Here is a 72089-nt window from a genome sequence, read left to right as displayed (position 1 = left end):
AGCTTACAGTGAATTTTTTTCTTTTTAAAGGCACGCTATAGTGACAGCAGATATGAGTGGCAAAGTACACTGTCAGAGGTTGGCAGAGCACACGCTGAAGGCCTGACACCCGCTTTAAGGACACTGACTGCTATTAGCTTACTGTGAAAAACGTTTTTTCTTTCTAAAGGCACACTATAGTGACACCAGATATGAGTGGCAAAGTGCACTTGCAGAGGTTGGCAGAGCACACGCTGAAGGCCTGACACCCGCTTTAAGGACACTGACTGCAATTAGCTTACAGTGAAAAACTTTTTCTTTTTAAAGGCACGCTATAGTGACACCAGATATGAGTGGCAAAGTGCACTTGCAGAGGTTGGCACAACATACGCTGAAGGCCTGACACCCGCTTTAAGGACACTGACTGCTATTAGCTTACAGTGAAAAACTTTTTTTTCTTTTTAAAGGCACGCTATAGTGACACCAGATATGAGTGGCAAAGTGCACTTGCAGAGGTTGGCACAACACACGCTGAAGGCCTGACACCCGCTTTAAGGACACTGACTGCTATTAGCTTATGGTGATTTTTTTTTTCTTTTTAAAGGTACGCTATAGTGACACCAGATATGAGTGGCAAAGTACACTGGCAGAGGTTGGCAGAGCACACGCTGAAGGCCTGACACACGCTTTAAGGACACTGACTGCTATTAGCTTACAGTGAAAAACTTTTTTCTTTCTAAAGGCACGCTATAGTGACACCAGATATGAGTGGCAAAGTGCACTTGCAGAGGTTGGCAGAGCACACGCTGAAGGCCTGACACCCGCTTTAAGGACACTGACTGCTATTAGCTTACAGTGAAAAACTTTTTTCTTTCTAAAGGCACGCTATAGTGACACCAGATATGAGTGGCAAAGTGCACTTGCAGAGGTTGGCAGAGCACACGCTGAAGGCCTGACACCCGCTTTAAGGACACTGACTGCTATTAGCTTACAGTGAAATTTTTTTTTTCTTTTTAAAGGCACGCTATAGTGACACCAGATATGAGTGGCAAAGTGCACTTGCAGAGGTTGGCACAACACACGCTGAAGGCCTGACACCCGCTTTAAGGACACTGACTGCTATTAGCTTACAGTGAATTTTTTTTTTCTTTTTAAAGGCACGCTATAGTGACACCAGATATGAGTGGCAAAGTGCACTTGCAGAGTTGGCAGAGCACACGCTGAAGGCCTGACACCCGCTTTAAGGACACTGACTGCTATTAGCTTACAGTGAAAATCTTTTTTTATTTTTAAAGGCACGCTATAATAACACCAGATATGAGTGTCAAAGTGCACTTGCAGAGGTTTGCAGAGCACACGCTGAAGGCCTGACACCCGCTTTAAGGACACTGACTGCTATTAGCTTACAGTGAAGAACGTTTTTTCTTTTTAAAGGCACGCTATAGTGACACCACATATGAGTGGCAAAGTGCACTTGCAGAGGTTGACAGAGCACACACTGAAGGCCTGACACCCGCTTTAAGGACACTGACTGCTATTAGCTTACAGTGAAATATTTTTTTTCTTTTTAAAGGCACGCTATAGTGACACCAGATATGAGTGGCAAAGTGCACTTGCAGAGGTTGGCAGAGCACACGCTGAAGGCCTGACACCCGCTTTAAGGAAACTGACTGCAATTAGCTTACAGTGAAAAACTTTTTTTTCTTTTTAAAGGCACGCTATAGTGACACCAGATATGAGTGGCAAAGTGCACTTGCAGAGGTTGGCACAACACACGCTGAAGGCCTGACACCCGCTTTAAGGACACTGACTGCTATTAGCTTACAGTGAAAATCTTTTTTTCTTTCTAAAGGCACGCTATAGTGACACCAGATATGAGTGGCAAAGTGCACTTGCAGAGGTTGGCAGAGCACACGCTGAAGGCCTGACACCCGCTTTAAGGACACTGACTGCAATTAGCTTACAGTGAAAATTTTTTTTCTTTTTAAAGGCACGCTATAGTGACACCAGATATGAGTGGCAAAGTGCACTTGCAGAGGTTGGCACAACACACGCTGAAGGCCTGACACCCGCTTTAAGGACACTGACTGCTATTAGCTTACAGTGAATTTTTTTCTTTTTAAAGGCACGCTATAGTGACACCAGATATGAGTGGCAAAGTGCACTTGCAGAGGTTGGCACAACACACGCTGAAGGCCTGACACCCGCTTTAAGGACACTGACTGCTATTAGCTTACAGTGAATTTTTTTTTTCTTTTTAAAGGCACGCTATAGTGACACCAGATATGAGTGGCAAAGTGCACTTGCAGAGTTGGCAGAGCACACGCTGAAGGCCTGACACCCGCTTTAAGGACACTGACTGCTATTAGCTTACAGTGAAAATCTTTTTTTATTTTTAAAGGCACGCTATAATAACACCAGATATGAGTGTCAAAGTGCACTTGCAGAGGTTTGCAGAGCACACGCTGAAGGCCTGACACCCGCTTTAAGGACACTGACTGCTATTAGCTTATAGTGAAGAACGTTTTTTCTTTTTAAAGGCACGCTATAGTGACACCAGATATGAGTGGCAAAGTGCACTTGCAGAGGTTGACAGAGCACACGCTGAAGGCCTGACACCCGCTTTAAGGACACTGACTGCTATTAGCTTACAGTGAAATATTTTTTTTCTTTTTAAAGGCACGCTATAGTGACACCAGATATGAGTGGCAAAGTGCACTTGCAGAGGTTGGCAGAGCACACGCTGAAGGCCTGACACCCGCTTTAAGGACACTGACTGCAATTAGCTTACAGTGAAAAACTTTTTTTTCTTTTTAAAGGCACGCTATAGTGACACCAGATATGAGTGGCAAAGTGCACTTGCAGAGGTTGGCACAACACACGCTGAAGGCCTGACACCCGCTTTAAGGACACTGACTGCTATTAGCTTACAGTGAATTTTTTTTCTTTTTAAAGGCACGCTATAGTGACACCAGATATGATTGGCAAAGTGCACTTGCAGAGGTTGGCACAACACACGCTGAAGGCCTGACACCCGCTTTAAGGACACTGACTGCTATTAGCTTACAGTGATTTTTTTTTTCTTTTTAAAGGCACGCTATAGTGACACCAGATATGAGTGGCAAAGTGCACTTGCAGAGGTTGGCAGAGCACACGCTGAAGGCCTGACACCCGCTTTAAGGACACTGACTGCAATTAGCTTACAGTGAAAAACTTTTTTTCTTTTTAAAGGCACGCTATAGTGACACCAGATATGAGTGGCAAAGTGCACTTGCAGAGGTTGGCACAACACACGCTGAAGGCCTGACACCCGCTTTAAGGACACTGACTGCTATTAGCTTACAGTGAAATTTTTTTTTCTTTTTAAAGGCACGCTATAGTGACACCAGATATGAGTGGCAAAGTACACTGGCAGAGGTTGGCAGAGCACACGCTGAAGGCCTGACACCCGCTTTAAGGACACTGACTGCTATTAGCTTACAGTGAAAAACTTTTTTTCTTTCTAAAGGCACACTATAGTGACACCAGATATGAGTGGCAAAGTGCACTTGCAGAGGTTGGCAGAGCACACGCTGAAGGCCTGACACCCGCTTTAAGGACACTGACTGCAATTAGCTTACAGTGAAAAACTTTTTTTTCTTTTTAAAGGCACGCTATAGTGACACCAGATATGAGTGGCAAAGTGCACTTGCAGAGGTTGGCACAACATACGCTGAAGGCCTGACACCCGCTTTAAGGACACTGACTGCTATTAGCTTACAGTGAAAAACTTTTTTTTCTTTTTAAAGGCACGCTATAGTGACACCAGATATGAGTGGCAAAGTGCACTTGCAGAGGTTGGCACAACACACGCTGAAGGCCTGACACCCGCTTTAAGGACACTGACTGCTATTAGCTTATGGTGATTTTTTTTTCTTTTTAAAGGTACGCTATAGTGACACCAGATATGAGTGGCAAAGTACACTGGCAGAGGTTGGCAGAGCACACGCTGAAGGCCTGACACACGCTTTAAGGACACTGACTGCTATTAGCTTACAGTGAAAAACTTTTTTCTTTCTAAAGGCACGCTATAGTGACACCAGATATGAGTGGCAAAGTGCACTTGCAGAGGTTGGCAGAGCACACGCTGAAGGCCTGACACCCGCTTTAAGGACACTGACTGCTATTAGCTTACAGTGAAAAACTTTTTTCTTTCTAAAGGCACGCTATAGTGACACCAGATATGAGTGGCAAAGTGCACTTGCAGAGGTTGGCAGAGCACACGCTGAAGGCCTGACACCCGCTTTAAGGACACTGACTGCTATTAGCTTACAGTGAAATTTTTTTTTTCTTTTTAAAGGCACGCTATAGTGACACCAGATATGAGTGGCAAAGTGCACTTGCAGAGGTTGGCACAACACACGCTGAAGGCCTGACACCCGCTTTAAGGACACTGACTGCTATTAGCTTACAGTGAATTTTTTTTTTCTTTTTAAAGGCACGCTATAGTGACACCAGATATGAGTGGCAAAGTGCACTTGCAGAGTTGGCAGAGCACACGCTGAAGGCCTGACACCCGCTTTAAGGACACTGACTGCTATTAGCTTACAGTGAAAATCTTTTTTTATTTTTAAAGGCACGCTATAATAACACCAGATATGAGTGTCAAAGTGCACTTGCAGAGGTTTGCAGAGCACACGCTGAAGGCCTGACACCCGCTTTAAGGACACTGACTGCTATTAGCTTACAGTGAAGAACGTTTTTTCTTTTTAAAGGCACGCTATAGTGACACCACATATGAGTGGCAAAGTGCACTTGCAGAGGTTGACAGAGCACACACTGAAGGCCTGACACCCGCTTTAAGGACACTGACTGCTATTAGCTTACAGTGAAATATTTTTTTTCTTTTTAAAGGCACGCTATAGTGACACCAGATATGAGTGGCAAAGTGCACTTGCAGAGGTTGGCAGAGCACACGCTGAAGGCCTGACACCCGCTTTAAGGAAACTGACTGCAATTAGCTTACAGTGAAAAACTTTTTTTTCTTTTTAAAGGCACGCTATAGTGACACCAGATATGAGTGGCAAAGTGCACTTGCAGAGGTTGGCACAACACACGCTGAAGGCCTGACACCCGCTTTAAGGACACTGACTGCTATTAGCTTACAGTGAAAATCTTTTTTTCTTTCTAAAGGCACGCTATAGTGACACCAGATATGAGTGGCAAAGTGCACTTGCAGAGGTTGGCAGAGCACACGCTGAAGGCCTGACACCCGCTTTAAGGACACTGACTGCAATTAGCTTACAGTGAAAATTTTTTTTCTTTTTAAAGGCACGCTATAGTGACACCAGATATGAGTGGCAAAGTGCACTTGCAGAGGTTGGCACAACACACGCTGAAGGCCTGACACCCGCTTTAAGGACACTGACTGCTATTAGCTTACAGTGAATTTTTTTCTTTTTAAAGGCACGCTATAGTGACACCAGATATGAGTGGCAAAGTGCACTTGCAGAGGTTGGCACAACACACGCTGAAGGCCTGACACCCGCTTTAAGGACACTGACTGCTATTAGCTTACAGTGAATTTTTTTTTTCTTTTTAAAGGCACGCTATAGTGACACCAGATATGAGTGGCAAAGTGCACTTGCAGAGTTGGCAGAGCACACGCTGAAGGCCTGACACCCGCTTTAAGGACACTGACTGCTATTAGCTTACAGTGAAAATCTTTTTTTATTTTTAAAGGCACGCTATAATAACACCAGATATGAGTGTCAAAGTGCACTTGCAGAGGTTTGCAGAGCACACGCTGAAGGCCTGACACCCGCTTTAAGGACACTGACTGCTATTAGCTTATAGTGAAGAACGTTTTTTCTTTTTAAAGGCACGCTATAGTGACACCAGATATGAGTGGCAAAGTGCACTTGCAGAGGTTGACAGAGCACACGCTGAAGGCCTGACACCCGCTTTAAGGACACTGACTGCTATTAGCTTACAGTGAAATATTTTTTTTCTTTTTAAAGGCACGCTATAGTGACACCAGATATGAGTGGCAAAGTGCACTTGCAGAGGTTGGCAGAGCACACGCTGAAGGCCTGACACCCGCTTTAAGGACACTGACTGCAATTAGCTTACAGTGAAAAACTTTTTTTTCTTTTTAAAGGCACGCTATAGTGACACCAGATATGAGTGGCAAAGTGCACTTGCAGAGGTTGGCACAACACACGCTGAAGGCCTGACACCCGCTTTAAGGACACTGACTGCTATTAGCTTACAGTGAATTTTTTTTCTTTTTAAAGGCACGCTATAGTGACACCAGATATGATTGGCAAAGTGCACTTGCAGAGGTTGGCACAACACACGCTGAAGGCCTGACACCCGCTTTAAGGACACTGACTGCTATTAGCTTACAGTGATTTTTTTTTTCTTTTTAAAGGCACGCTATAGTGACACCAGATATGAGTGGCAAAGTGCACTTGCAGAGGTTGGCAGAGCACACGCTGAAGGCCTGACACCCGCTTTAAGGACACTGACTGCAATTAGCTTACAGTGAAAAACTTTTTTTTCTTTTTAAAGGCACGCTATAGTGACACCAGATATGAGTGGCAAAGTGCACTTGCAGAGGTTGGCACAACACACGCTGAAGGCCTGACACCCGCTTTAAGGACACTGACTGCTATTAGCTTACAGTGAATTTTTTTTCTTTTTAAAGGCACGCTATAGTGACACCAGATATGATTGGCAAAGTGCACTTGCAGAGGTTGGCACAACACACGCTGAAGGCCTGACACCCGCTTTAAGGACACTGACTGCTATTAGCTTACAGTGATTTTTTTTTTCTTTTTAAAGGCACGCTATAGTGACACCAGATATGAGTGGCAAAGTGCACTTGCAGAGGTTGGCAGAGCACACGCTGAAGGCCTGACATCCGCTTTAAGGACACTGACTGCAATTAGCTTACAGTGAAAAACTTTTTTTCTTTTTAAAGGCACGCTATAGTGACACCAGATATGAGTGGCAAAGTGCACTTGCAGAGGTTGGCACAACACACGCTGAAGGCCTGACACCCGCTTTAAGGACACTGACTGCTATTAGCTTACAGTGAAATTTTTTTTTCTTTTTAAAGGCACGCTATAGTGACACCAGATATGAGTGGCAAAGTGCACTTGCAGAGGTTGGCACAACACACGCTGAAGGCCTGACACCCGCTTTAAGGACACTGACTGCTATTAGCTTACAGTGAATTTTTTTTCTTTTTAAAGGCACGCTATAGTGACAGCAGATATGAGTGGCAAAGTACACTGGCAGAGGTTGGCAGAGCACACGCTGAAGGCCTGACACCCGCTTTAAGGACACTGACTGCTATTAGCTTACAGTGAAAAACTTTTTTTCTTTCTAAAGGCACACTATAGTGACACCAGATATGAGTGGCAAAGTGCACTTGCAGAGGTTGGCAGAGCACACGCTGAAGGCCTGACACCCGCTTTAAGGACACTGACTGCAATTAGCTTACAGTGAAAAACTTTTTTTTCTTTTTAAAGGCACGCTATAGTGACACCAGATATGAGTGGCAAAGTGCACTTGCAGAGGTTGGCACAACATACGCTGAAGGCCTGACACCCGCTTTAAGGACACTGACTGCTATTAGCTTACAGTGAAAAACTATTTTTTCTTTTTAAAGGCACGCTATAGTGACACCAGATATGAGTGGCAAAGTGCACTTGCAGAGGTTGGCACAACACACGCTGAAGGCCTGACACCCGCTTTAAGGACACTGACTGCTATTAGCTTACAGTGAATTTTTTTTTCTTTTTAAAGGCACGCTATAGTGACACCAGATATGAGTGGCAAAGTGCACTTGCAGAGGTTGGCACAACACACGCTGAAGGCCTGACACCCGCTTTAAGGACACTGACTGCTATTAGCTTACAGTGAATTTTTTTTTTCTTTTTAAAGGCACGCTATAGTGACACCAGATATGAGTGGCAAAGTGCACTTGCAGAGGTTGGCAGAGCACACGCTGAAGGCCTGACACCCGCTTTAAGGACACTGACTGCAATTAGCTTACATTGAAAAACTTTTTTTTCTTTTTAAAGGCACGCTATAGTGACACCAGATATGAGTGGCAAAGTGCACTTGCAGAGGTTGGCACAACACACGCTGAAGGCCTGACACCCGCTTTAAGGACACTGACTGCTATTAGCTTACAGTGAAATTTTTTTTCTTTTTAAAGGCACGCTATAGTGACACCAGATATGAGTGGCAAAGTGCACTTGCAGAGGTTGGCACAACACACGCTGAAGGCCTGACACCCGCTTTAAGGACACTGACTGCTATTAGCTTACAGTGAAATATTTTTTTTCTTTTTAAAGGCACGCTATAGTGACACCAGATATGAGTGGCAAAGTGCACTTGCAGAGGTTGGCAGAGCACAAGCTGAAGGCCTGACACCCGCTTTAAGGACACTGACTGCAATTAGCTTACAGTGAAAAACTTTTTTTTCTTTTTAAAGGCACGCTATAGTGACACCAGATATGAGTGGCAAAGGGCACTTGCAGAGGTTGGCACAACACACGCTGAAGGCCTGACACCCGCTTTAAGGACACTGACTGCTATTAGCTTACAGTGAATTTTTTTTCTTTTTAAAGGCACGCTATAGTGACACCAGATATGAGTGGCAAAGTGCACTTGCAGAGGTTGGCACAACACACGCTGAAGGCCTGACACCCGCTTTAAGGACACTGACTGCTATTAGCTTACAGTGATTTTTTTTTCTTTTTAAAGGCACGCTATAGTGACACCAGATATGAGTGGCAAAGTGCACTTGCAGAGGTTGGCACATCACACGCTGAAGGCCTGACACCCGCTTTAAGGACACTGACTGCTATTAGCTTACAGTGAATTTTTTTTATTTTTAAAGGCACGCTATAGTGACACCAGATATGAGTGGCAAAGTACACTGGCAGAGGTTGGCAGAGTACACGCTGAAGGCCTGACACCCAGACGCTTGCAGACAACTAACTGCTATTTAATCTATTACAGTGAAAAAACATTTTTGTTTTTAAATGCAAGCTTAAGCTATTGTGACACCAGATATGAGTGGTGGCACTGGGCAAGTGGGCACAGTATCCACTGTGAGCCTGACACAGAAGCTGGCAGGCAGGCAACTGCAATTACATTACACAGAAAAAAAAAAAAAAGCAGACTGATGTTCTAGCCCTAAAAATGACTTTTTGGGGGTGCTGTCCTTACAGCAGAGATCAGATGAGTCCTTCAGGACTATAGTGGACACTGAATACCCTAGCCTAGCTATCAATTTCCCTATCAAATGAGCAGCAGCTACACTTTCCGTCCTCTATCTAAGAATGCAGCTTCAGAATGAATCTAAAATGGATGCTGTACAGGAGGTGGGAAGGTCAGGAAGGGAGGGTCTGCTGCTAATTTGCTGGAATGTGTCTGCTGACCGTGAGGCACAGGGTCAAAGCTTACTCAATGATGACGAATAGGGGGCGGATCGAACCGCGCATGTGTTCGCCCGCTGTGGCGAACGCGAACATGCTATGTTCGCCAGCGAACAGTTCGGTACATCACTACTCCTGATTTAGGCATTGGACTTAATCCATTTGCCTTTTCTTCTCATTTTATTGTAATTCTATATAGCCTAGGGCAATGATGGTGAACCTATGGTACGCCGGGACCTCTCTGTGGGCAGGCGACCATAGGTCGCCATCAATGTAGAGTAGGCACCTGCCTGCCCAAATGGCAGGAGCCTACTCTGCTTTTCGTGTCAGGAGGACAGGGGGAGGGATCTGAGAAGCAGCTCTCCTGTCCTCCCGCGAGCAATCTGTGTGGAGCGTTGTTGTGTGTTACACACACACAGCACCCCCTCACACACACACACAGCAACCCCCCCCCCACACACTCCGCACCCGTACACACAAACACGTACACACAAACACATACACTGCACCCCTCAATGAAGTATGTGTGTGTGTTTGTGTGTGTATTTTTGTGTGTGTGTGTGTATGTATTCAGCAGACTGTGTGTATTCAGCAGTCTGTCTGTGTCTGTGTGTATTCAGCAGTTTGTGTATTCAGCAGTCTGTGTGTGTGTGTGTGTGTGTGTATTTAGCGGACTGTATATACATATTCAGCAGTCTGTGTGTATGTTTGTGTGTGCGTGTATGCACCGGACTGTATGCATGTGTTCAGCAGTCTGTGTGTATGTATTTTTTTTTATTTTTTTTATTCTTTATTTTTTTACAGATTAAGTAGGCTATGCGCGTCCTTCTTACATCCCCGCACAACCGTTACCCCATCGAGGGAGTTTTATTTTTATTCAGGCATATGGGCGGCATTTGGGACCCCTTTGTTTACCCTATGTCTTATGACTAACCCCGCTCGTGGGCTTCCCAGCACCTCCGGCAGCTTAGTTATGCCTGGTATAGAAAAAACTTGTCCCTTGAAGACCAAGGGATAAGAGAGAGAAAGAGAAAAAAAAATAAAACGAAAATGTATAACAGGAATCGAAATAAGAAGTAAGAATAAAATATTGAAATTAAGTGAGAAGAGATAGTTAGTCAAGAAAAAGATAAGAGAAGAGGAGGGGGGGGGAGAACTTCCCGTCTTGCAGTATTACACCCGTATTGGTCCGGGGGGGGCTTTTTTATGAACCGAGTCCAGTCTCTGGTCAGCACCCTGTCAGACTCCACTCAAGTGTGTGTATGTATTTTATGTATGTATTGCATTTGTTGGAGATACTAATAAATATAAGCCTCATTTTATCTCTAATTTACATTTTTGAGTTGTGTGTAGGCAGGGCCCTAGTGTACTGCTTTGCCTGTGGGCCTATAATGTTATTTAGGTGACACGGGTGGGTGGGATGGAGGGCTGCGAGGGAGTACCGACTTACACGCTGTTCCAGCACTGCTTCCTACCCTGATGCCGCCGGGAGACAGGAAATGATGTCAATCACTCTGTGCCACCTGATTGACGGAATTTCATGTTTCCCAGCGGCATCAGCGGAGGGAGCAGAGCTGGAACAGCACTAAGTCAGTGCCCCCTCGCGCCCACAACCCCTCACAGCAGCGGGAAGGAATCTGATGCACCAGGTAGGGAGCCTGGGTGAACTTCGAACCCCCACCCGGACAAAAAAAAAAAAAGAACCACATTATTTAAGTGCTAGGAGGGAGAGGGGGATATGCTGGGGTAGTGAGGGGAAGATGCTGAGGGGAGAGAAGAGGAAAATCTGTGGGAGAGAAGAGGAGGTGCTGCGGGGAGAGAAGAGGAGATGCTGCGGGGAGAGAAGAGGAGATGCTGCGGGGAGAGAAGAGGAAATGCTGCGGGGAGAGAAGAGGAAATGCTGCGGGGAGAGAAGAGGAGATGCTGAGGGGAGAGAAGAGGAGATGCTGAGGGGAGAGAAGAGGAGATGCTGAGGGGAGAGAAGAGGAGATGCTGAGGGGAGAGAATCAGAAAATCTGGGGGAGAGGAGGAGGAGATGCTGGGGGGAGAAAGGGAGAGGAGGAGATGCTGGGGGAGAAGAGGAGAAGGAGATGTTTTGGGGAGAAGGGGAGAGGAAGAGGAGAATGAGATGCTGGGGTGAGAAAGGGAGAGGAGAATCTGGAGGAGAAGAGGATGAGATTCTGGGGGAAAATGGGAGAGAAGGAGGGGAGATGCTGGGGGGAGGAGGGAAAAGGAAGAGGAGAAGAAGATGGTAATCTGGGGGAGAGGAAGATTTGAATCTAGGGGCGAGGAGGTGGAGAATCTTGGGGAGAGGAGACGGGAGAACCTGGGGGAGAGGAGGAGGAGAATCTGGGGGGGCGGGGAGAGGAGGAGGATGAGATGCATGGGGGAAAGGTGGAGATGATGTGGGTAGAGAAAAGGAGAATTAGTTCGACAACTATATGAATAGTTTTTTCTAAACTTAAACCTCAGTATTCAGGTTTAATTGCAGTGTTTAATTGCAGTTTGGGCACTAGGGCTCAAAAAGGTTCGCTATCACTGGCCTAGGGTGTGGGCTATTATCAGTTGTTTAGTAGATATGCTATTTTTCCTAATTCTTCCTTCCTTACTATACCTAAGAGAGTCTATTCCCTCTAGGTTTATTTTTTTTGTCTGCTACAATATGCCTGTCCTCCCCCTAGTTGTTTCATCTGGAGACCTCTTTGAGCTAGGTGGCCTTAGCATTACTGTGACTGAACCATCCCCAGGTGGGGGTGGGGGAGTTTGTCATGTCAGGTCTGCCCCTCCCATCATGGGATGGATTTTGGGTTCATGCCCTAGATATAGACGACCCTCACTGATGTTGTCCCAGAGAGGAGACTGTCAGTTTTTTGAGCAGCCTCTCTTGGTGTGACTCTTTACGTACTTGAAAGCATGTAAGATCCCTGGCTTTGTGCATATAGGGGGATTTCTGCCAAACCTGGACTTGAACTGATACAATGTAAACTTTTTAAACCAAGTTATTTATCATCATTCTTTCTGTGTCAATTGAGGCTGGTATTTGAATTGATAAGACCTCTATATTATACCAATTATCCAATATTCACTGCTTAGTAGATTTCACTCTTTTATATTTGTGTATATATTTCTTTGTCTCTCCTTCCTCTCTCTCTCTACTCCTGATTTAGGCATTGGACTTAATCCATTTGCCTTTTCTTCTCATTTTATTGTAATTCTATATAGCCTAGGGCAATGCTGGTAAACCTATGGCACGCCGGGTTCTCTCTGTGGGCAGGCGGCCATAGGTCGCCATCAATGTAGTGTAGGCACCTGCCTGCCCAAATGGCAGGAGCCTACTCTGCTTTTCGTGTCAGGAGGACAGGGGGAGGGATCTGAGAAGCAGCTCTCCTGTCCTCCCGCGAGCTGTGTGGAGCGTTGTTGTGTGTTACACACACAGCAACCCCCCCACACACTCCGACCCGTACACACAAACACATACACTGCACTCCTCAATGAAGTGTGTGTGTGTGTGTTTGTGTATGTATTCAGCAGTCTGTGTGTATTCAGCAGTCTGTGTGTGTGTATTTAGCGGACTGTATATACATATTCAGCAGTCTGTGTGTGTGCGCGTGTATGCACCAGACTGTGTGCATGTGTTCAGCATGTATTTTTTTTTTTTAATTCTTTATTTTTTACTCGACAGGTGAAACAAGTGTACAGAAACGGTCGGGCTTACACAGAAGCCAACATGAAAATTGCAAGTAGTTAAACAATACAGATTAAGTAGGCTATGCTCGTCCTTCTAACATCCCCGCACAACCGTTACCCCATCGAGGGAGTTTTATTTTTATTCACACACAGCAGCCCCCTCCCACCCCCCAATGAAGTATGTGTGTGTGTTTGTGTGTATGTATTCAGCAGACTGTGTTTGTGTGTGTGTGTGTGTGTGTATTTAGCGGACTGTATATACATATTCAGCAGTCTGTGTGTATGTTTGTGTGTGCGTGTATGCACCGGACTGTGTGCATGTGTTCAGCAGTCTGTGTGTATGTATTGCATTTGTTGGAGATACTAATAAATATAAGCCTAATTTTATCTAAAATGTACATTTTTGAGTTGTGTGTAGGCAGGGCCTGTTTATTGAGCAGCCTCTCTTGGTGTGACTCTTTACTTACTTGAAAGTGTAGTTGCTTTATTGCTCCTCCTCCCCCCCTCTATTGGTCACTTCACTTGGTCTATGAATAAATTAGTAATTTAGTGTCCCCAATCACCTTTTTTTGCTACCTCTTGATTGGACAGATCTAGCCCACAAGACTGAACAGACCTTTTGTCCATCATGAGAAACTAAGCTGCTAATTTGTCGTCTCACCAAAAAAAAAAAAACCTCTTTTTTAATTCATGCTTCTTTCTGGTGCAAGCAGTGACACACCGAATCACAAGCTGGGTCATCTGAGATTGGGAAACGGGTGGAAGCCTTAACAATTATAAAAAAGGGGGGAGGTAAGGTTCTAGTGTCAGCTCCCACTGGAACCCACTACTAACTTCTCTTGAGTCTTGGCTGTCAGAACGATCTGATTAGCGGACTTACTAGCCAACCAATAAGAATGCCCTTGGTGTGATTGCAAAGCCATTTTCCCACGCTTAGCAATAGCTCATTCTGTAGTGAGCCCTCCGAGGCTGAAGATGGATTTTTTTTTTTTTTTTAATGCAGCATTTTTTAATTAGCAATGTTTATTATGGATCTTAATGTGGCCCTTTTTTGTAACCAGACTATTAAACAAAGAGCTATCAGACTAAATACCATGATCTGTTCTCACTCTGTTTGTCTTATAAAATATCTATCCATCGATCACTCTTTTGTTGTCCCTGTTTTATACTGTTGTGATGACTATATTTGGTATATACTAAAAATCTAAATCAAAGAGAGTGCAAAAAATAGCTATGAAATTCTAAACAAAGCAGTAACTGCAAAAAAAAAGTATACAAATAAATGAATAAAAAAATAGAATCAAGCAAAAAATAAATCAGCTGCTAAAACACAAAAACTTTCCCAAGGGGGGCGGAGCCTAGCAGCCATGCTGAGCGGTCGCATATCAAACGAGCTCCGTGCTAAACTGCTCATCATCAGCCACAATCGGGGCAAAAGCCTTAAATCTTGCCCGCAAAGTGACTCGGAGAAGGGAGTCTACTACTGGGGCGACAAGCACAAGATTTGTGTGGAAATTTAGTGTCTCTGATTTATTTTTATGCAAGTAATGCAGGTTTTTTCCCTACACCAGTATATCACTAATCCCTATTGGCACGACTATCAGATTCCATTAGAATTAGGCTATCAGTCTCATAGATAAACAATATACTATATCGGCATCTTAGTGGCAACAGTGATCGACAGTTCTTATACTGGTTAAACATTTATTTCTTATTTTCTCCACCGTTTAGAACATGAGCACTTATTCACACACTTGTAGGTTTAGTGCTATTTAAAAAAAAAATTAAATATTTTAGTGTTTATAAAATTTAGTTCTGACCTTATTCCAGTCTGTAAATATTGTGTGGGCATCTGGCATGTCTCTTGATTTTCTCTCATTTATCCCAGTCCGAACTGGTACACTTCTTTAGCTTGTTAGTTTTTCAAATTGGGGTTACCCCCAGTGTCCTAGTGTATCCAGTATTGGCTCTACCCAAGTTCTTCCTTGTTTCAGTTTTCATAAGAATGGAAACTGAAGAGAAAAGTATAAGCTCTAGTGCCCTAACAAGTTAAGGTTCCACACAATCAGAAATAGGCTTCCCTGGACTGAAAGCAGCAGCTCTTAATAGCTCTTGTACCAGACATGTGGAAGCTACTGCCAAAATCCAGATGGAGGCTGTGCATTTCCTGACTGAGAGCCATGACCTGCAAAGAGAAAAGGTACTACTACCCTTACCTCCCATACTTACAGAGGAGGAAAAAAAAAAAAAAAAAAAAATTACTATCAATTTCAAACAGTTAAATTTTTATATGCACAGATTTACAGCGTATCGAAGAGGAAAAAAAAAAAAAGACACCAAAAACAGCTTTATATAAAAAGTCAGTTTATTTTCAAACACACAGCAATAAAATGTAATAATAGAAAAATAAATATGTGCTTTAAATAATGCAAGCAAATATTTAAAAAAAGAAAATTAAAAGTTATATATACACATTCACACAGGTTAGATCTCAGGGAGGGCAGCCATCATGTGTTCCAACCGCCATTTGTACCCAGTAGTCCTCATTGTTAAAGACAACAAAACTATACAAATTTTCCCCACCCCTACAAAATCCATGTTCATTTTCTCCCCATGAAACGGGGCTGTCTGCAAACCCATGCACCATTAGAGATACCCATGATGTAAGCTTCGGTTCAGCAAAATATTCTCTGAAATGAAAACACAGGTTGATTTTAAAATTTCCTTTTCTGATGTAGAAAAAAAACATAAATTTTACTTACCGTAAATTTCTTTTTCCTGAAGATTAGAGGCAGTGCTTATACCACAGGGATATCCAATCTGGAGGGAAAAAACAGGCAGGCAAATCTCCAAACATTTAAACCCTCCCCTAATTACCTCCTTTCCCATAAGTAGCAGCTCCTCCTGATCATACCCAGAAAATACATAAGCCAAATAGCTGCAAAATTACTGAGTTTATTAGAAAAAAGGGGCGGGAATGTAGCACTGCCTCTAATCTTCAGGAAAAAGAAATTTACGGTAAGTAAAATTTATGTTTTTCCCTTCAGATTAGAGGCAGTGCTTATACCACAGGGATATAATAAAGCAGATCCTGAGGGCGGGTTCATTTCACTACAGCTTGAAGCACCTTGCGCCCAAAAGCAGCATCCTCCGAGGCCAGTATGTCCAACTTGTAGTGTCTTGAGAAAGTATGGAGAGAGAGGACCAAGTAGCAGCCGAACAAATCTGAGAGGGAGATGCAGCTGCTCGGAGAGCCCAAGACGTCGAAACCGCTCTAGTAGAGTGGGCCTTTATAGGGCCTGGATGTTCCATGCCATTCTTGGAATAAGCCAACAGAATACAATCCTTCAGCCATCTAGCCAGAGAACTCTTCGAAACCTTCATGCCTTTCCTAGTGCCTCTGAATAGGACAAAAAGACTATTATCCTTCCTGAAGGATTCCGTAGATTTTAGGTATTGTAAAAGACATCTCTTTACGTCTAGGCAGTGAAATTTGCTTTCCAAGGCATTAGATGGATTCTGACAAAAAGTCGGTAAGACCACTTCCTGGTTGACGTTCGAAACCGAAAAAACTTTAGGTATAAAAGAAGGATCGAGCTTTAGAACCACCTTGTCCTGATGGAAAACTAAAAAAGGAAAATTCGCCCGAAGAGCTTGAATCTCACAAATTCTTTTAGCTGATGTAATAGCCACCAAAAAGACAGTTTTTAACGAAATAATCTTCAGGGAAGCTTCCTCCAATGGTTCAAAGGGCGGCTCACAAAGCGCTGAAAGAACCAAGTTAAGATCCCAGGGAGGATAGGTTTCCCTAACATAGGGCACCAAACGAGTTAGAGCTCTGAAGAACCTCGAAATCAGAATATTAGAGGCCAAGCATCTGAGGGAGAAGAAACTGATAGCAGAAACCTGCAATTTCAATGAAGCAGGTTTAAGACCTTTAGCAAATCCCATCTGAAGGAAACTTAGAATCTTCTGGATGGATGCGGAAACAGGGTTGACTTTAAATCTACAACACCACTGACAGAATATCTTCCAAATTCTAGCGTAGATCTTTGAAGTAGATTCCTTGTTAGTTGCCAACAGGATCTTTATCACTTCAGTATCCAGACCGTTGCTCTCTAGAATCTGGCGTTCAGAAACCAGGCCGTCAAATGGAATCTTCGAAGGGTCGGCAGAGGCACCATGGCGTCCTCTAGTATTTCTCTTGAAAGTGGGAGCTTCCAAAATGTGGCCCCTGGAAAATTCAGGAGAACCGAGAACCAACTTCTTCTTGGCCACCATGGAAGGATAAGGATAATACGTACACTTTCCAGTCTTACTTTTTGAAGTATTCTGGGAATAAGCACTACTGGCGGAAAGGCATAAGCCAGGTTGAACTTCCATGGAACTGACAGGGCATCTATGATATCCGGCCTGTCTGTTGGATTTAGGGATGCAAAACGTCCTGTCTTCCTGTTCATTCTGGAAGCCATCAGATCTATCTCCGGAACACCGAAGCGGTCTGTGATGAACTTGAAAGTTCTGCATGACAGGGACCAATCTGCTTGTTTCAAATGATGCCTGCTCAGGGCATCTGCCACCACATTGAATTTCCCTGAAATGTGAACTGCTGAAATTGACATCAGGTGCACTTCTGACCACAGCATGATCATTGAACAAAGGCTTTCTAACTTTGTTGATCTCGTACCTCCCTGTCTGTTCAAATATGCCACTGTCGTTCGATTGTCTGAGCGGATTTGAATATGTCGATCTTTGATAAGCATCTGAAATGCCAAGAGTGCCATCCACACGGCCTTTAATTCCCTGAAGTTCGAGGAATTTTTCATATCCTTCTCTTGCCAGGACCCCTGCTTCTTGATGTCTCCCAGATGGGCCCCCCAGCCCAGGGCAGAGGCGTCTGTCGTAATTATAGTGAAGGACTTCATCCGGAATGACAGACCCTCGTGCAGGAATCGAGAAGATGTCCACCACTGCAGACTTCTCAAAGTTAGCTTGTTGAACCTCATAAGCCCATCCAGGCCGAGTTCCTGTCGATTCCAGACTTGCAGAATGTTTCTTTGTAGAGGTCTCATTCTGGATTTTGCCCAACCGACTGCCGGGATTGAGGCTGTAAACAGACCCAGTAAGCCCATGGCTTCTCTGATTGAAAACACAATTTTTCTTCTGAGATTCCGAATTAATCGCTTGATTTTTAGTTTCTTCTCTTCTGGCAGGAATATCTTCATTGCGATAGAATCCAAAATCAGACCCAGGAACTGGATCCTTTGAACTGGCACTAGTTCCGATTTGTTGAAATTTATTAGCCAGCCATGCTTTTCTAGCGATTCTATCGCTGTCCCCAGGTCTAGCTGTAGTTGACCTTGGGACTCTGCAATCAACAGCCAGTCGTCCAAATACGGAATGACAGAGATGCCCATACCTCTTAGAAAAGCTGAAACGACTACTAGCAGCTTTGTGAATACCCTGGGTGCTGATGACAGGCCGAAAGGTAATGCTCTGAACTGGTAATGTTTGATTACTGATCGGCAGCACACAGCGAACCTTAGAAGACTTTTGCTGGATTCTGCTATGGGCACATGAAGATAGGCATCTTTTAAATCCAGGGACGCAAACCAACTTTTTGGATGAATAAGCAGAGTAGCGGACTTTATTGTTTCCATGAGGAACTTCTTTTTGATAATCCACCTGTTTACGGCTTTTAGATCTAAAATGGGTCTGAACGAACCATCTGGCTTTGGAACCAAGAAAAGTCTTGAATAGGTGCCCCGAAAACTTTCCTTGAGAGGAACTTCTTCCACCACTCTTTTCAGTAATAGAGTCGATACTTCTCGCATCAGAGAGAGTTCCATCTCTAGAGAATGAACCTCGGAACATAGAAACATTTCCATTGGGGCTTGTGATAATTCTAGAGCGTATCCGTGTTTTATCACTGTGAGAACCCAGCGATCTGATGTTGTTCCTTTCCAGTGCTCTAGGAAGTGACTCAGCCTTCCACCCACAGGCCTGGCGTCATAACTTTTTATTTCTTCTGTCAGAAAATCTTTCCTTCTTCCTATAATCAAAGGCTTTTTTATGCTGACCCCTGAAATAGTTTCTACGAAAGGAACTTCTAAATGAGGGAAGCGACTCCGCTTTACGTCTTCTAAACTGCTTCTTAAATGATTCTGGTAAAGCTTTCCTTCCTTCCTTCATCTGTTTTAACAATTCATCCAGTTTTGAACCAAAAGTCTTCCTGGTTCAAAGGATAGGTCACACAGTGAATTCTTAGATGCTGTATCTGCTGACCAATTTTTGAGCCAAAGCGCTCTTCTGGCGACTGTTGAAGTACCTATACTCTTGGCCGAAATTTTTAGGCTCTCTGCAGACGCATCTACCAAAAAATCAGATGCCATCCTGATATTCTTTAATAGCTTTACCGGGTCTTCCTTAGTTTCTCCCGTATAAACTTTTTCTAGTTCTTCCAACCAAAGTCTTTGGGCCTTGGCAACAGATGACCCCGTAATTAAAGCTTTAGCTTGGGCTGCAGAAGATATGAACAACTTTTTTAAGGAGGAGTCAATGCGTTTGTCCATGACATCCTTGAGCCCGCTTGTGTCTCCAATCGGTAAAGTAGTTTTCTTAGAGATTTGAGCAAAAGGGACGTCCACTACAGGGACCGTATCCAGCTTACAGTCTTGTTCCGATGCTAAGGAAAAAAGAGTTTTAAAATGTCTAGACAGAAACGGCTTGTGACTAGGGAATTTCCACTCTTTTAAAATCAATTCCTTAATCTGTGGGAGAAAAGGAAACACTTTGGACTTTTTCCCTGTTTCCTCAATTCCAAAAATGCACTGCACTTCTTTAATCAATTTCCCAATTGCTTCATCTGGGAAGGCAAACTCCTCATCTGAAGAATCACCACCTGAAATTTCCTCATAGTCAGAACCACTAGTTACTGAACTAGTATCAGAAGCTTCCCAAGATCTCAGTCTTTTCTTAGCATGTTTTACAACTTGCGAATCTTGGGCAACCGAGGCCTGGACTGACTGTAATGCAGCCGACTGCATATCCACAAATGTTTGCTGCATACTATGTTGCAACCAGCTGAGGAAAGTAGACATTTCTGTTCTTTTTGCTTCCTCTGAAGCTTCTTTAGAACACACTGAGCAAAGTTTCTTTTTATAACCATCTGGCATAGGTTGGCTACACACATAGCAGATTAAATGCTTGGCTTTAGACGAACATTTCCCCTTTTCAGCAACTTTATCCAAATTTTCCGGATTAGACATACTGAAAAGAGAAAACAAAAAAGGGAAAACAATCAAATTTTTCTCCTTATCGATTCAGGCTAGGACCCATTTAATTAAAAACTTAATCAGTCTTACCTTAAATGGCCTGAGAGTGTGTTGGAGGGCAGGTGAGATAACACTCTTTACAACCGATCTGAGAGCTCCTGGCAAACAGAGGTTGCTGCTGGTAAATGCTCATATAAGTCCTGAAACCAAAGAGAACGCCCAGTTCAAATTTGGCGCCTGAATCAAGGTTCGCATTGCGCATGCGCATAGCGCTCCGCGACTCCCTAGTGGAACGCAACGCAACCTGTGTGTGCGTTCCACCGCAGGACTTCCCAGCCGACGCACGCCTGCGTCCTTCGTCAGACCGGCACCTGGCACGGCATTAGACGGCAACATAAAACTTGAGGGACCACGCCGTCCGGCGTGTTAACGGCTACTTACCCGGACATGAAGGAAGCAGTGCCCCCAGAGCCTCAGCCCTTCTCACCTGCTTCCTGGAGAACCTCCTGTCTAACCTCCCCTGCCGGAGGCAGGCAAAGAACTGGGTATGATCAGGAGGAGCTGCTACTTATGGGAAAGGAGGTAATTAGGGGAGGGTTTAAATGTTTGGAGATTTGCCTGCCTGTTTTTTCCCTCCAGATTGGATATCCCTGTGGTATAAGCACTGCCTCTAATCTGAAGGGAAAAAATGCATTAATAAAAAATATTTGCCTTTAAAAAAGGAAAAAAGGGGGTTCTGTATTGTAAAACTCTAAATGTTAAAAAAAATAAAAAAAAGGTAGACATTTTTTATAAGACAACTAAAGAGATGCAGTCACATTTTTATATGCAACAGCAAAAACAAGGAAAAAATAGAACATTTGTGTCGTGTGCAGGTGGCACAGCTTTGCAGAATCAGATATATATTTTAATATTTAACAGTGATTGTTTACATATTTTCTGGTGAAATAAAATATTTAATATACATTTTAGTTAGCCTTATTTGTGTTGTATCTATATGCTTACAACATGTCAAGCAAATTGTACACAAAGCATTGTGGAAATGCCATATTTCTAGTTCATACAACTATGTTATTAGAACAAGATTGAAAGCTAGAGTGTCAGAGGAACACTATAGCATTAGGAATGCATGTGTGTATTTCTAAAGCTAGAGTGATCGTATACTATCATTCCCCAATGTAAAGGAGAAAGGAGCGTTTACTTAAGACCAACCCCGCCTTCTTGATGATCTCAGCCAATTTAAAATAAAAGCATTTGGTGGCTGAGTGACAGTCACTAGAGGCATTTTAACCCAGCAATGTATTCATTTGCATGATTAAAACTACAGGCACATGGCACCAAACAACACTTCACTGAGATGAAGTGTTCTGCATGGATATTGTGTCCCTTTGAACCAGCAAAACAGAGGAGTCTAATGCAGGTTCCGTGAGAGATTCTATGATCTTGGATTCCAATATTGTTGAATGGCTTAGGCAGTGGCTAAATGACAGAGGGTTGTTGTCAACGGAATATATTCGAAGCAAGGTCTAGTTAACAGTGGGGTACCTCAGGGATCTGTACTTGGACCCATTCTCTTTCATATTTGTATTAGTGATATTGCAGAAGGTCTTGATGGTAAGGTATGTCTTTTTGATGATGATACTAAGGTATGTAACAGGGTGGATGTTCCAGGAGTGATAAGCCAAATGGTAAATGATTTAGGTAAACTAGAAAAATGGTCAGAGCTGTGACAGCTGACATTTAATGTGGATAAGTGCAAGATAATGCATCTTGGACGTAAAACCCCAAGGGCAGAGTACAGAATATTTGATAGAGTCCTAACCTCAACATCTGAGGAAAGGGATTTAGGGGTGATTATTTCTGAGGACTTAAAGGTAGGCAGACAATGTAATAGAGCAACTGGAAATGCAAGCAGAATGCTTGGTTGTATAGGGAGAGGTATTAGCAGTAGAAAGAGAGAAGTGCTCATGCAATTGTACAGAACCCTAGGGAGACCACACTTGGAGTATTGAACTCAGTACTAGAGACCGTATCTTCAGAAGGATATTGATACTCTAGAAAGAGTCCAGAGAAGGGCTACTAAACTGGTTCATGGATTGCAGGATAAAAGTTACCAGGAAAGGTTAAAGGATCTTAACATGTATAGCTTGGAGGAAAGACGAGACAGGGGGGATATGATAGAAACATTTAAATACATAAAGGGAATCAACACAGTAAAGGAGGAGACTATATTTAAAAGAAGAAAAACTACCACAACAAGAGGACAGTCTTAAATTAGAGGGGCAAAGGTTTAAAAATAATATCAGGAAGTATTACTTTACTGAGAGGGTAGTGGATGCATGGAATAGCCTTTCAGCTGAAGTGGTAGAGGTTAACAAAGTAAAGTTTAAGCATGCGTGGGATAGGCATAAGGCTATCCTAGACTTAAGATAAAGGCCAGGGACTAATTAAAAAGTATTTTGAAATATTGGGCAGACTAGATGGGTCGAATGGTTCTGATCTGCCGTCACATTCTATGTTTCTATCTTGTTCATGCATAATGAGAAGTCAGTCATTTACTGCACATTATAAGATAGAAGCCGCTATGAGGCATAGCTGCTGGGATGCTTTATAATGTAGCGGCTATAATGTTTTACCTTAACTGCTGAAGCAATTTCTGTATTTTCTCTGGTGTTATAAACCCAGTTATTGTACACAAATTAGCTTGTTCAACAACAGTGCTCGGGAAAGGACTGCAATAGGTTGAGATGAAGCTAGACGGCTGATTGTTGCTAAAATAAGAGAAACAAATTAAGCATATTTCCAGAACAGAAAAAACACACAATTCAAATGATACTTCATGTAGATCTTTAAAGTGGATATATCTAGAAAAAGAGGATTATACAACAAGCAGACAGCATTTAACAGTGTCAGGTTGCTTATAAATTAAAATTAGAAGATAAGTCCTATCTGTACTACTTCTTCCTTTAATGAAGCAAGCATAGTATAAATGCAGCTGTAAGCATTGCTTTACTCCACCTATTTTGAATATTTTTTTTTTTTTTTTTTAAATGTATTTTTCTTTAATAACGTGTTCACTCACAAGATTAGAGGGGAAGAACCCTCCCTTAGCAAACATGACTGCAAAACTCCCAGTTAGGGTAAATAGGACATCTTTATATGAAATCAGATGTGTTTACCATTTTAATGAAAATATTGTGTCAAGGGTTTTACTGGAGGATTTAAGATCTAGTGATCGATATTTCAAACAAAAGCGTAGTTTAATTTTCACAAGACTCAAATACACTTGGTGTAGTTGAACAAAAATATTACTAAACCTTTTATTTCTATGGAGCTCTGTGAAATACGTATACATGCCAACTTATGACTGTGAGCTTTAATGCCAGAGAGCACCATCAAAGTCAAACACTATTTTAATATTTTTATGTCACTGCCATAATTCATCCCCACTTACCATAAAACATTTCATAATATAGTTCATCCTTCGCTTGTATCTCATCGCCCAAGTAAGGGAGTATCCTAAAAAGCCAGTCTGTGTGCGCAGTTAAAGCCTTTATTTGCAGATGCTGTGCTATTCCCTTAAAACACCAGTGTTTTTTTCTGATCAGAAAAACCTGGGCAGTTGCTGACCACATATCCTGCTCCACTCTGTGGCTGCAAACCATTGCCTTACCACCCTTATCAGCTCATACCAAAGCCAGCACCTAAGCTCTGCACCCTAACCCCAACCAGCAGCCTAGCTGTCAGTTCATGCAGGTTTATCAGGCTGTTACTAACGTCCAACTCTCCAAAGCAAGTGGTGAGTGAAAGTGAGCATGTGTGTATGTGTACAGCAAGTTTTCAGTAGTAAGTTTGTGCATTTGTGTCAATTAGATTGTTAGTGAGCTACATTGCGCATGCTTGGAAAAGGAAAGAAATCCCAATACGTAATAGGATAAGTCATCTCTATAGGGCTTAACATTTACAATCACCATCTGTAAGTGTGAGTTGTAATTTTTGAGGTGGCTAGGACCGACAAGTGAGAAGGATAAGATGTTCATAATCTCTACAATGTAAAATCCAGATATACTTACCAATCAATGTTATTACTGACTGCACCAAACCATTCAAAGACCCTTTCAGAACTACAGGATTCTTCAGCTTTTCCATGTAATCGCCCGCTCTTTACAACAGGACAATGCAAGTCCCGCAAAATTGAAGAATATATTGTGAAAGGACATTCCTTCAATTTGTAGTTAGAAAAATAAGACATAACGGATGATGATTCTGCAAAACAAACATGAAGTTATAACTTTAATAGGAAAACAGTCACTATGGAAAACAAACTAAGACATTTTTCATTTCCATCTCAGAGACTTGGCGTCATTAACTTTTGAAAAAGAAAGGTAGAGGGGAAAAAAGGGTAATGTAAGTTAGAATATCAGTAATTTCCCAATTAATGGAATACCTACACAGCACCAAAAGGCATGCCAGCAATCTTAGCTGAGAAGGGTAGGCTGTATGAACAATTTTGAACAAGATCTTCAGAGATTTACTCATGAGCAAAGGAAGTAATATTTTGCAAAAAATACAGTAACCTGCAATACCCCAAATGACTCATACTTCACAACTTAATGCACATAACATTACATCTCCAGGGAAAAGGGGGGGGGGGGGGGGGGGGGGGAAGAGAAAGAGTGTCCAACCCAAACTTCAGTTTCCTAGGAACACATAGAAAATGTAAGGAAAATTCCTGCATTGCGCCCTGATATATGTACACAACAACCCTACGGGAATACCTCATGGTATCGTGGAAATGTTTCTGCATGAGAACAACAGCATGTAATTGGTAATAAGATTACCTGCACCGTCCCAGGCCAGAAGGAAGTCAAAAACTAATGGTTTCTTCTGAGTGAGACACCAATTGACACGTTGGAATTTCTTCCCATCAGCAGCAAGAGCTTCATCTGTTAGCTCAATGGTAACAGCTGCAAACATATACTTTAAAATTATTACAGAATACACACAAAAATTGTCAATTGCAAAAACAACAGAATGTGCATTTAGCTTTTTTTATTTCAAACAGGTCAAGGGGTCTGGATACTATTATTACCCAACTTAATAGTTATTTTATTGACCTTAGAAGCATGAAAGTCAGTGTTGAACGATTAGGAAATTTAAACCCGTGATTTAAAATATACTGCAATTAGACTCCTATCCACTGAGCTGCCTCACACAGCTCAATTTTAAAGAGAAAAATAAAATCAAATAAACAATACGCAATAAATTTAATATGTGTATTCGGAAATTTGACACAATGCACAATCTCAATTCATTTAGATGTTATGGATCAGTTCAGAAAATAAGTTACAAAGGTATACTATTCTGCAAATCACGTGACTGCACTCAATCCAATTAACAAGCTTCACACAAGTGACACAAATCCAAAACTGCCAGCCCCTCTACAGTATCCAAATAATTTGTATATTATTTTTTAAATATACAGGGTCCTAGCACTCCAAGTGGGCTTAAACGCTGACTTTCAAAATAAATATGAAGCAGCAAAAATACTTACTGTAGCGCATGGCATTTTTACCAGAATATAGCGAGGGTTTCCCTTGAAGACCCAACTCCTCATAAGTATCCTTGTCTAAAGAAAGAAGTAGTTTTCCTGTACAGTGAATAAGACATTAAACACTTACGGTTACTATTCACTGCAATACAACTTAATTAATATCACAAAGCATACTGATCTTCCTCCAAGTCACAGGCCCTTACGAAATCTCTTCAACTATGGAATGCAGTCATCCGTTCATGGATCGCTACACACAGGTCCACTCACAGAACTAAAGAGGGATACGAATAAGCTGATCATAGCATAGTATGGTTGCTACCAGATTATTGAACGCTTGCACTCAGGCGAAGAGTGGAGCTGGAGGTGAAACTACAAATGCCTAAACCTTTATTAGACAGGCGTTAATTGGACATGGAGAAATTTTTTTTTTTTTTTTTTTAAAACAGACACAGAGCTTCTTATTCTGTCTGCTGCAAACACCTGGCCTGTCATATACACATCTGAGCAACCATGCTGCCTGAGATGCTTTGGATGCACTCAAACATTGACATAGAAATGCTGTGTAATCACAAACACTCCTTCAGTAGTGCTTAACAGGCATCACTTAATCACAGTCTGAATTTGACAATGCTGATAGGAAGTGATATGATGGCAGTCAGAAAGATGCAATAGAGAGGACGTGGCATTGAAATGGTTACGTCATCATAGCACTTGCCCACCCTACTCTGCAAGGTACCATGGAGGCAGTTTAGGAGAGACCATGTGATGTCCTGTGACAGAGATGCAAATACTCGACCACATGTCCCAAGAAGCATGTATATTTGCATTTTAGTGAAACGTCAAAGAGACACTATAGTCACCCAAACCACTTATTTTCAATGAAGTGGTCCAGGTGAAGTGTCCCTGTCCCCTTAAACCTGCAATGAAAAACATTGCAGTTTTAGAGAAACACTGAAGGTTAAGAGAAACTGCAATGTTTACATCCAAGTTTTGTTCCATGAAACATTGAATGTCCTCACGATTTGCATGAGGATGTCCAGCATCTTCAAAATCCCCATAGGAAAGCAGATTCATTGCCTAACTATGGGGAGGTTCTAATGCACATACGTTACCAGACGCACATGCACATTAGGTTCCCCCCATAGGCGTGGTCACTGGTGGTGCAGACGGGTCCTTGGAGCACAGAGGTAGAGGGACCCTATAGCTACAGTGTACCTTTAACGCTACCCCTAGTATCTGTCAGTCACTAGAGGCGCATATGTTGCACTGGCCGAGTAAAACACATGACGTCGAAGCCCCCCCTAGGAAAGCATTGATTCACTGCAGGGGAGTTTTAATGCATTCTCTGTCCATACACTTTTTTATGCATTGGATTGCAATAGGCAGAAAGGTGAGCAGCAGCAGCACAGAGGGAGCCTCTGCACTGAAAAAAGGTTAGAAAAATAAAAGTGAGTAATTTTTAAGGAAACATGGGGATGACACTTTAATAACCCTAGTGACAGGGACACAATAGATTTAGGAATTCTAATGTGATAGTGTTCCTTACACACACACACACACACACACACACACACACAAAGTGATTGCTGCCCTTGCATTACACAGGTCACATAGGATTACCTGAAGGTAGGACAGCTGCAGTATTATCCTGGTCAATCCTGGTTTGATACGAAAGGGCATAAAATGAACCTATAATATATATACAAGAACAGAAAACAGTCAAAATATAGAAATAATAGACTGAATTAATAATCTAAATTGCAAATAATGTTTCCATCTTGAATACTAAACATTTACATATCAAAGCATTAGGGAGACACACTTACTAATCAGTGAGAAGGTCTATATTGTTCTATACAGCCCAACTTTAAAAATAAACACCCCCACCTTCATAATGTAAGTTGTTATGGGGGCAAGAGTGCCCAGGCTCCCTCTCACCTTTAGAGGGTTGAATTATTTGGCAGTTGTTTAACCCCGAAGATAGGCGTATCGGGTGCTCGAGCCCCATCTCCTAACTCCTGTTCCTCTTTGCTGTGCAATAGGAGGAAGGGATGACCGGGAGATGCTATTCGACCGTATCAGTCGAAATTCAAGCATCAACCATCAATGGGCACCCACTGAGAAAAATAGTACATTCCAGGCATGACTGTCCACATAACTTAAATAAGCTTAAGCGAATATGTGCAGTACCAAAATCACTACAGTGTGTTAGTCTTTACCTGGGGCTAGTCACTACCTGCATTTAGAGCTGGAAGTTCCTGTCAGTTGCTCACTCTTCAATAATGTGCTAAGCTCTGCATTGGCAGGCTCAGAGTTGAACGCTTCACTTTGACTACTTACCTAGAGAATGCGAGGGCAACAGAACTGCAGTGGCTATGAAGCTTGAAGTGTTGGTTTAAAGTTAAAGTTAATAAATAGGGCCCCATCTCTATGTTCTCTATGTTATTCATCTTCAATTACAGAATACAATAATTACCAATTGTATCTGCTGATTCACAAGTAACACATCAAACTCAGAATATAAAATTCAAAAAAGCTAAAAAAGTTTCTATAAAATATCTGTGTTCTAGTAAGAAGAAAAAAAAAAAAAGAAAAAAAAAAAGCTTGAAATAGAGTTATTTACTAAACCAGTATTTGGCCAGAATGTACAAGCGATTCGCCAAAGTATATGGTTTTCTCTAGCGAATAAATGAAACCTCTTGGTAAGAGGTCATCTTACCTTTCTTTATAAAGGCATTTCGAAACTCCAGTGTTACAAATTCATGCACAGACAGATTCCTTACTACGTAATATTTCCCAAGGTTTTCAATTGTGTTTTTAAGTTTTTCTGGCAAAGGTCCACACTCCGGCAACAAAATAGACACCTGTTGAAATTAAGTAGCATATAAATACAGTCCACTCTTGGACACTAGTATAAAATAATGAAATTGAAAAACAAGAAAAAGTGCAGAGGCAGGCTATTAAATAAGGTGGATGGAAAACCGTTAAGGAAAAAATTTAGTTTTTCTATATAAGGAAAAAGGTACCTCACAGGGGATATGATAGCACTATACAAATATATACAGGGTCAGTACAAACCGCTATATGTTAACCTGTTCATTAGCAAGAATATACAACAGACAAGAGGTCACCGACAGACTGGAAGAAAGACGTTTTTGCTATACAGTGAGAAGATGTGGAATATATAATGTGTGTATATCTCACACACACACACACACAGAGGACTTGACAAATTTGCTTGAAATCTGAGAGCCATTTTTTTAACAAAGCTTTAATTTCAATGACAAAAATACAATTCGTAAAGAGACACTATAGTCACACAAAACCACTACAGCTTATAGTCTATCCCTGCAGGAAGTAAAATGTAAACACTGCCTTTTCAGATAGTAGCACCTCTAGTCAGTCACTCAGGCGGCCACTCGAAGTGTTTCTCAGGGGCGGTACCGGGTAGGGAGTCACTATTCACTCACCTGGATAAGGTAATAATTTACTATGGTCTATATAATTTGTTTTTTTTACTGGACTATATGAATCTTGATAAAGACCCAGTATGGTTGAAATTTTAATTTTTTTTGTTCATCTTGTGAATACACTTTTTCATAAAAAAATCCTGTGAGGGCTCCTTCTTTGACCTATTATATATCTCCAAACAATTTTTATACTGATGAAAGTTTGTCAGACTTTTTGACCAATAAAAGTGGTGGGAGCCTGGGAGCAGGGCCGGCCCAAGACATTGTGCTGCCTGGGTCCAAGGATGAAATGCTCCCCTCTCCCACTAAAAAACAAACCAAAACATGCCCACATCCAGTATGTTAGATCAGGGGTAGTCAACCTTTTAATACCTACCGCCCACTTTTGTATGTTTGTTGATGTAAAATTTCCTTGCCGCCCACCTGTGCCACAGTAACTCGATTGTTTAGCGCAAGTGCAGATTTTTTTTTTTTTTTTGAAAGGAGTTTAAAAAAAAAAAAAAAAATGTACTTCCATTTATAATTTTTTCTATGAATGTGTGTGTCTGTGAGAGAGGGAGGCAGTGTGTGCGCGCGATTGGTGGGGGATCGTGTGCGAGAGGCATTGGGGGAAAGTGTGCAGTAGAGACCAGGTTAACAACCCCTGTTTTAGATCATAATGAAAACGAAAATAAAACTCAAAAATGAGTTGATTCACTCCATGTGGATGGCAAATCAAGTGCTTCGAAGTGGAAACTGTACTTGTTATATGTAAATGTGACAAAAAGAGAGACTTTAAAGAAACACTGTAGGCACTGTAACAACTTATTCTCATTAAAGTTGTTAGAGTGCCTTAAATATTTTCATCCTTATCTTTATTCTTTATGAAGGCTTTGAAGAGCAGCTTTAAGCCACGCCCCCAAACCAGTCGATCCTGAGAGCCGGGAATGTAACTTCCCTGCTCTCATACCCAATCATACTCTGACGTCAGCATACATAACTGACGTTAGGTATAATTTTTCCGACCAATGCGCGCACACGCGATATCATAAATTTGTCTATTTGTCAGAAAGACAAATGACTAAATAGAAATTTCACACAAAGACCGAATGTCTAAGACATCTAAATATAAATATATATATATATATATATATATATATACACACACACACACACACACACACACACACATATAAAAACACACACACATTATTATTTTTTTAAAACACACACACACAGGTATTTAGATTTATTACTCCCCCCCCCCCCCCGCTTACTAATTTTAGGGTGAGGGGGGTAGGTAGTAATTAATTTAAAGGGGGGGGTGACCCCTAGTCACCTTGTGGGGGGTTTTCAGGTAGCCCACACCAGTCGCCCATGGGTGGGGGCTGGGGGAACAATAGGTCCCCCGTATCATCTTAGGGTCACCACACGCCGCTTATGGGTTCCCCCCATTGTCACTAGATTGTGTCTAGACGGGTGTCTACTGTCCCATCCCCCCTCGGCCCCCACCCATGAGCAGCGGGTGGGGGCCAGGACAATAGGCAGCCATTTGAACAATCTAAATATGGAGGACTTTACACCAGTGAGCTGATCTCCGATTTAGTTCACTGCTCATGAACCCGCAAATTGAGCGCATGCCCAATAGAGTGTTTGCAGTTTCTCATAGGGAATCATTGAATACGATTACTTAGGAGTGTAATTTGATTGGCGCATAGCGGCCATGGTCTGCAATGCTTCTCTATGAGAAGCTAGTGATTGGACCCAAACGATAAGTAACTGATGATGCGAAAGGGGGCGGGGCATAATGCCGCGAGGCCAACTAAACAACTGTAAGAAAACAAGGTAAATACTTATTTTAAATGTAAATATTACTAATAATTAAATAATTGGAATGGAGTTTGGTGATACAGTATTTATTACATCTGAAATAGAATAACCTGGAAAATAGACAGAAGATGCAGAGCCTCCCCCCATGCTGAGATATCTGCCTCGCCGTTGCTGAAAATAAAAGGTTGTGGCTGTTTGTACTTCCTTGCTTTAACTATCCAAGATCTGTTTGAATGTGAATGCTGGTGAATAAAGGGACTCCAAGCCCAGGTCATAACACTTAGTATAGTGATCAGCTGTGCAAGTACGCATGGACGATATTAGTCTGTATCGTCACAAACTGGTGGCAGGGTGGGATAACTTGCTGTACAGTGATCTGAAGAGGCTAAAGTTGACCGGAGATGTACACCAGGGCTCCCAGCGCTGCTGATGGATGCAACATGGAGTGTCTGAACCACAACCAGAGGCTTCCAGCATCGCTCCTGCAATGTCAACCCGAGCAATCAAACTGGCCCAGAGAAGGCAGGACTTTAGGGATGCCACAGGCAGCCATGTAAGCCAGAGGGAGCTGCTAGCAATCGCAGTAGAGGACCTAGCCCGCGAGGATCGTGATCACCAGGTGAATGTGACTGCAGCCATGGTCTCCCCATCTCAAAGTATCAGTGCACAGCTTTTCTATGTTTGATAAGTACTTTGAGCAGCACTGTGAGCTCAATTGCTTGCCCCAGATGACTGGGCGCGGGTACTGGATGGAAGACTGATGGGACGAGCCCTGGAGGCCTGCAGAGTGATTCCAAGAGAGAAATCTGAGGGGGGGAGGGGGAGATCCACCAGGTTGTGAAGCGAGCTGTGCTGGACAGGTACTGTCACCCCAGAGTTCTACAGGATAAAGTTCCAGGAGATCCAGCCAACTCCAGAAGGCACCTACCCAGAGTGTGTCTGGAGGTTGACACATGCCCTTGAGGGATGGTGGACTGGGAGTAAGGTACACTCCCGGGAGGACTGTAAGCAGATTGTGCTTCTGGAGCAATTTTATCACCTCTTGCCGGTGGAGGTGCGACAGTGGACCCAGGACCAGAAGCCCACTACAGCCGCAAAGTTAGCCCAGGACTTCTGTGAGACCTGTGGAGGAGTCCCCAGGATTGCTCTTCCGGGACAGAATCTTACAGCATCTGTGATTGCACCAAGGTTGTGGACGGCGGTAGCAGCCCCTGCTCAAACTGTGGAATCCAAGAATGTCCGACAGCCAGACAGGGCTATGTACCTCAGTGGTGTTCCCGGTCGGAGGCCAATGCCAGGGTCAACATCAAAGAAAGGGAGCAACGGGACCCACAAAGAGCTCCGGGGCAAAGCACCAGCCTGTTTGCCATGGGTGCCAGCGCCAAGGGCATTTTGTGAGAGACTGTCTCTCCCAGGCCCGTGGACGTAATCACCCGGCTCAACCGGTCCAGATGGTGGAGAGTGGGGTCCTGAGGAATATGTTGGGACAGCAGAGGAAGCGGAGGTGGACCAGTACCAGGACTGTTCGGACTGGTCCCTGGGAGTGACGCCGGTACTGACCACACAGTGCCCAGAGACGACACCTAGTGCTGGTAAATGGCATTCCTGCAGAAGGACTGCGGGACACGCTTGACTAGGTGTCCCGCAATTGCCCTAACCCAAAGTGATTGCCGTTGCTGGTATTCTTCAGGAAGAGTCAGTGTGGGACATTCTGGTTTGCCGATGGAAGAGCCTGTTACTATTTGTTGTATTGACAGCTGCAATAATCTTAGTGCCTTTTATAGTTCATCAAATGAAAACCTTGTTGCATCCACCCCCTGATGTATTATTTTGGGTTAGCATTACCAGGGCACACGAGACTCAGGAGCTTAAAATAATTACCGTATATGGAGAATCCCCCAAACTGTTTACCATCCAATATCGCAAAGGGCCTTCACATGGCAATGCTGATGGACTGTTAAGGGGAATAGAGGGGTAGCCCTATCCTCCTGCAACCTGTGACCCGGCAGTAGGGTCCCAGCCTGGCAGCAGGACTTTCTGGGGGGGGGGGGGGGGGGGGGAGGAGGAAGAGGTAGAGAAATGTGACAAAAAGAGACTTTACATGACACAAGATGCCTTCCCCCATGCTGAGATATCTGCCTGGCAGTTGCGGTTTGAAAATAAAGGTTGTTGCGGTTTGTACCAAGATAGAAGCTGGTTGTCTCTTTCCTTGCTTTAACTATCCAAGATCCGTTTTAATGTGAATGCTGGTGGATAAAGGGACTCCAAGCCCAGGTCATAGCACTTAGTATAGTGATCAGCTGTGCAAGTTAGTGGAAGTACCCACGGATGATATTAGTCTGTATCGTTACAGTATGGAACGTTTTTAAAGCCACGGGTAGCCAAATGTAAGTATGGTAGACCTACAAATCCCAAGATGCTTCACCAGCCTTATGTTGGCAAAGCATCAGGGACTGTAGTTCCACAGTATTTGGCTTCCCTGCTTTAAAGGGACACTCTAGTCACCAGAATCATTATAGCTTAATGTAGTGGTTCTATGATCTACTTCCTAGTCCAGTGCTAATGTGTGCATCACCTACATTCAGCGTCTCCAGCCCTGCATGGAGACACTGAACATTCCCCATAGAGATGCACTGAATCAATGCATCTCTATAAAAAGATGCTGATTGGCGCAGCATGCATTTTTTTTTTTAATAGACTTGCAATTGCTTCCTTTGGGAAAGCATTGGCTTGGCTAAGATCATCAAGATTGATGAGCTCAGCTATGGAGACGGGGCCAACCACAACAAGACCACCATGGCCTGGGTAAAAAGGTTTCCTATGCGATCGGAGGGTAACAAGTACCTAAACAGACACACACTTACTGACTTGACAGACACACACAACATTGATTTGACACACTGACAGACATACACATGCACTGGCAGACACAGTCACAGACAACACACTTAATTTTACTGACAGACACAAACGCTCACACATTTACTCATTTTTGCAGACACACTCACAAATTAATTATATTTTGTGTTGATTTATTTATTAGGCTATCAAGCCTCTCTACCTTAAGGAGTCTTCTCCCTGGGTCCAGTTGCTTCGATGATCTTCCTGCTCCTCTCTTCCTCCTCATGATGTTTAGTGATTCGGAGCCGGATTGATGTCACATTCCAGCGCCCGGCATCATCACAGAAAGCGCCCAAAGGAGCAGGCAGAACCTCACAGCTGAGAGAGCTACCTCCCTCTCCCCTACTGCACATTATGTATAGGCAGAGTGGGCACCTGAGTAACCAGCCCGTCCAGCACCACTGGACCCCAGGGAATCCCCTCAGCTCTCCCAAAGGTAAGGAGGCTGAGGGATTAAATAAATTTAAAAAAAATAAAACATATATATATATACACACACACACATATATATATATATATATATATATACACACACACACACACACACACGTGTATGTGTGTCAGTGAGTGTGTGTGTTACGGAGTCTGTTTGATGTCTGTTAGTGAGTGTGTGTTTGTCAGTGAAAGTGTATGTATGTATGTCGCTGAGTGTGTCTCTGTATCTGTTAGCTAGTGTGTATGCGTCTGTTTAAAACCCCCTTCAGCACTTACCTTTCTCCAGCGCCGGACTCCCTTGGCGCTGGAGATCCCTCCGCCCAGATCCGCCTCTCAGCTCCGAATACGCATGCGCGGCAAGAGCCGTGCGCATTCAAACCGCCCATAGGAAAGCATTACTCAATGCTTTCCTATGGACGTCCAGCGTCTTCTCACTGTGATATTCACAGTGAGAATTGCGGAAGCGCCTCTAGCGGCGGTCAGTGAGACAGCCACTAGAGGCTGGAATAACCCTCAGTGAAACATAGCAGTTTCTCTGAAACTGCTATGTTTTCAGCTGCAGGGTTAAAACTAGAGGGACCTGGCACCCAGACCACTTCATTGAGTTGATGTGATCTGGGTGTCTGTAGTGGTCCTTTAAGTGTGTGTGCATCTGCATGCACTGGCGTACATACCGCGGTCGCAGGGGTCGCAACCCTGCGACCAGTTGCCCACCGCCATGTGTTGCAGCCCCGGCCCACGGACCAATTTTCGCACCGGGGCCCCATGGGTTGTGTGTACGCCACTGGATGGACCCAAGTTTTTTTTTTTTTTTTTTTAATCTAGATCACTATGTAACTATTTACAAGTATGTAATCAGCAACCCTAAAATCAGTATGTGAATCTCTGGCTATAAAATAACATAAAAAGGAGGGGGGAGTAGGATTTGGTTCCTGGAATGTTATTTACCATAACAACCTCTTACCATAATACGCTCTTTAAATTGCTATAAGTTCTTACACTGCATGCACAGTATGAGATCAAAAAGGATCCCCTCCAAACTCAGTGACCAAGAAAAGGGATTTTATTCAAAATTTATAAACAGAAGCTATAAACATTTAAAAAAAAAAAAAAAAAAAAAAAAAACAACACTGTAAATTACTGAGTGGACCGTTATTACATAACATTAACAAAATATTGTTTATACAAAAGAAAAACAAAGTTGTAACAGAGGACCACAGCAATCAATTAATGTAGCAGCCTGAGACCCTGCCAGTTAGAACATTAGGAAACCATGGAGGAGCTCTGCCTGCCGGCCATATACACAGTACACGTGGGAGTGTTGCAGGAAGCCCGTCGCTGTACTCACCAAGCAGTTAAAGTAATGGGTTTCCACTTTGGCGGAGTGCCGAGACTTCTCCTGCTTGAAGTTGGATTTCTCACATACCAGCAGGTGCCGGGGACACGACTCCAGGCAGCGGAGCATGTTTTCGACACAGATAGCAGCCGGAAAGTTATACGGAAATATGTGTATTCGTTCTCTAGGAACAGACGTACACAGCTCAGATATAATAGGAAGAGGAGGAACACGTTCCCTGCTGTGCAGCTCTACAACTATAGTGCCGGCATCAACGGTGCTTCCCTCTGGTGGAAGGAAATGGGTAGTGCATGTAGTTTATTTGCAATGTCTCCTTTATTGTCCGGTGTTTATTTAATTACAAGCAGGATTAATATAAAGTAAATTCAAAGTGAATTTAACTTTTAATGCCGAAACAGCCAAACTGGAAGCATAACTGACTTTTTCCAGTTTGGCCATATTGTCCATAATATTTGTAATTCACTACTCTGATATTGATGTTACTATTATGACGATATTGTTATCATATAGTTACACAGGCAGAAAAGAGATATGTGTCCATAAAATTCATCCTTTCTCACATCTGTTTTTGCTATTGATTCAAAAGAAGGCAAAAAAAAGTTTGAAGCACTTCCAATTTTGCCGCAAACTAGGAAAAAAATGGCAGTCAGATTTATCCTTGGATCAAGAAGCTATTACCTCACAATTAAAAAAAAATGATATACCTGTATATTGTGCGTTTGCAAGTATGCATCCAATTGCTGTTTAAACATCTGTATAGACTCTGAAAAAAACACATATTGAGGCGGATGGTTCCACATCCTTATTGTTCTTACTGTAAACAAACCGTTTCCTTTTCCTTAGACTAAATCTCCTTTCTTCCAGTCTAAACACATGCCTTTTTGCCCTATATATATCCATGTTGGTGAATAGATTTCCAAACAATGGAAATTGGACCTGGTTATATTTGTCTAATATTATCATATCTCCTTTTCCTAAACTAAAGAGGTTTACATTTGTTAACCTTTCTTCATAACTAAAATGTTCCATTCCTTTTATTAATTTTTACACTATTATGTGTCATCTGCAAACACTGAAACATGACTTTCAATGTTAATTTCAAGATAATTTATAAATATGTTAAATAGAAGCGGTCCCCAAACAAAACCAAAGGAACACCACTTACAACTTTTGTCCATTTTTGGAAATCTACCATTAATGACAATTAATTAATTAATTACTCTATTTTTAAGCCAATGCTCCAACCAAGAACAAGAGTTTTGATCTAACCCAGTTTTTTTCTTTGAGTTTGAACACTAACCTATTGTGTGGAACCGCAGCAAATGCCTTGGCAAAATCCAAAATCACATCCACTGCAGCACCCTAATCTATACTTCTACTTACTTCTACCTACTTACTCGAAGAATGCAATTAAGTTAGTTTGACATGACCCATATTTAATAAAACCTTGCTGATTTTTGCTTATAACAATGTTCTTCTCAATTAATTCATAAATATTATCCCTTAATAACCTTGCAAATACTTTCCCAGCCACATAAGTTAAGCTCACAGGTCTATCATTTCCAGGCAAGGATTTTAACCCCTTTGAATATAGGAACCACATCAGCCTTCCTCCAAAACTCTGGTACAATTCCTGAAAGATAAGGACTTTTTAAGATTAAAAACAAAGGTTCACTTTTTCCATACTTAGGTCCTTATGAACTTGTGGATGAATACCATCAGGCCCTGGAGCTTTGTTTATATCAACTTTATTTAATGCAGCACCTTGTCTTTGGTCATCCAATCACAATTTCCTTGTAGCGATCAACTTTTTTTGCTGCAATCAGTATTGGCCATGGGTGTAGTTGAGAATGAGATTCTCAAATTTAGAGTAGACTGTAGGGTTTGAGGCACTACTCTTCAGAAAAGGAAGGGCTCCCACAAAAAAAAAAGACAAATGAAAGATAAAGAACAGGTATTAGGTGTGATCTAATAGATATCCAGGAGTAGTTGTGGTGGGTGTACTCCAGGAATCTATTAGATCACATCTAATACCTGTTCATTATTAGCCATGAGTTCTTCCTAAATATATATTAAGGAAAAAATAGTTATTTAACATTTTTGCTTTTTCCTGGTCTTCTATGTTACTTTCCTTTGTAATTTTCCTTTCTGTACTTGATGCAATTTTTACAGAAATGTCAATAAAATTGACATAGGCAATATAAACCTAGAGTTTGATTAATACCCTGATGAAAGTGACTATATTTATGACCTACATATGTGGCTTTGTGTGTTTTTGTGTGTCTGTATCTGTATTTGTGTCTTTGTGTTTGTCTGTATCTGTATGCATGTAGTGATTGTATCTGTATGAGTGTGAGTGTGTGTATCCGTGTATCTGTACCTGCATCTTTGGCAGTGTTTGTATCTGTGTGCCCGTGCATCTGTATGTGTGTCTGTCTCTGCATGATTGTCGATGGTATTTGTATGTGTCAGTGTGTGTATCTGTATGTCTGTGTATCTGTGTATGTGTCTTTGTTTGTATTAGTGTGTGGCATGTGTGGCAGTGTTTGTATCCATGTGTCTGTGTATTTGTGTGTCTGTGTATCTACATGCGTGGCAGTAATGGTATCTGTGTAACTGCATGGGTGGCAGTGTTTTTGTCTGTGTGTCTGTACATCTGCTTGTGTGGCAGTGTTTGTATATGTGTAACTGTGTGTGTGGCAGTGTTTGTATCTGTGTGTCTGCATGTATGTCAGTGTGTGTATCAGTGTGTCTTTACAACTGTATATGTGTCAGTGTTTAAATCTCTGTCTGTGCATATGGGTCAGTGTGTATCTGCATGTGTGTCAGTGTGTGTATCTGTGTATCTAAATGTGTGTCAGTGTTTGTTTCTGTGTGTCTGTATCTGTACGTGTGTAGAGTGTAAGAGTCAATGCACACTCACTAGGGGAATACTCCCACCGGGGTGCTCCAAACAAGGAGGGCCAACTCCCAATCAATTCAACTGGAATCTTTTCCTCTGAACTCCAAATGAAAGACTGCCTGTTAATAAGAAACCATTGGGTGTGCCCAGACGTATGCATTTGTTCCAGTTGTATCTGTATGTGTATCAGTGTTTGTATCTGTGTTTCCTTATGTGTGTCTTTGTGTGTTTTTGTGTGTCTGTGTATCTGGATATGTTTCTTTGTGTGTGTCTGTATCTGTATGTATGCCAGTGTTTGTATCTGTGTATCTGTATGTGTATCAGTGTGTGTATCTGTATGTGTGTGTATCTGGGTGTGCCATTGTATCTGTGTGTCTGTACTTCTATATGTGCGTCAGTGTGTATCTGTGTGTCTGTATATACTAAACCCTACTACTTCTTTTGACCTATTCCTACTCCTAAGGCTCTAAGGAGGTCTGGGAAGGCCACCTGAAAAATAAGTATTATCAAGACAGTTCTATTGATTCACCCAAACTTCTTGGACCAAGATTCAAATAAAATTATACATTCACCATGCAAACCTGAATAGCCACAGCATAGACCCTCTGCTGATAAGCCACAGAGTAGACCCTCTCTCTGAAAACAATTGTAGATGTGAAAACCTCAAAGAATAAACTAGATTACATTCACAGAAAGTAGAGAAAAAGAGGTAAGGTCTCCTGATTAGGGAATATCCAACTGGTAAGGGCCTGACCCTAATTTAGAATGCAAAATATGTTCCAAAGAAGAGGAACTGAAGCTCTAATTTTAAAAGGGTCATCCAACGACTTTGGTTCTTCTTTGGAACATATTTTAGATTACTTTCACACCTGCTCCATCCAACTCTGGTATTTCTGATGGTTGATTATATTCAATGAGCAATATTGATGTTTCTTTTTATTTTTTGGTTCACACATCATTGAAACCATTTTTCACGTATCCCATAAGTGGGGATTGTACCACTGTACGCCTTTCATAGTAGAGCTGGTTTAAAGCTCTAAAAAACGTGAGTAGGACCATATATATTTTTATTCTTATTTTTTTTTTTTCTGGACATACTGCACCATTATCCTCTCCTTCTTTCTACATACAGTCTGCAACCAACAAGAAAATGTACCTTGAACAAGCTTGTGATTGCTCCTCTGGAAAGTATTTACCACCATCTTTTATTGAACTCTCTATCTTGGACATATATTCATTAATTTATATTTTATTTGTTATTATTCTATTTATCTTATTTTATATTTATTTGTATTTTAGGTCTCATTCTATCCCATTTTTTTAGTGTATCTATCTATTGTAGACCTATTTAAGGCATCCCATGTTGGTTATAATATTCTCACCAGTGTCTTTTTAGAGTGGCGCTAATCCTCAACACTTTTTTATATTTTGTACTAGCCTTAAACCACAGTTTAACCCTGTTCATATTAAACACCCTTGGTCATCCAAATTGGTTTTGGCTTGTCCAAATACATGGAATTTTGCCTATGCAAACCTTTGGATCAGACTGCAAGAATCAAGTTGATGGTTGAATACCCTAGTAAAATCTGTCTAAAAAGGTAGCCATGATCTCAGACTTGCATTTCAACAACAACCAACAACCTTCTCCTTTCTTCCCTGGTAGATCATGGAAAACCAGATGTCCCTTATTTCTGACCATTTTCAAACATTTTCTTATTTACTTTCCCCCCCAAAAGTGTTGGAGGGTTGTTTAGTCATTTTAATTTCTATGACTGGGAATTAATCAAAATAATCATAACAATAGAAATTGTTATGATTAATTCCCACTAGTCACTATTATGGGTTCCAAAATAGAATGATGTATCCCAACTCTTCAAAGAGAATTTCCCTTTCCTTACATTTTCAAAACTCACAATCAGATGCAAATAGAGTTCCTTTATAATCCCCAGGTATTGTCGGCAATTTATTTCTGGTAAACAAGAGGGATGCAGGTTACAGACTTTTCATAAATTTAAGAATGTTAAACAATTTCATGAACTAAGAACATTTCAAAATGGAAGGCTTTAATTTACTCACATATCTTTTAATCCCCAACAAATCAACGATAAAACTAGATCTAAAAGATGCATACCTCATGATTCCCATTCATTTATTTCACCAACCTAATCTACAATTTATATAAAAGAAACAGAAATCGCAATTCACATTTTTTCCATTTGGGCTTGCATCTGTCCCTTGGTGTTTTACGAAACTTTTCACGTTCCTAGTATTTCTTCCACAAATCCCTGAAATATGGCTCATTATTTTCTTGAACAACATCATGATTGTGACGAGACCAATCTCACCACATTGCATTGGAGGAGCCTGGTTGCCCGTCTGCTGCCTTTGGACTATTGACCAGACTTTGAAAGACTTATTTTTCTGCAGAAAGGCTTATTCGTGCCTTTCTGCCGGGGTGTTCGGTAGATTTTATCTACCGAACAAACTGCCGAAGGAGCGACCACCTGGGAGCTGGAGTGTGCCGCCAATTTACCTCCCTGAAGCTGCGGTTAACCGCAGCTTAATTGACTGTTACTGGGTGGCTGCGGTTACACTTAGCGGCCGCTAGGTGGCGGTGTTATGGAGCTCCCCGGACGGCCAGTGGTGCTCAGCCCAGAATCAGTGCACTAAAAGCGGACACTTTTATGTGCAGGCACCGCTGAGCCTCCAGCCCCCTGGTTCTTATTCGTGCAGATTTAACCGAATACATGTTAATTCGGTAGTTTGTATATGTGAATATTAACCCAGATAGCACAGCCATGGAGCCAATTCGTGTAATTAAAGACTTTGGCTCCATGGCAATTGAACTGTGTGAATAGGATCTGAGTGCTATTCGGTAGTTTTGTGCGCTCAGATCCCAGCTATCTGGGGATATGTGACATGTCTGTGTTTAGTGTGTAAAATGTGACTTTGTGTATTTTAAAGTGTTTTGCTGTCTTTTGTGTCCCCACGTGTGTAATGGAGTTTTACCTCTGTCCTGGGAGATAATTGGATTACTTCCCAATTATCTCCAGGATAGAGGGAGGAGATCAGGATGCATTGTGGGGATGTTTTACTGCTGTATGTCTGTAATTGGTGTATGTCTGTCTTTTGTCACAGTCTTCCATCTGGTCCCCTAGGGGAGTGTCCACCAGGTGGGAGACCTGCATAAATACTGGGCGGGTAACCCTGAGTAAACCAGACCACTGCTTGACCCTCAACACGGAGCCTTGTCTTGGTATTGGGGGGGATTCACTGTATGCTGATAGAGACCATGGGCGTAGGAACCCACACAAATCTGGGGGGGATAGCATTCTTACTCGCCGGGTATATTCTTATTCAGTAAACTGGGAGTTGTTTATCCCATTGTACAGCGCTACGGAATTTGATGGCGCTATGTAAATAATAAAATAATAATAATAATAATGTTACATTTTAAGTGTGTGTGTGTGTGAAATAATATAATGTGAAGCATATCAGTGTATCGCATAGCTCCACAGCAATACAACTGACAGTAATGTGTGAGGTGCAAGTACATCATAGAACACCTCAGCAATAAAATGCATGGGAAAGTGCAGTGTGTGAGTGTATCACAAGCTCTACAGCAAAATAACTCACAGGAACGTGCAGTTTGTGAGCGTATTACAGATCACCTCATCAATACAATGCACAGGAATATACAGTGTTTGAATATATATCAGCCAACCCAATGCGTGGCAAAACACTGCGCTGCACCAATCAGCATCTCCTCACAGAGATGCGTTGAATCAATGCATTTCTATGAGGAGTGTTCAGCGTGAATGCTAGTGCTGCATGTTGTGCAACACTGGACTAGGAAGCACCTCTAGTGGCCGCCTGATAAGTTATTCCTCGGCAGTAATGTAAATACTGCCTTTTTCTGAAAAGGCGGTGCGCTTACATTAACCCCTTAAGGACCAAACTTCTGGAATAAAAGGGAATCATGACATGTCACACATGTCATGTGTCCTTAAGGGGTTAAAGGACCACTATAGTACCAGGAAAACATACTCGTTTTCCTGGCACTATAGTGCCCTGAGGGTGCCCCCACCCTCAGGGACCCCCTCCCGCCCGGCTCTGGGGAGAGGAAAGGGTTAAAACTTACCTTTATTCCAGCGCCGGGCGGGGAGCTCTCCTCCTCCTCTCCGCCTCCGATCCTCCCTTTCGGCTGAATGCGCATGCGCGGCAAGAGCTGCGCGGCAAGAGCTGCGCGCACATTCAGCCGGTCGCATAGTAAAGCATTTACAATGCTTTCCTATGGACGCTTGCGTGCTCTCACTGTGATTTTCATAGTGAGAATCACGCAAGCGCCTCTAGCGGCTGTCAGTGAGACAGCCACTAGAGGATTTAGAGGCTGGATTAACCCATTTATAAACATAGCAGCTTCTCTGAAACTGCTATGTTTATATAAAAAAGGGTTAAACCCAGCTGGACCTGGCACCCAAACCAATTCATTAAGCTGAAGTGGTCTGGGTGCCTAGAGTGGTCCTTTAAGCCATTGTGGTTCTGGTGACTATAGTGTCACTTGAATATAGAGGGAAAAAAAGAATCATCACAAATGTATGAAATAAAAATGTCGATCCTTTTTTTTTGGAAACAATGTGCAGATAGTACTGTACTAATGATATCCCTGGCTGGATGGGAGCATTCCATGTAATCAGTATGATATCCCTGGTTAACTCCTTTATCCACCCGTCCCTAATTGTCTCCCCTCCAACCACCTAGCCTCCTAACCCCCATAAAACAAGTAATATATCTTCTTGTACTTACAGTACTGAAGACACCAGCAGTGATCTGGTTTCAGGGCTGAAAGCGTGAGGCGCTGCTCTGCAGTTGTAGGAGACCGGAGCTCACCCTAGCGTTGTCGTGACATCATGGAACGCGCGTACGCAGAGGGCAAGGGAGGTCGGGAGGAGCAAACAAAGTCCTTTAATATGTGGCGATGCCGAATAGTGGAGGATTGAATCAGATCAGGATTTGAGAGGGAACATTTTTAGCATATTATTGTGGGCAGCGGGGCTCAAGAGGCAACTGCCTTGGGCCCCCCAGGAGCAACTGGGCCCGGGGCAGCTGCCCTTTTTGCCCCAAGTTAATGGCTGCCCTGTATTAGGGTGACCACATTTCCTAACTGCCATTTAGGGACACTTACTACCCCCTCTACCCCTTCCATTCATATTACTACCCTATCCCTTCCGTTCATATTACTACCCCCATACCCCTTCCGTTCATATTACTACCCCCCATACCCCTTCCGGACATATTACTACCCCCCATACCCCTACCGTTCATATTACTACCCCCCCATACCCCTACCGTTCATATTACTACCCCCCACAGCCCCACCCCCTCTAGTCATATTATTAGCCCCCTTACCCCCTTCATTCATATTAGTACCCCCCTCCATTCATATTAATACCCCCTCCTAACCCCCTCCATGCATATTAGTACCCCCTCCTAACCCCCTCCATTCATATTAATACCCCCTCCTAACCCCCTCCATTCATATTTGTACCCCTTCCTACCCCCCTCCATTCATATTAATACCCCCTCCTAACCCCCTCCATTCATATTAATACCCCCTCCTAACCCCCTCCATTCATATTTGTACCCCTCCTACCCCCTCCATTCATATTAATACCCCCTCCTAACTCCCTCCATTCATATTAATACCCCCTCCTACCCCCCTCCATTCATATTAGTACCCCCTCCTAACCCCCTCCATTCATATTAGTACCCCCTCCATTCATATTTGTACCCCCTCCTACCCCCCCTCCATTCATATTAATACCCCCTCCTAACCCCCTCCATTCATATTTGTACCCCCTCCTACCCCCCTCCATTCATATTAGTACCCTCACCCCCTCCATTCATATTAGGATCCCCTTCTACCCCTACTAGTACCCTTCCACCTCCCCCCCCCCTCCATTCCTATTAGTAGCCTCTAACCCCTTCCATTCATTTTTCTACCCACCTCTTCCCCCTCCCCCTCCCCAAATTATATCTCCCCTCTCTAACCCTTCCATACTAAATACCTGGCAGGGCGGGCAGGCAGCTGCTTTTTTTTTTCAGAGCCGGCGTCTGAGCTTATAATGATGCCGGCTCCACTCTTCTCCTTGCACACTGTTGTCCCCCTCCCTGCCGTTTTACCGCACAGAGCAGGGGAGGGGGACCTCTTCAAGTGGCGCACGGTGTCAGACTGAGCGCCGGGTAGTCACGTGACACCCGGCACTCCTATGCAGAGCGGGAGGGGGAGGCGCTCCCCCTCCCAGCGTACACTGTGTGCGGTTCCATTATGGAGCCGCACGCAGCCTGTCAGGGGGACGGCAAACATCACTTGTCAGTCTGACAAGTGATTTTTGCGCTCCCCTTTGGCCGGCGGACCTGGGGGGGATTTCTGCATTATCTGTCCCCCCCAGATGATTTAATGGGGGGGATGCGTCCCCCCCATCCCCCCCGGTTCCTACGCCCGTGATAGAGACTGATTGCCAGGAGTGTAAGCCGCTTGGGAGCTTTTCCTGTTCGTCTGCTAGCAGCTATTCGTGAGGTTCCAGTTCGGGAGTTTGGAGTGCTACCTTATTCCCTGTTATGCAGTTCGGGAGTTTGGTACATTCACTTATATCCAATTCGTGAGTTTTGGTGATTCTACAGTAGCTGTGCCTGTCTCTGAAAAGGGGATTATCGTCTAAGCGGGTTTAACCCCTTGTCTGCTGAAACGGTCCATTACAATGATGGCATCTGAAGATATTCGATCTATTTATGTTATATGCAATGGCTGTTAACCTTTCTTACCAACTTGAGTTTTATCATAAATATCAAAATGTTCAAATTTAGAACAGTAAGGCAGTTTTCAGCTCCTTTTCTAACTATCACTACATGGGATGCAAATGTCGTACTTCAATTTTAGGAATCAGTGGCTAAACTCCTAGAGTCGCAGTGGTCACTACTGCAACGAGGCCCTGAAGGGCCCTGAAGTTCCACCTGTATAGGATGGGCTGGGCCAGTTAAAGCCGCCCTTGCAAAAAAAAAGTAATTTAATACATTCAGGCAATATATTAAATAACTATTAAGGTTTGCATGGAAGTGCTTGGTAAACACTTCCTCTTGGTTCTGACACTCATAGAATGAGTCAGAGCACTGCCACAGAGTAACCATGACAATGGACAGGAAGAATGTTTGACTACTTGACCACCAGGGATCACACTCCAAATGTCATTCAAATCTTTCTGAAACTCTGAGTAGAAATTGACATAAATCACGTGTTTCTGGGTGAAAATTGAAATAAATCACGTGTTTTATTGACATAAATTAACTTATAAATTGGGTGACTAGTGCCCAATCACTAGTTTCCATTAGTTGGTAGCTATGATTTAGTAGATATGCCTCCTCATGCTGTATGGGAGATGGGTGTATAAGGGGGTTTCAAAACTTTATAGTAATTAAAAAAACAAAACAAAAACAACCTAAACGTAATTAACCTTCGCAGAGCTGAGGGCTATCTTACTATTGCCCTGCTGGCTGCTAGCACTGCCAGCGGGCAACTAGTACTTCAAATGATCAATTCACTTTCAAAATGCAAGTGAATGATAACTTGCAAATTCAGTTCTGAATTTTGATAAAACTATTGCTTTGTAAATCTTTTGATTCCTATACTGTGTTTCGGAGTCAAATGTAAAAACACAGATTTTATTTCAAAATGCACTTGGTTGCTGCAGTTTTGCTCAGCCACACTGATTTGTGGTTCAAATCTGTTCATTTTCAACAGGACAAAATCCAGTGTTTAGTGAATAACCCTATAAGTCTATTTGAGCCACCTGAAATACCATTCTGTATTATGAGATCCCATCCAATTAAATTCTAGGGCAGTGGTGATTAACCCTGGTATTATGATCTACATTTCCCTTGATTCTGGCTGGGCTTCAGGGGAATATAGTTCTTAAAGATCTGGGTGTCAAACTTAGCTATCACTGATAAGGCTTTTATTATGTCCATTATCTATTCTGCTGTAGTTTTCAAAATGTCACTGTCCCCACCCCTTCAACAAAAGTTTCATCATCATTTTTATAATTAAAGATGATAGCAAAAAAAAAAAAAAGCCCCCCAATGCAATATAAAATAAACTATTTTAATGTTATAAAATATAAAGCATATAAAAGTATAAGTCCAATTGTCCAAAGGGAAGGGGGTCCCACTTGACGCGTTTCGCCTCTCCAGAGGCTTTATCAAAAGTTTATCAAAAGTTTGATAAAGCCTCTGGAGAGGCGAAACGCGTCAAGTGGGACCCCCTTCCCTTTGGACAATTGGACTTATACTTTTATATGCTTTATATTTTATAACAATAAAATAGTTTATTTTATATTGCATTGAGCCATTTATCCTTTATTATTTTACCTGCATTTCGATGTCCTGCTGACTACCTGGTTCCATCATATCCTTAGGTGGGGATAGTACCACCCATGCTGTAATCACTAGAGCAGGTCTTGCTCTACAAATTGTAAGTACAATACCTTTATTTAACTATCCTGGATTTACAGTACTTACTACACTATCAGAGTGTCTCTCCCTTTTATTTTTTATATTCTCATCTGGAGGATCAAAATCATCTGTACCAGCTTGTATCCTTAGACGGGGATTATACCGTCCACGCTGAACAAAGTAGAGCTCTTTTATAGCTCTACCCTATGTGAGTGATTTTCCTATAGTTACCCAGCACAAATATTTGCACTGTTATAAACTGTATTGCACTATTATTTTTCCTCTGTTTTTATTTCGAGGTATTTTACCAACTCTCCCCTCAGAGGTGTATGTACGTATTACCCTTGGGCGCAGTATACGCCATATTTTATATATTTTTTGTTTCACTAATATACAAGGTTTTTGGGAATACTTGTATTGTATACAGCAGCCCTCACTGATTCACCACGTTATAGCGAGCGCCTATATACTCTGTTTTTCTCATACCACTTCTATACTGAGTGCACTCCCTCCTAAATCAACCACTCAATTTTTCTCCATTTCTCTCATATTACAGTGGGACAAAGAAAGAATAACGACTGAAGCCATCGTTGACTCTGGGGCTAACGGAGTGTTCATCGATTCATCCTTTGTAATCAAAAATAAAATTCCTTGTGTCCGTAAAAGCACTTCTGTCTCTGTCAGAGTAATTGATGGCTCCCTCATAGCCTCGGGTCCTATCACAAAAGAAACTATTCCTGTACGAACAACTTCACTTAACACTCATACCGAATACCTCATTTTCGATGTTATCTCTTCTCCCCTTTATCCGGTCATCCTAGGAATCAATTGGCTAAGGGACCACAACCCTCAAATTACCTGGTCTCCCTTTTCTCTCGCTTTTAACTCCGTGTACTGTAAGGAAACGTGCTTACAACATATTCCACTCCTCCAAACTATCGAAGAACCATCTATACCTTCTTGCTATTCAGAGTTCTCTGATGTATTCAGTAAAAAGGAAGCTGAGACACTTCCACCTCATCGTCCCTACGACTGTCCTATCGACCTCATACCTGGTGCCCCCATACCTTTTGGGCACATATACCCTCTCTCTGAATCTGAATTAAAAATCCTCAAGGAATACTTGGAGGAAAACCTCCGTAAGGGGTTCATTAGACCTTCCAGCTCACCTGCTGCCTCCAGTATGTTTTTTGTGAGGAATAAGGACCAGACCATCCGTCCCATCATAGATTACAGAGCTTTAAATAAGATAACGGTCAAAAATCGCTATCCTCTTCCCCTGATAAACGAGCTGATTGAAAGGTTAAAAACAGCCACTATCTATACTAAGCTTGACCTCCGTGGGGCATACAATCTCGTTAGAATCAAAGCTAACGATGAATGGAAAACTGCCTTCAGAACTAGATAAGGTCTCTACGAGTATCTTGTGATGCCTTTTGGCCTCTGCAATGCCCCTGCCACCTTTCAACATTTCATAAATGACATCTTCAGGGATCTTCTGGACGTCTGTGTTATCATTTACTTAGATGACATTCTTATATATTCCAATACACCTGAAGAACACAAAAAACACGTGAGATGGGTGTTATCCAGACTTCGAACTCATAAATTATACGCTAAACCAGAAAAATGTCTCTTTAACATCAACGAAATAACCTTCTTAGGTTACGTTATCACTCCTCATTCAATTGGAATGGATAACTCAAAAATCAGTTGTATCCTCAACTGGCCCATTCCTTCTAACGTAAAAGAATTACAACGGTTCTTGGGCTTTGCTAACTTCTACAGGAAATTCATTAAAAATTACTCTGATGTAACTCATTCACTTAATTCACTTAACAGCAAAAAACATGCCTTCAATTGGAATGAAAAGGCCCAAAAGGCTTTCGATGAATTGAAAAGAAGGTTTACAACTGCTCCTATCCTTCAACTCCCTGATCCCACATGTCTATATGTCCTTGAAACAGATGCTTCAGAAACTGCTCTCGGAGCTGTCCTCTCCCAACACAAAACTCCTCAAGATCCTCTTCACCCTGTTGCCTTTTTTTCCCGTTCCATGTCTCCGGCTGAAAAGAATTACCCTATAGGAGAAAAAGAATTATTAAGCATAAAATTAGCTTTAGAAAATTGGAGATATCTTCTAGAAGGAACACAAACTCCTATAATAGTTTATACTGACCATAAAAACCTTGAATATCTTCACTCCAACAAAACTCTATCTGCGAGACAAGTAAGATGGAACCTCTTCTTCTCCCGGTTTAATTTTCAAATCGTTTTTAGACCTGGGGCAAGGAACAAAAAGGCGGATGCCCTCTCCAGAATTCATCAAGAACCTGAAGTAGTAAACCCCCATACAGTCATCGGAATTGTCACATCCCTTATAGATGACATAAAAGGTCTTCATCCAGATGCTCTTGACCTTCCTAAATCAACTAAATTATCACTGAAGGACGGTCTCTATTATTTTCATGATAGAATTTACATTCCTCCCCCGTTTAGGAAGAAAATACTTGAATTCATTCATGACTCTCCTCTGGCAGGTCATCCAGGTATTAAAAAGACCCTCGAATTATCCAAAAGATATTATTGGTGGCCGCGTCAGGACAGCACCATCGAATCCTACGTGAAAAACTGTTCAACCTGTCAAAGATCCAAATCTGACCATCATCAACCCTTTGGTCAGTTGATCAACCTACCAGTTCCAGAGAGACCTTGGCAATCCATCTCTATGGACTTCCTGGTGGAACTTCCCCCTTCTCAACACCATTCTACCATTTTAGTAGAAGTAGACCGATTCACAAAGATGTCCCATTTCATTCCTTTGAAGAAATTACCTTCATCATCGGAACTTTCAAAAACATTTCTCGATAACATTGTAAAACTTCATGGACTCCCAGATGAAATCATATCGGACCGCGGAACCCAGTTTACCTCCAAATTCTGGAATGCATTATGTACTTCCCTTCGTATCCAACGTAAACTATCTTCCGCTTATCATCCTCAAACCAACGGGCAAACTGAAAGAGTTAATCAATGCCTTGAACAATATTTACGTTGTTATTGTTCCCACCTACAGGATGATTGGATGACGTGGTTACCTATGGGCGAATTTGCTTATAACAACTCAGTTCATACAAGTAGCAAAATGACTCCCTTCTTCTCCAATTATGGATTTCATCCCTCCTCATTTCCTTCTCAAATTATTCCTTCATCTAACCCCACTGTCTCGGATCAAATCTCTCATATGTCCTCCTTATTTCGACAATTACATGAAAATCTTGAAGTGGCATCTTCCAACCAGAAGAAGTTTTTTGATGCTAAGAGACAACCTTCCCCTACTTACAAAGTTGGCGATTTTGTCTGGCTCTCCTCAAAAAACATCTCCACCAACCGTCCCTCGAAGAAGTTGAGTTCCCTGTTTCTTGGCCCTTTTCAAATAATGTCTATCATAAACTCTAATGTTGTGAAATTGAAGCTTCCACCTACTTTTAAGCTTCACCCCGTCTTCCATGTGTCCTTGCTCAAGCCCTATCATCCTGATCCTTTTCAAAGGAATGTAATCACTTCTCCTGATCCTATTTTGGTACATGGTACTGAGGAATACGAGGTCCATAAAATTCTTGATTCAAGGATCCATCGTGGCTCTCTACAGTACCTCATTAGATGGAAGGGTTATGGAGTTGATGAAGATTCATGGGAAGATTCCTCTGTGATTCATGCTGATAGGCTGCGTACAGCATTCCACAAACGTTATCCATCCAAACCACGTGGATAGCACCCGGTGGGTGCTCGTTACAGGGGGGATACTGTCATGGCCGTTACCTGTACTGCCTGTCTCTTCCGGGTTGACGGACTGTAGCCACACCCCCTCTCTGACGCGGTCTCATTGCGCTACATAATGCGACCGCGCCAGGCAACAGACGCTGGATTAATGAACAGCGTACCGCGGAATTAAACCGGCTGCAACTCTTCTCTACAAACTTACCTGTGTACCGAACCGGACTCGTAATCGACTAACCTCCTTCTCCTTCCTCGACCACGGCTAGCACTTCACTCCTCTCGACCTCTCTCCACGGAACCTCTCCGGGGGGCACTCTGGGACCAACTTCAACTCCTCTGGAAGCTAAGTTACCTCGTTGTATTATACAAACTTTCCCTGACTACTGAGCTCTCAAGCTCAGCCTGCTCACACATTCTCATATCGTTATAGGAGTAATTCCTAATCATTTACCTTTCTACCTTCATATGAGATGTTTTCTATCAATTAAGCTATATCGAATCTCTGCAAGTTAATCTGCATTGCTTCCTTCATTTTATTGCTGCAATTCAATTGTATAAGTTAATTACATGATTTTGCTATTTCATGACGAAAAGTCATGATTTTATAAAAGACACGGAGGCGAGTATTGCTTAACCCTTTCTTTACTGTCCACCAATAGCAGCAAAGTATATTAACAGTAAGAAAAAATAGTAACCATAGAGATAGGACACTCCCATATCCAGTCCCAGTATAATAGGCAGCACCTCCTCCTCCAATTCCTCTTTCTTTGGAGATGCTACCCGCCAACAGTAACCGGAAGTCAGGAAACAGTCCAGCACTAGAAGGGCCACGGCCCAGAGTCCTTGTTGATACAGGAACAGCGGATGCCCTCGAACATAGGCAAAACCGGGAACGAATGGTGAAACTTTAACCATAGGGAGTCCATCTCTTTGTCAACTCTTGAACTTCAGCTAACTTGTGGAAGTCCTGAGCATAGAGACGTCCTTCATGCGATGCGCTCAGAAGTGGATCAACCTGTGAAGACATAATGACAGGAGCCCAAAGGTTAAATTGGTACTAACACTATTTGCCCATGTCAAGATACGATACATTGGAAACCAAGCCACCCGTTAGTGTACCCCCATTCGTACCTGAGTCAAGAGTCCCCATGTATGTGAAGTGTCATGAGTCAGATGTACATATAAGTCATACATTCATGGCAATGTTATACTTACCGCCCGAAGCGAGAAATGACAGGGGGGGAAATTATATAAATAAGTAATAGGGAGGGGCAATACTCGCCTCCGTGTCTTTTATAAAATCATGACTTTTCGTCATGAAATAGCAAAATCCTGTAATTTTATGTCAAGACACGGAGGCTCATATTGCTAGTTTAAAGCTGAGCAATGACCGACGAGAAAACGTGTGGCTGAGGTCGGAAGTAGAATTCCCTGAAGGTGGATTCTCTGGACCAGTCCGCCATCCTCATAAGGTCTTTCAGGCGTGCCCCCGAAGAGGCCATGGGCGTGGCTGACGCCCCACGTGTGGAGTGGGCGCTAAAGATGGATATATCCACCCCTGCTTGCGACATAATCCACTTCACCCAACGAGCCAGAGTCGTGCTGGATACAGGGGTGAATGGTCGACGGGTAGCAAGGAAAAGTTGAGGCGTTGAGTCCGACCTATGGGCCTTCGTTCGAAGTTCGTATTCCTTCAAACAGGTCACTGGGCACAACAGTGGGTTAGACGGAAAACTCGGGTACGAGACTGAGCGTATGGCCGTCTTCATCCTTCTGGAGATATTGAATGTCACCCCATCCGGGGTGAAGGATCTCGCAGCATGGTCCAGGGCACGTACCTCCGAGACTCGTTTACATGAAATGAGGCAGAACAGGCATACCAATTTGGCAGAGAGTTGTTGCAAGGTGAGGTCCGAGTAGTATCGCCGTCACAGGAGCCGCCACGGGATCCAGGTCCCTAGCCAGGCACCAACCAGCCCAAGCTCTCCAAGCTGTCCCATATGAGCGTCTAGTGCTGTGAGCCCATGCGTCAGCCAAGAGGCGTCGAGTTGTGTCCGAAACTCCTGGGACTTCCCAGGGTCCCCTGAAATTCTCCATGCCAGTAACCGTAATGATCTGTCCAGTAGGAGGGGGTGTTGTTGGCCCATCGGGTTCAGCAGAAGGTCCCGGTTGGGCGGCAGAAGAGCGGGAACGTCTATTGCCAGTTCCAGGAGTTGAGGGAACCACGACTGGGTACCCCAGAATGGGGTTAGCAGGACCATATCCGCCATCTGGTGCCGTACCTGGAGTAGCACTCGGGGAAGAATGGCAAATGGCGGGAAAGCGTAAAGGCGTGAGTCGGGCCATTCCTGTAGGAACGCGTCCACTGCCTCCACGGCCCGGTCCGGGCGCCAGCTGTAGAACCTGGGTAGTTGGGCGTTGAGTCTGGAAGCGAAGAGGTCTATAGAGAAAGGCCCCCAAAGGGACGAGATAGTGGAGAACACCTCTGTATCCAATTTCCAATCGCTGGTGTCTGCGAGATAGCGCGAGCTCCAATCCGCATGGGTATTGTGAAGGCCAGGAAGGTATTCCGCCTGGACCGTCAGGTTCTTGGCTAGACACTAGGTCCAGAAATCTTTCGCTAAGTGGGCCAACATCGCTGAGCGTGTGCCGCCCAGGTGCTTGACATACCGGACCGCTGAGATGTTGTCCATACGCAATCTGATGCATGCACTGGCCGTGCCGTTCGCAAAGCTCTTGATCGCGAAGGAACCAGCCAATAGTTCTAGGGCATTGATGTGGAGTCGGGACTCTGCGTCTGTCCCTCGACCCCCAGTGGTCACCCCGTTGCAGTGTGCGCCCCAGCCGTGGAGACTCGCATCTGAGTCCACCGTGAACTCTGGCTGAGAGCCGAAGATGGCCTTGCCATTCCAGGCGGATAGGTTGTGGATCCACCAGGTCATCTCGTCTCGGGATTCCGAGTCCAGGGGGACCAAATCTGCATACGAGGCCCCTTTGCGAAGGTGTGCTATCTTCAGGCGTTGAAGAGCCTGTAGTGGAGCGGAGCCGGGAACACCGCCTGGATGGACGAGGTCAGTAGTCCAATGAGTCATGCCAGGTGTCGCAACGACAGCTGGTGTCTCGTGAGGGCACGTCGTAGTTCCTTGCGGATTAAGCGTATTTTGGTTGGAGGGAGACTGAGAGACTCCGCTTCCGAGTCGACCGTGAACCCCAGGAACTCCATGTGTCGGGTCAGGGATAGGCAGGACTTCTCCCCGTTGAGCAAGAAACCTAGGCGACTATCGGCCTTATCCCGCGACTGCGCAGCCAAGCCATGGCCAGTCGCATCAATTTGGTTAAGCACCACGGAGCAGACGAGAGTCCGAACGGGAGGCATGTGAATCGCCATGTTCCGCCTTTCCAGAGAAACCTCAGTAGGTCCCTGGATGACTCGGTCACCGGGACCGTTAGGTAGGCATCTTTGAGGTCTAACTTTGCCATCCAGTCTCCACGTAGGAGTAAGTCCCGAAGGAGGTGGATTCCCTCTATTTTGAAGTGTCGGTAGCGCACTATGGAGTTTAGGACCCGAAGGTTTATAACTGGGCGCATCTGGCCGCCTTTCTTTTCCACCAGGAAAATGTTGCTGATAACCCCAGCATGGTTCAGTGGTGCCCGTTCTATCGCTCCTTTCATGTGGAGTGACAATAGTTCCTTGTCTATTAAGGCGCGGTTTGCCTTTGACATTACCATAGGGTGAGGGGGAGGAATGCGACCCGGGGAGTCTACCAATTCTATGTGGAACCCCTTTACCGTGTTCACAACCCAGGCATCTGAGGTGATCTCTAACCAGGCATGTAAAAAATGACGGAGTCTGCCCCCTACACAGATATTGGAAAAAGCATGAATTAGGTGTGGTCTTACCGTAAGGGCGTCTGGAACCGGGGTTCCCTCTGAAGCTTCTGGAAAGAGGGGAGACAGACCCTTTAGGTTTAGGCATAATAATATTAACTGAGGCTAAGGTCAGGTCCAAATAAAATATATATATATATATATATATATATATATATCTATATGCAGGGAATATGCAGTATAATATGCAGTATAATATATAGGGAGACAACCAAAATATATACTGAGTAGTGAATAGAAAATAGAGCTGCTAAATATGTGGAGGATGCAACTAGCAGGAGTTAATCACCCCAGGCTAGGCAGTGTAAACAGAGGAAAAAGGAGGGAGCTCACCAGGGTCCAGACCGGCAGATAAGGAGAACGGAGGGAAAAAGAGCGCCAAAGTGACTGATAGAAAATGGCCGCCGGGGGAACACATAAAACAGGTGAATCCAGCATTCGAATGAAAAATTCGAATGCAGCAATAGGAGAATAGGCAGGCAGACTGGTTCACATCAAACAGGTGAATCCAGCATTCGAATGAAAAATTCGAATGCAGCAATAGGAGAATAAGCAGGCAGACTGGTTCACATCAAACAGGTGAATGCAGTCAGGCGTTCGCATAGAAAATTTGAATGCAGCAATAGGAGAGAAGACAGGCAGACCGGCAGAGTAATGGAGGAAAAGTTTAGAGCGATAACAAGGGAATCAGAGAAGGTAGAGCTGGATAAAGCCGGACAGGGAAGGTCTGGGACCCTGGGCTCAAACAAGGTATACAACAGAAGGTCAAATAAATACAAAATACAATCATACATTAACCAGTGAATGGTACAAAATGTCAGCAGAGAAAAATTATTTGTGAGGTACTTATCTGTCTGGTAGCAGCAAAGAAAGAGGAATTGGAGGAGGAGGTGCTGCCTATTATACTGGGACTGGATATGGGAGTGTCCTATCTCTATGGTTACTGTTTTTTCTTACTGTTAATATACTTTGCTGCTATTGGTGGACAGTAAAGAAAGGGTTAAGCAATATGAGCCTCCGTGTCTTGACATAAAATCTAAGAATCCACTCAACAAACCTGAACCATTTAAAGATACAGTACCTATGTTTCTTCTATCAAATATATTAAAGACACAGTATCAGTTAACTCCCTGGTGAACTGTCATCTCTTTATTTCCTCAACTCCTCAAATTCACATCTAATTAATCAGAAATCTGCAGTTGAGCTCCATCAAACTCTATGTGAACGTGACAGATGCAAACACAGGAAACAATTCTATGTGAAGCAACTGGCAGCACCTGATATCAGGCTCGCATTTGAGAAGCCCACACCACCGTGTTAATATGTTTCGAGGTCTTGTGTGTGTGGGGGAGGGGGAGATAGATTATTGTCAAGATGGCGCTTGAGCCTCACAGCGAGCCAGAGGCCACAGATGATTCCCATGAGGAGTGGGAATCCCTCACCCTGCAGCATCCCAAAGGGGTGTAACACAGATCCTAATCAGATGAGGATGCATCCCCATCCACAAAAGACCTGCAAGAGACCCAAGCAGAATTGGGAGTACTGCAGCAAAAGGTGCGTGGTGTAGAGGAGAGGGAGACCTCAAGAGATTGCCAACTCTAAGAAACAGCTACATAAACCAGTTGACCTCAACTGAAACCAGACACAGGCGCTGCTACATTCGGCTGGGGGGGCACACCGGAAAACATAGGAGGGGAAGAGCAGCTACCCTTTATCTGGAGACTTACCACCTCTCTGGGCCTCAAGTGTAAAGCAGATTTACCGCTCATAGTGACCTCCTTTCATGTGCGCAAGTCGGCGACAGGATCGGCAGATGCCCCCAGAGACCTTATAGCCACAATCAGGGACATTGCGGTGAGATTATTATGACCCACTCCAGGTACATGGGATCTGTTAGCTTTGAGGGAAGTATGGTGGCTTTACATGCGTACCTTCCATTTTCAATTTCAACAGAAAAGAGACAACATGCACCTGTTGCACAGCTGTCACCTGTGATGTACATAACTGCGGTGCCTATGCTGTGGACAAATCTGTCCCTACCCAAATAGGATGCAATTTCTTTGTGTCTTTTATATTTATCTTTCAGTTAATTTTTTTCAGTTTATTTGTATGTAGCGCAACAAGACTGTTTTGATTCTGACATGCTGATTAACAGCATATCCAGAGACCAAGGAAACTATACTATGGAGATATAACCTATAGTGTTTTCCTACGTGCCAGTTGTTTTGTTTGCAATAATTGCACAAATGTCTGCTGACATGTAATTCAGTCTACGTTTTAACTCATACAATGATGTTATTGTGTATAATGGGCACAAAACTAATAAAACACAAATGTTATGGGCAAATGCAAATATTACAAGTTTTAGAATGAAATTTTTATTTCTTAAACTGTGTACTTTGTCTTTAAGAGATATTGCAAACTGACAAGGTGTTAGAAATGGAACATATTGTTTTTCATAGATGTTTCTTTAAGCAATAACCTCAGTGCATAATATGTTTGCGCCATTTTGTCCCAGACGAATTACAATAACAATAATGCATAAACAAGCTTCAAGGCTATGCTACGACTCTTTCAGTACGTAATATACTGTGGTAACCGTAGTAGATAAGGATGTTCAGACTTTAAGATGCCATCTTGAACTAAGTCAAGAAAATTTCCATGACGTATGCACCCTTTAGTAATGGCCTTGTATGTTTGCCAAATTAAGGGAGGTCCTAAAATTAATAAAGTAAAAGAAGTGTTACTTTTTCATATATGAACTACGGTAACCCTAAAATGGAGACACCTAAGGTATAAATAGGTGTACTTTTAAATGTTAAGACACAGAGGAGAGACTTGGAGACAGACGCTGCTCCATCTTAAAATGACTGAGAGGCTGGCATGATGACATGTTCAGAAAGGGTATGTTAACCTATTAATGATATTTGCAAGCATTTAATTTCATCTTATAAACTCTGCTATAATAGATTTTATATTTATATATAATAAATATCCAAAAAGACAAAACTATTGCTTCCAAGACAATCCTTATTTTATATTGTATTCTCAATTATTTATATATGTTAAATATAGGATCTCTTACACTAACTATTTAAAATTATGGCTAAGATATCTGTATGGTTAGCCCTACTAAGTTCTATGCTTTAAGACATTATAGTGGTAAATAAGGGAACCAGCCGCGGTTACACAAATACAAATAAAATAAAAAAAAAACTCATTTTTATTTATTTTTAAAATGTATCAGCATTAGACTTGTCATGTTTACTCCTGTTCCTTACAGATCAAGCAGGGACATCATATATAAGATTTCAGATACTTATTGACAAAAATGAAAGTCCTTTTTTAAATCAGACAGTCTGAATCAGAACTTGATTTTGAACAATATAAAGTAAAAAAGAAAGCAGTCCTTGCTAAATAAAATAGGCGCTTCATCTTGTAAATTAATTAGCCAATTAGTAGTAGGAAAACAAAAAATGTTCATTGCAGTCTCTTCAGATGTAAGAAAGTAACATAAAATGGGCATTTACCCAACTATTGAGTCAGTGATTCCTGCAGAAAGCAATTCTCATTAGTATAGTTTATAAGTTAGTATAAGGATCCAATTTGTAGATTCTGAAGGAATTCCCAGAGAGGTATGTGGAAAATCAGTTCTGTTATGAGCTGGAGATTCTGAGACCTGAAAAATTAGTTACTAGAAACATGCAAGGCAGAGGAGCAAAACAGGCTGGCAACATCTCATTAAGAGTGCACATGTTCACTGACAGGGCGGTCTTAAATAGGTTGTTTATTGTAAGTGGACCTGTGAACTTAAAGAGCATTAGCAGAATTCTTTAAGGACCATAACTGTACATGTTCCTGGCACACATAGAACATTTTCCTCTACAGTTATACAAAATTTTAGTATATAGATGCACTAAATATCTAAAATTTGTTTTCTATCACTAATCTTTGTGTGGCCAAATACTTAAAGGCATATAGACATAACCTCTTAGAAGCCCTACTTCCAGTCAATTTCTCATTTAATATCACAAAATGTTTCTGCTTGTCTTGTCTCCCAACTTAGGTAGAGGGGTTAAAATGACAGAGGAGCAATGTCTACTAAAGTTTTCAGGCACATTTTTTTTACATAATTTACTCAAAGCTGATGACTGGAATGCACTTTTAAACTGTTTCATTTTAAGTGTGAATATCATGTTTCTGTAGTTGTTTTGTAATGTTTATTCACGCAACTTTTAACATGCATAAAATGAGATGCCGGTCTGTTAAAAAATCATGATTTTTCCAGCCATGTTGGAGATGGGAAATTTTATTAAAGACAGGAGGTGTTCTTGTCTTTGCAGTTTAACAATATGACTTATATGTCTTGATCATGAATCTATTCATGGATTTCTACAGAGTTCCTCTTAATTTAATTCCCTGCAATATGAAAGAGGAAGAGGATTGGGCATCATCTCCTTAGATATGTTATGGACCATGTTGATTGGTTAGTGAATTTTCAATTTTCATCAAGTTTGGATGTTCTGTTTTTGCTTTGTTTTTCATATTATCTTGTTAATCCTTTGTAAAGCAAAAGAATAGTAAAGAAGGTATTTGATACAGAGTAGCCCCCACCTGTCTTTAATAAAATGGATATTTTCCATTGCCAACATAGATGGGAAAATCTTGAATTGTGAAGCATTACTCATTAAAAAAGGGCAACAGTTTCATGGTCTGTTTAGTATATTCAGAAAACGTAAGTATCAGTCTGTCACTATTTAACATATATAAGAACTCCAGACTGGCCTAGACCACATAAGCAATAAGAGACTGGGCAGATGAATCTATAAAAAAAAAAAACCCCAAAGCTTAGGAAAAAATTCACATCCAGAAACACAGCAATCCCAGCAGAGCCTCTGCAAGGATCTTTCCCCCCCAGGCAAAAACCTTGTTCACTTGTTCATCACGCATCTCCAATAAGTCTCTTCTTATTATGTTTCCTCTAAAATGTATCCCTCTTGTAGTGTCTCTTTCTTCCTTATTTCTTCCATCCTAGTTTTCATTGTTTTTCTATATGTCTTGCACTCCACGTGTCTCTGTTCCTTATTTTTCATTTATTTGTCAGTTCATATTTGCCCTGTATTATTTTCATCTGAACTATATTTTTACAACTCTATCTTCACCAGTGTGCAGGAATTGAAGTATGTGTGTGCTGAGGGTGCCAGGCTGTTTCTGTTGTATGTGTGTTTATGTTTAGAATTCTTGTATTGCGATCAAGTACACTGTATTCCATTTGGAGAGGCAGTCTGTATTTTGTAAATGTGGGTATTGTGTTGTGTGCATGGGGAGGTTGCATATGTGTGTTTTGAGACTGAGTGTGTGTTAAAAAAGGGCTGTAGATAGTGCGTATGGCTTTACTATGTTTGTGAGAGACTATGTGTGTAGGAGACTGTGTGTGTTGTATGGGTTATGAGGTTGTGTGTGTGCTGTGTGAGTTTTATGTGGAGGCTCTAGGTAGTGTAGGAGGAGCTGTGTGTTTGTATTTGTGCATCAACTAGATGTTCTCTGAACATATACCTTGTGTTCATTTGCTAAAGATGGCTACCTTGAGTATGGCTCATCTGACTGTCTGTACTTTCATTGAACACTCTATCAAATAACTGTTTGATGTGACATGCTCCTATCATTTGCTTCCCATACCTACCTACAATCATGTAAATGTAAGGATTTGCACTACAGTTCAAGGCAGAGCAGAGAGAGGTGACATAGAAGAAAGAAAGCATAAGTGTTTCTGAATGCAAAACATTGAAATAAAGAAGGAGGCCTAATATTCTTGTAGGAATCACAGAAATTAGGAAAACAGTGGCACTCAAAATGATGACAACATAAAGTTTTGGAGGGTGGCAGTGCTTTGAAGCCTTTTGGATGTCAAATAAAAGTGTGAGACTGGATACCAATAGTATGAGAACAACAATTATATATAAAGCAGAAGTGAAAAAGTACACACTAGTGCAGCTTTCTGAGCCTGGACTGAGATATTCATGTCCACTTGTACACATAAATTGTTCGAGTCCAGTCACCAACACAGATAGCATCCAAGAAATAAGACATAAAATTGTTGTTAAGAATTTGGGACGTTCACATTGATACCATAAAGGATAAAGTACAACAAGGCACCGTTCTAAGCTTATGACTGTAAGAAGATAAATCCCAGCATTGAAACCAAAGTTATTCAATAATCCAGTGAGGAGAGCGAACATATTCACATTTATAGATGACTTTGGTAATCCATTAATCCTACAAAACATATACATGAATAATATCCACAGGCTTAAAAGAAATGTGAAATCAGCTATGGATAGATTAATAATGTAAATTGTAAATTGACTTCTTTTAATTTTGAAGCCTAAAAACCACAAAACGATTCCATTGCCAACCAAGCCTGCTATGCAGATTATTAATCCAACAGTGATCAAGGGTAAAGAGTAAAGATTTTTAGAGCTCCCATTTTTGCTTGCTTCTGTAGCATTGTAATCTTGCAGTGATGTATTTTCGCTGAATTTAAAGTGTGGTTCATTCATCTTCACCTGCAATCGAGATTGGTATTTTAATAGCTTTATATATTGATGGTTATACAAAATACAGAAAAATAAATTCTCGGGAATACACATTTTATAATTTTCTTTAAAAAAAAAATAGGTTTGCAGAACTAGCTATCAACGTGCAAAATTTTAATATGCAATTAACAATTAACTTTATGTTTTCAATTTTGGGATTTTTACACAAATATACAGTATCATGGCATGGAACATAAACTAGCTAATCCTAATCCTAAATTTAACCTTGTTTCTCTTACTGACTGTTGCACGTTTTAGCTGCATCCAATCTATGCTGAAAGCTGCTGGACACTACTATCAGCAGATGACCCACAGGTATCCCAGTGACCTGTGATTCTTCAGTATATTTGTGGCTCATTCCATAAAGGAAAACATCTTGCTATGTACCAGTGACCTGCAGCAAATCTTTATTATAAGTAGTACAACCTTGAATACATTTAAAACAAGTATTCATTTATATAGAGAAAATATAAAATTTCTGTCTCAACCAACTGTTGATGTTACGGAATGCAGTTTAAACTGAGCGAACACTTAATTGACAAGTATTTTGTTTTTTGTTCTTTTGATCATACATTGGGACCTATTTTACAGATTTGCACTTATTAACATTCAAATTTGATGGAATGTGATTTTCTTTATGCTTCTTGATATTTAATTTTTGGTTGTTTACAAGTTTGGACATTACACCTTCTTCCCTTTATCCTACTCCCTTACTGATGTTTGTATAGCAACAGCAGTAAAGTCCAACACCCTCCACACTGCTGTTCTAGCTAGTAACAGCAGTAAAGTCCAAAACTCCTCACAACCTTTTACTACACTCTCTATACATAAGGACCAGGTGTGACTATCTGATTGGATAAAGAATAAAAGCATGCCTTGTTAAAGAACACAATATAACCTGTGATATGCAATTAACTCTTTGGAGATGTTACTGTGAACAACATGTGTCTGTGTCTGTCAGTTCATGGTGGCCGCTTCCCAGTGCTGCAAAGAGATTGCAGGACAAACATACAATTGCTAAATTACACAGAAGCCTCATGGCAAAGAAGTGATCAATTTAAATAGGTCTTCGTTTTATTCTTACAATATTCTTTTCACTTTTTACTGTATTTTCCAAATATTAAGGTAGATACTATTAAATGTAAGGAGAACTGTGAAAAAAAAATATTGAAAAAAATATTGAAAAAAATATAAAAAAATAAATATTAAAGCAAATAAAGATTTCCTCAAAATGACAACAGAAGGTATGTGTAATAGAATAAAAGTGCCTGGTCCCCAACTTTGGAACCAGACTGATTCCATTCATTTTTGGCGCCTAGAGGAACTACAGCAATAATTTTGTACCAGCAATACTTGCAATGCAGCCTGCAGTGGTACCTCACAACCATTTGGCAAGCACTGAATTAAGGGTTAAATTGCTCTGGCTGTGCCGAGTGATGATAGAAATTATTGCAAAACCACAGGTGCATTTAGAGGGGAGAATCTGCTTTGTTTGCAGGAGTAATGAGAGTTGGAGCGCAGAGATTTTAAAATATATAAAAAAAATATTTAAAACTACATACCTAATACTTAGCACAAATTCCACAAAATAACTTGAAGGACTTGAATAAAAGTCCATCCATACCACCTGAAAAATGTAACACAATTGATGAGATCCAGTAGTAATAATGAGTATTATGAACAGCACCACCAAAATTGATGACAGGAGTGGATGATGCATTTCAGCTCACGTAAATAATTGCCAACATTAAAACTGTATTATTCACCAGCTGAAAGATACAACCTAAGTAAATAACTAGCAATATCAATGATCTTACTATGGCAGATGTTGGGATTGGGTCAGAAGGAGGTTGAGCATGAAGTTCAGTCTGTGGCAACGATGAGAGAGGGGTAACCCAACTATGGCAGATTACATTTTGGGAGTGCCATTTGCTTCATGAGCTTCAGTTGTAAGCATTCTGGGCTCAGTATATTGCCAGTAACAAAAAAACTTGATCTCTCCGATCAATGGTTGGGGAACAAGATAGGAACTCCTGGGCTACAAAATAGAGAGCAGGCCACACACTTGTCATCCCAGAAGCGCAAAGGAAGAGAAAGGGGGTAAGGGAGGAAAATGATGTTTGACGCAGTGACTTTCTGTTCTGCTATCTATATATATTGATTGTTTGGCGTGCTGATATCCATCAAGTATATCTATGGTTTACTGCCTGTGTGACTGCCTTCATTGAGATCCCATGTGTACTACGATTCATCAACAAGGGAAACAGTTTTTTTATCACCATATTGTGATCTTAGAACTGCTGTTTCTATTTTTAAATTACATCTGTTATATCAGATACCTTTTGAACTTTTGAATTTTTTTATATTTATTTTGCACGTTTTTATTTTATATTTTTATATTTTTCTATACAAATATTATTGTTGTTTTTGTATATTTATTTGATATTTTTCTCTTAGATAGGGGTATTTATCCCGTATATTACATTACCTACAGTTTTTAATACAATTTACATGTAATGCTATAATGGGTCTCTCACCAAGGTTTGCAACATTTAGTTGCTCAACCCCCTTTTTGTTCACATCTACTTTCCCTTTGGACTGCTACATGCTGCTTCTGTATTAATTAAAACTGTTGCAGTTTTTGGGAAGTATATGTTATGAACCAATGTTAGAATTGGATACATTGTTTATTTAGTGTGTTATATGTCCCATATATATATTTAATATATCGAGGGAATTTTTTTTATTGTTTTAGCTGGTAATTTTTATTAAAGGTATATATCTTTTATAGGAACGTTTGTTTCCTCTAATTATTTGTGGAGCACACATGCTATATATTTTTAGTTATTTTTCCTTTTTGCCAAGTCACTTGCTGGCATGTAGCTGCCCAAGTTTATTATCTATCTTGGTTACCACCCCCTTGTTTAATAAAATGATGTTTGCCAAGTTAATACTTCTACATCTCTGCAACGCTACTTTATTTTCTTGAGGAAGTTTAGTGGGTCCCACCAAACCATCCAGAACCTCAAGCCAAAAAGCAGCTGCTCCAGTGGATTGAGCAGTGCTGCTGCTGGTTGGAAGGACCACAATATCAGGCTTCTCCAGCTCGGCTTCTCCCTCAAGTGTCATGAACCTCTTCCTTTGAACATCACAAACTGACTACACCTCATAACAAGGGCATTTTAGATTCTCAGCAGCAGAGATGTTTTTTTGGGGGCTAGAACATCAGTCTGCTTTTTTTTTTTCTGTGTAATCTAATTGCAGTTGCCTGCCTGCCTGCCAGCGTGTGTGTCAGGCTCACAGCGTACACTGTGCCCACTTGCCCAGTGCCACCACTCATATCTGGTGTCACAATAGATTGCATTTAAAAAAAAAAAAACTTTTTTGACTGTAATATAATAGCAGTCAGTTTCCTTCACACGTGTGCGTTTCAGGGTCTGCCAGGGCACAGTGTCACACCAGTGCAACTCATATCTAGTGTAACAGTAGTGTACATAAAAAAAAACTAGAAATTTGACTGTGAAATAATAGCAGTCAGTTTCCTTCACACGTGTGCGTTTCAGGGCCTGCCAGGGCACAGTGTCACACCAGTGCAACTCATATCTGGTGTAACAGTAGTGTACATTTAAAAAAAAACAAAAAAAACTAGAAATTTGACTGTGAAATAATAGCAGTCAGTTTCCTTCACACGTGTGTGTTTCAGGGCCTGCCAGGGCACAGTGTCACACCAGTGCAACTCACAGTAGTGTACATTTAAAAAAAAATAAAATTTTGACTGTAATAGATTGAATAGCAGTTAGTTGTCTGCAAGTGTGTGTGTCAGGCCTACAGCGTCTACTCTGCCAACTTCTGCCAGTGCACAGTGCCACTCATATCTGTTGTTACAGTAGCTTGCACGCATAGTACCACTAATCGAAAAAAAATTGACATGCAGAGGCAGGCCACCCCGCAGGGGCCGTCGTGGTCATGGTGCTGTGATTCCCTTTGGCCCTAGAATAATGCCCAGTGTTCAGAGGCCACGTACCCTGAACTCGAAAAGTTCTGAGGACATAGTTGACTGGCTAACACAGGACACCCATTCTTCTACAGCTTCCGCTCGGAACCTTGACGCACCATCCTCCTCCAGCTTAGCTTCGGGCACCTCTCAAGTTACCGCTCGCCCGCCTGCCGCCACCACCAACACTAGCACCACAGCCACTTCACTTGATCTGTCAGAGGAGTTATTTACACATCAGTTGGAATAAATGAGTGATGCGCAACCATTATTGCCAGAGGATGTAGATAACAGGGATATGTCTCAGTCAGGCAGCATTACACACATGGACGTACGGTGTGATGATGATGATGATGTTGTACCAGCTGCTGCTTCCTTTGCTGAGTTGTCAGATACAAGTGAAGTGGTTGATGATGACGATGCGTCCGTGGATGTCACGTGGGTGCCCGCTAGGAGAGAAGAAGAACAGGGGGAAAGTTCAGATGGGGAGACAGAGAGGAGGAGGAGATGAGTTGGAAGCAGGGGGAGGTCGTCGCAAGGAGCTAGTGGCACAGTCAGACAGCATGCATCGGCACCCGTGGTCAGCCAGACAGCACGCCAATCAACGCATGCTGTTGCCACCACCAGAATGCCGTCATTGCAGAGCTCAGCAGTGCTGCATTTTTTTTGTGTGTCTGCCTCTGACAACAGCGATGCCATTTGCAACCTGTGCCAAAAGAAACTGAGTCGTGGGAAGTCCAACACCCACCTAGGTATAAAACTGCTTTGCGAAGGCACATGATCGCACATCACAAACACCTATGGGATCAACACATGAATACAAGCAGCACACAAACTCAAAGCCGCCATCCTCCTCCTGGTCCAGCATCTTCAGCCACGTCAACCACTGCTGTCCTCCTTGCCCCCTCTCAACCATCCGCCACTCCGTCTCTCGCCTTGAGCAGTTTCTGATCATCTGCCCACAGTCAGGTGTCTGTCAAGGACATGTTTGAGCGTAAGAAGCCAATGTCACAAAGTCACCCCCTTGCCTGGCATCTGACAGCTGGCTTGTCTGAACTCTTAGCCCGCCAGCTTTTACCATACAAGCTGGTGGAGTCTAAGGTGTTCCAAAAAATTGTAGCTATTGGGACACCACAGTGGAAGGTACCCGGACGAAATTTCTTTGCACAAAAGGCAATCCCCAACCTGTACTCGATTGTGCAAAAGGAAGTAATGGCATGTCTGGCACACAGTGTTGGGGCAAGGGTCCATCTGACCACTGATACCTGGTCTGCAAAGCATGGTCAGGGCAGGTATATCACCTACACTGCGCATTGGGTATACCTTTTGACGGCTGCCAAGCATGGAATGCGTGAATCTGCAGAGGAGTTGGTGACACCACCACGACTTGCAGGCAGGCCTGCTGCCACCTCCTCTACTCCTCCTACTCCATCCTCTTCCATAACCTCCTCGGCTAAGTCCTCTTCTGCTGCTGCGTCTTGCTCCACATCAACGGCACCCCCCCAGCTCCCCAGGTACTATTCCACATCCCGGACATGGCAGTGTCACACCGTCTTGGGGTTGACTTGCCTGAGAGCAGAGAGTCACAACGGACCAGCACTCCTGTCCGCCCTGAACGCACAGGTGGATCAGTGGCTGACTCCGCACCAACTGGAGATCGGCAAAGTGGTTTGTGACAATGGAAGAAATTTGTTGGCGGCATTGAAGTTGGGCAAGTTGACACATGTGCCGTGCATGGCACATGTGTGTAATCTGATCGTACAACACTTTGTGCATAAGTACCCAGGCTTACAGGACGTCCTGAAGCAGGCCAGGAAGGTGTATGGCCATTTCATGTGTTCCTACACGGCCATGGCGCACTTTTCAGATATCCAGCGGCGAAACAACATGCCAGTGAGGCGCTTGATTTGCGACAGCCCGACACATTGGAATTCAACACTCCTAATGTTCAACCGCCTGCTCCAACAAGAAAAAGCCGTTAACGACTATTTGTATGACCTGGGTGCTAGGACAGCCTCTGCGGAGCTGGGAATTTTTTTGCCACGTTACTGGACGCTCATGCGCAATGCCTGTAGGCTCATGCGTCCTTTTGAGGAGGTGACAAACCTAGTCAGTCGCACCGAAGGCACCATCAGTGACATCATACCATTTGTTTTCTTCCTGGAGCGTGCCCTGCGAAGAGTGCTGGATCAGGCCGTAGATGAGCGTGAAGAGGAAGAGGAAGAGTTGTGGTCACCATCACCACCAGAAACAGCCTTATCAGCATCGCTTGCTGGACCTGCGGCAACGCTGGAAGAGGATTGTGAGGAAGAGGAGTCAGAGGAGGAATGTGGCTTTGACGAGGAGGAGGAAGACCAACCACAACAGGCATCCCAGGGTGCTCGTTGTCACCTATCTGGTACCCGTGGTGTTGTACGTGGCTGGGTGGAAGAACATACCTTCAGTGAGATCACTGAGGACAAGGAACGGGACATGAGTAGCTCGGCATCCAACCTTGTGCAAATGGGGTCTTTCATGCTGTCGTGCCTGTTGAGGGACCCTCGTATAAAAAGGCTGAAGGAGAATGACCTGTACTGGGTGTCCACGCTACTAGACCCCCAGTATAAGCAGAAAGTGCCTGAAATATTACCGAATTACCGCAAGTCGGAAAGGATGCAGCAGTTCCAAAATAAATTGAAAAGTATGCTTTACTCAGCGTATAAGGGTGATGTCACAGCACAATGGGAATCTAACAGGGGAAGAGGTGAAAGTAATCCTCCTCCTCCCACGACCACAGACGTGTTGTTGATGGAGGACATGCAGAGCTTTTTAAGTCCTACGCATCACCACAGCCCTTCGGGGTCCACCCTCAGAGAACGACTCGACCGACAGGTAGCAGACACCTCGCCTTAACTGCAGATATCGACACTCTGAGGAGCGATGAACCTCTTGACTACTGGGTGTGCAGGCTTGACCTGTGGCCTGAGCTATCCCAATTTGCGATAGAACTTCTGGCCTGCCCCGCTTCAAGTGTCCTGTCAGAAAGGACCTTCAGTGCAGCAGGAGGTATTGTCACTGAGAAGAGAAGTTGCCTAGGTCAAAAAAGTCTAGATTACCTCAACTTTATTAAGATGAAAGAGGGATGGATCCCGAAGGGACTGACAGTGGGAGATACATTCAACTAAAAAAAGCCTGATGAGGGGGACGTAACAGGGATTAAACTGATAAGAATAGTACTACTTAACACACCACTCCTATCTGGTGGCACATTAGATTGCATGCGCAGTGCCCCAAATTTGAAGTAGGAGGACCGACCAAGCATCTTTTTCCATCTCCCGGTTCCTAAAATCGATGCCATATACACGTCCCCTGATAGGGGACGTAACAGGGATTAAACTGATAAGAATAGTACTACTTAACACACCACTCCTATCTGGTGGCACATTAGATTACACGCGCAGTGCCCTAAATTTGAAGTAGGAGGACCAACCAAGCATCTTTTTCCATCTCCCGGTTCCTAAAATCGATGCCATATACACGTCCCCTGATAGGGGACGTAACAGGGATTAAACTGATAGGAATAGTACTACTTAACACACCTTATAATAATGCAGAGAGAGGCAACGCAGAGAGAGGAGTCTGAAGAAGAGGAGTCAGAGGAGGAAGGTGGCTTTGAGGAGGTGGAAGACCAAACACAGCAGGCGTCCCAGGGGGCTTGTTGTCACCTTTCGGGGACCCTTGGTGTTGTACGTGGCTGGGTGGAGGAAGAGACCTTCAATTACATCAGTGAGGACAAGGAACGGGACATGGATAGCTTGGTATCCAACCTTGTGCAAATGGGGAGTTTGTGGTTGTGCAAATGGACTGTTTGCGGTGCGTTAAACGGGGAGTTTGGTCTGTCACTGTGAAGCGGGCATAACCCTTACACTACCTGATCGATACAACATCATACCTGATGTTTTAAAGCACGTTATTCCAAACAATTTAGGAATGTTAGGTGATTTATGCCCTTTATGGATTAAAACCAGACTCTGCATCAACTATGTAATTTTCCATGGGAATTTTGCCATGGATCCCCCTCGGGCATGCTACAGTCCAGGTGTTAGTCCTCTTTAAACAACTTTTCCGTCACTATTGTGGCTAGAAAGAGTCCCTGTGGGTTTTAAAATTCGCCTGCCTATTGAAGTCTATGGCGGTTCGCCTGGTTCGCGAACATTTGTGGAAATTCGCTTTCGCCATTCGCGAACGGAAAATTTTATGTTCGCGACATCTCTAGTTTACATATTAAAACTTTTTTTTCTCTGTATTTGTGCTTGTCTCTGCTTTCCTCTTCAGATCTCAACCAGTTTCCATCTTGGAGCCAACCAGAGATAAACAATGATTCATTACTAAAGAACTATCAGTCACTATATTACAGAATGGAACAAGTGAAGATGTATAGCACTGTACTCAAACAACGTCTGCAAACTGAATCCCTGCCAGACAACAGCAACCTTTAAATCAATATTAAACAAAATACCATATATTCTGTCTCTTGCCAGAGAGGACTCCAGTGATCATCTTTATATCTGCAGCATATTTCACCACTGCCACTTTTACAACGGGGTTTTACACAATTTGCACAGCAAAACAACCATTATTTTACCATCCAAACTAAAAATAATAGTTGAGAGTGTATTCTTGTTACCTTTTCTTCTGAAACAATATATATATATATATATATATATATATATATATATATATATATATTAATAATTGAGTCAATTTTTCATTAGGATATAGATTTGTCAGCAGTGCTCACATCTTATTTACACTTCTATCTTTAACTCACATCCTGTCATCATTAACCATGCCTGGAAAAACATATCTTAATATACAAGGGATCATTAAATCTTATTCCTAGCTTTACACTATTGCCCTTGACAGCTTGTTGACTATCAAGAGCACTAAAGATAAGCAGCAATTTAAAGCATATAAAGCAATCTCAGTTAAATCCTTGCTGTTACAATGTAACTGAAATTAGAATTTCCAAATGATCAAGTAAACGAAATCAGGAAAACAAAAAGTGCGATTAGGTGCCCAGTGGGCTTATTGAAAAATACAGCTAATCAAACATGTGAATAACTGTTTATCTGTATCATAAGGAAAAACAGTAATGCGAATGAATGCATTTAGTAATATCAACGGAAGTAGTCAAGTAATTCAAATATTTAGTCTGGAGTGATAACAAAAGGTAATAATCCATGGATCATACATCTAACATTACGGACATATTGTTCTCCTGTTAGATTTTGGTTAATTGTAGCAAAACATAAATTTTCCTATTTCCACATAAGGGCAATAAAAGGGCAGCCAGCAGATAAAGAAGATCCTGGGCCACACTTTATATTAGTATAGCCAGTGAATATCTTATTATAGTAATAATGTGCAGATCACCATGCATTGTTTATCTAATTTCTTCTATATATAAGTTTTATTGTATACAAAGACTAGATGCTTATTTGTTCATAAACCTTGATGTGATTATTTGTGTTAAATGGTTTAGAAATAAATTCTATTCTATTGGACAGAACCAGATGCTTGATCTTCCTGTCCTCTTGATAAACCAGTAATAACATCAAACAGATAGCTAGACACAGAGCAGCATCAAGCATGGCAGAAATGAACAAAAATCTTGGTGTATAATACTAGTATGTTATAGAAATCTGGTAGTATAAAAAGGTAGTACAGAATGAAATTGGAACCTGTTGTAGGAAAATATTCAGCATACTATTCTGAAATAAAGCAATTTGCAATCCAGCCACTGTTGGAAACCACATATTTCTTTAAACTGTTAGAGAGGGGTGGGTAAGTAGTTGGAGGAGGCAAAGCAGGGTACATTTTTGATTATGGTTTACTCATGGAGTGTACTTGTGGGGATCATTTTAAAAGAATCTGTTCATGGCGATTTTACCACTGGACAGACTTCTTTTGGAGGATTTACAATGCCTGACTGTCCTGTCTCATATCACTCTGTATTATCTCTATTCTCCTCTACATCATTACATTTCTAATCTTCTTCTCCTCTGGCCATTTCACAATTATCTTCTAAAGTTTACAAATGCATTCTGTAGATGACAAATCTGACCTGGAACTAGGTTTACAAAGGAGTCAGGATGAAGTGCTGCACAAGTTTAATACCCTGCCTCTGACGGAGTTCCTGTATGCCCACTTCTGCCAGGTTTGCTTCCTAGCTGCTACCAGAGACCCCTTCATGTCTTCTGGTATTCAATGATATGGATAGAGATAACACCCATAAAGTGTCTGTGTTCGAGGAGTTCCAGTGGCAGAATGTATTCTAGGGAGAGGAGACCAGCATCCTTACTCCCCAGCGACAGAAGGGGAGGTCAGCATCCTCACTACCCAGCAGCAGAATGTGTTCCAGTGAAGGGAGGTCAGCGTCCTCCCTCCGCAGCTGCAAGAGGAACTTCAGAAGTAGAAAGATGTTGACTTCCCTCCTCAACAATGCAACAGACCACAGGTCCCAACAGTCCTCTGGG

At 42.4% G+C, this 72089-nt stretch overlaps 1 protein-coding gene across 1 annotated transcript; it reads right to left on the bottom strand.

Annotated features, from left to right (window-relative positions):
• Window positions 1-15476: 15476 nt before the first annotated feature.
• On the bottom strand, window positions 15477-36160 carry RPP40 (ribonuclease P/MRP subunit p40). Its single transcript, XM_063450542.1, has 8 exons — window positions 35895-36160; window positions 28651-28795; window positions 27552-27620; window positions 25932-26027; window positions 25219-25344; window positions 24451-24643; window positions 23014-23148; window positions 15477-15793 (listed from the first exon to the last, which is right to left on the bottom strand). Exons 1-8 carry the CDS (start codon window positions 36009-36011, stop codon window positions 15595-15597), a joined length of 1080 nt encoding a protein of 359 aa, XP_063306612.1. The 5' UTR covers window positions 36012-36160; the 3' UTR covers window positions 15477-15594.
• Between the last annotated feature and the right edge of the window lie 35929 nt (window positions 36161-72089).

The sequence above is a fragment of the Pelobates fuscus genome, chromosome 4 (genome assembly GCF_036172605.1).
Source record: "Pelobates fuscus isolate aPelFus1 chromosome 4, aPelFus1.pri, whole genome shotgun sequence".
In the NCBI taxonomy this organism is placed as follows: Eukaryota; Metazoa; Chordata; class Amphibia; order Anura; family Pelobatidae; genus Pelobates; species Pelobates fuscus.
The sequence above is the reverse complement of the archived record's forward strand: the minus strand, read 5'-3'. Positions and strand labels throughout refer to the sequence as shown.

Bases quoted from the DNA above. Each gene is read 5' to 3' on its own strand.
- RPP40 (XM_063450542.1), bottom strand. From the start codon at position 36,011: ATGCTCCGCTGCCTGGAGTCGTGTCCCCGGCACCTGCTGGTATGTGAG. The intron at 28,796-35,894 runs GTGAGTACAGCG...TAATTTCAACAG, and splicing joins CCCATTACTTTAACTGCTTG to GTGTCTATTTTGTTGCCGGA. The intron at 24,644-25,218 runs GTAATCTTATTA...TTTGTTTTGCAG, and splicing joins TCTGGCCTGGGACGGTGCAG to AATCATCATCCGTTATGTCT.